Raw genomic sequence first — 71259 nt, forward strand, 5'->3', positions numbered from 1 at the left:
CTGCTCCCCTGCAAGCCCTTTATCCTCATCTGCTTTGCGCAGGCAGTTGTGGTGAGGCAGCCGAGCTGTGCCCCTGCATTCCCCCCATCTCTCTCTTCCAGAACCCCTCCCCCCCACTTTCTCAGGTTAAAGTGGACTCTTCCCAGGCAGGTGGACAGCAGACTCTATAAATAGGGGTGGGTGGGGGCAAGCCGAGGTTGCATCGCAAACCAGCGCAGGAGGAGAGCGTGGGCGTCTCACTCACGTTATAGGCGTTTGCTTGGCTTTGCATCTTTTTTTCTCCCCTTGCAGAGAGAGGGAGCGGGGCAGGCAGGCAGGCAGGGGTGACCTCCCATTAGATCCATGTTGCCCACTGAGGTAGGGGGTTTGCTGGGCTCGCAGGGGATGGAATTCTGGACCAGCCCTGCTTCTTACGATGAAGTCAACGGGAATACGGAACTGGAAGATAACCCGGACTTAATCTCCCAGGACCTGGAGGAGGGTAAGACAGAGGGGTAAATGGGAGGGTGCCTGGGGGGGGACACCTGAGATGGCTGGGGGTGGGGGTGGTACGTTTTCTTCCCTCTGTGTGCTGCTGTTCTTGACCTTCAGCCGTTCCCCCCCCCCCCCGGTTCTCCTGTGGATGCTTCTGAACACAGCATCCCGACCGGTGGGGTACCACGCTGCCTTTGCACCTGGATGCTGTATTGTCAAAAAAATCTTTCTCAGCTTTGTGTTGGCACCGAACGGACGTAGTTGCAAGGTCTGTCTAGACTAGTTCTAGCTCAAGGCAGTGAGTGAATCCGGAAATGGGGGCAGGGTGAGGTCTGGGGTAAACTGGCTGCTTCTGTCTGTAACCCTCTTTCTTCTAGAAGCTTACTGGCAAGCGTGACTACTACCCTACTGGGCTTCATCTCGAAGGTTACCGGCTCTTCTCCCCCACCCCACCCCCGCCCAGCTCTTGTGGCCTCAACATCAGCTGGAAATGTACAAATCTGCAGGCAGATGCTTCCCTCATCACTTCCATTCCATGGCTGGAATGGCTTCACCTGTTTAATTTCTGGTTTTCAGGAATGGCGTTAGAGCTCAGGAGTGTGGTCACTTTTAAGCCAACAGGCGACTGAGGCTAAATCAACCTTGGGAGCTGAAGTCCAACATATTTGGAGAAAACCAGGTCAGGGAAGAAAGGGCTAGATGACCTTTAGAGTTCCTTTTGTCTTGGTTCCCAGTTCTTTCTCTTGCTCCTCCCCACCCAAAAGAAGCTGGAAAAGGAACTCTGTAAACCCTGACAATTCCTTGCAAACATTTACTTATTCATTTGTTTGTGTGTGAGATAGGATTTATTTCTTTTTAGTGGCAGTGCCTAAAGAGGAATGGGGCAAGGCCTGGCAGTTTAGGGCAGCCGTCTCCAACCCAACGCTCTCCTAATGTGTTGGACTACAAGTCCCATCATCCCTAACCAGCATGGTCATTGTCTGGGGCTGGTGGGAGTTGTAGTCCAACACATCTGGACATGTTACTTCTTCCCTCAAAAATCTTGTGGATGAGGTGATGCCAGGTGACGGAGAAACTCCGACTGTGATGTTTGATGTTCATTCATACATGCAGTGTCATGGTTTGATGACATTTTAGCCACTGAGTGCTGAATCTGCCTCTTGATTATTGAACTGTTAATGAACTGGGGAAGGTCCCTTTTGATCCACAGAAAAGTTCTGTAATAGGGTAGGTGTACTAATAATTGTCTTTCCCTAGACAGGAAAGACAGACATGTAAACAAGTCCACGAAAGCTACTAATTTACTTTTTTCCCTAGCCTGCTTGCCCTAAATTAGTCAGTTGTGGCCAAAAAGAGAGAACCATTGTGTAAAACTTCCCTGCTTGCCTGGGTGTCAGTTCTTACTCACCCCAGGTGAGAGGTGAGTGGTTCTGTAGAAGTCTTGGGGTACTCTGTCTGAAGGTACTTCATTGTTTGGTAGGTATTACAATGTTCTTTAACAGGCAAGAGAGGGAGCCTGACGAAAGCTATCCCAGCTGTCTGTATCATGCTTAGTTTTTGTTTGTTTCTTTGTTTAATTTGATTGTATAGCTGTGAAATTGGTTGCTTTGCTTTATCAGCTGCTTTTGCCATCTTTGTAGAAGAGCAGAATACATATTTCAAAAACATAGGACGCATTTAATTGAGAGCGAAACATAGAGCACCACAGGGGCAGTTTAAAACTTCATTTTCATGGGATCAGCAAATGAACATACCTGTAAGATCTGTAGTATGCACCAATCTAAACAATTCTGTTCTTATTTGCCTGTTTTCCTTCTCTTGCTTCCGGCTTTTGTGTCTGAGTAGGGTGCTTAATGACCCACACTTGGGTTGCCTGCCTGCCTGGAAAAGGGGGTCAGGGATTCTGTGTACCCGTCTCCACAATTGTTTACTTTCTGATAGCTGCTCCTTGTTTCATTTATAATGATCAAACTCTTACATTGAAGCTTAAAGAAGGCTATCTTCCTTCTGAGGCATCTGTGGACTGTTGCAATAAAAGGCAGGAAGACTGGTGAAATGGAAACGCATTTCGTTTTAGGCAAGACTGTGTTTTGCTTCACGCTTTAGCATCTAATACCATTTTATGTGGCGGTGGGGGAGGAATTTCTCTCCAGGTCAATGATCCTGGGTTTGATTTGGATATGTTTAGTTTTATTTTTCCATTCCTGGGCCTATTGAATGTGATCTGGCTTGCTTGAAATAAATAGTGTTACCCAGTGGTGTAGTATATGGGTTATTTGGTGGGAACCTGGTGAGGAGAGAGAGTGAGATACAGAGGATTCTGCCTTGGATTTGTCCATCTTATAGTCCCCTAAGCTCCATGGCTATGTTACGAGCTGCATTCCTGCTATAGCTGCAAGGACTTCACTGCCCAATTCATTTGACTTCTGGCCTTTATGAAGTGTTTTGTTTTAAATAAAAAAGTAACAATCAGTGTTATTCATTAATCCCTTATATCCCCCTTTCGAACACAGGGGAAATGTTTGGCTGACTTTTACGTGGTTGGTCCTTACAGCAGTCTTTCTATTCCTGTTTTACAGGTAGGAAATCTGAGGCTGGTTTATAGTGAATTATCCACCTAGTAAGTTGTACCCACCCTTAGTGGTACAGAGGATGATTTCTGTGGAACAATAGGGGCGGCATCCCTTTTGTATCGCCACAACAATGCTAACTCAGTTCCATCACTTCAGGGGGGAAATCGGCTCACTCCATTTTCCTGAGCTGCTTGTACAAGTTGGTGGAGTGGAAGATTTTGGCCTGCTCCATTTTCACCAAAATGGAAATGTATGACGGTCCATTGCTTAGAGGGGGAGGCATCCATCCCCTTTTCTCCATGCCTTTTTAAAACACTCATGAGGATATGTGGATAAGCAGCCATCTCTTCAGGCTTGAAAATGCTTTGAAAATATCTCACGCCCCATGTAGACTATGGTATTGCACAAATGATCAGGGCAATTACACCAGAACTCATGCATTTTTATTGATTGATTGATTGATTCGATACCCAGCCTTTCCAACAAGAAAGTAGCATTCAAGGTGCATCTGTTGCAGCACCGCAGGCCATCTTTTTGGGTAGGATGGTTTTGAGTTTGGCTCTGAATCCTCCTTTCCAATTCCACCCCTCTCCATTTTCCTTTGTCTCCATCACTTTCAAAATTTTGATTGTGTTATGGAGTATATGCAGAGTATTCCCCCCCTCCTTACTTCATGATTAGGGGCAGTTTGTCTTTGATCCCTCAGTACTGGGGCCAAAAAGGACATGGGTTTTCCCCACTTTTGAGGACAGAATGATGAACTAGATGGACTTGCTGTATTGAGTAAATACAGTCCCCTGTGACCTTCCCCAGACATATTTGTGGTTGGAGGCCAAGGTTTCCATAACAGAGTGCTGGAGGCCCAACACTTCTCTTTTGAATCATCAAATGTCCAGTGATCTACATTGGTAGTGGGAAGAAGGTAGGTCTCAAGTTGTTTGAGACTTCACCTCCCAGAAGTCCCCTGCCAGCATGGCCAATAGTGAGGAATACTGGGAGATGAAGTCACAAACAACTGGAGATCTAATATCTGTCCACCCCTGCTCTACATCTTTTAAAGACCATGTATTTTTATCCAATAATTTACGCTGGGGAGTGGTTCTCCTCTCCTCTATTGAAGTGGTGGGCAGAAGGTAGAAGTATTTTGGGGTGGTTTACGGAAGGATTCCAGCTCTCCAATATTTAATAATAATTATGCTAAAAGCTTTCCCCCCGCCCTAAATTGGCTGAAATCAAGAAAGCTTGTGAAGAAAGCAGGAGTAGTTTTGTATATGAAATAGTATGTGTGCAAGCTCCAGTTCTGGTACAGAGAGCAAATTTAAAATGTATTCTCTGTGATGGCTGTAATGTGTAAACTAGCTTCTTCAATAGGCTTTATAAGGATGAAGGGTAGTGGTGGTGGTGGAATATATTGATAACATTTTCCTAAAGACTTTTATTTTGGAATTTGCACTTTCAATGCAATAGGGTTTCATATATGTTATTGCTAGTAATCTTGAGCTTTGACTATTGTGTGATATAGAAACTTAGTTAATTAATAAATAATATCCTTGCACCAACCTTATAAGGTAGGCTGGAATTACTAACTTGCTTTGAAACAGAGGCTGTCTGCTGTGTATTGAAGGGAGCAGCCACTGTTTCCCTGCAACTCTCTCCAGACCCCCAAAACTGAATGCGTTAACTGTATCTTGAGTCCTACAGTGTTGAACTTCTGCACCTGATTGTCTTCTGAGCCTGTGGAGCAGAGGCAAAGGGGGATGGTAGGAAGGTGGTCCATGTTGGACAGAAGCTATGCGCTGAATAGCTAGGTAAATGAAGTCCGCCGGCGCTTGCGCAGCTGGGTTGTTTATCCTTCCTCTGCCAGAATTCACGCTCTAATTATTTCCAATTATGGTTCAGTTGTGTGATGAGATGCCAGAGGGGTCCCCTATGGAGGAAGAGGGTGGGCAGGCATGCCGACTGGAGGACCACCATGACGTCCTCCCACAGCACAGACGTGCCGGTTGGCACGCACGCTGGAAAGGGGGCTGGCTTGTTAAATGACAATTTGGTGGAAAAGGACAGGATGTTCTCTTGGCCTTCTGAAACCGGGGTCATGGCCGCTTTGATGTGACCTGACCCCATTGCATAACATCCATCTCCAAGAACCGCATAATGGGATTTGATGTCATTTCTGATAGTCTCCCTCTAACCTACTTCTTGCATATCAGACAGTAGTGACTGGAAGTAGATAGATTTAGCTCGGCATCGCATGGCAATAAACAACACTTGATAATCCTGCAGTATGCTCCAGTCTTGATCACCAGGGAGGGGGTGATAAACAGGCAAGCAGAAGGCCTGATTTGAGTCATGGCTCTGAATAAAACCCAGGCATATTGGCTCTCAGGTGTTCCCTTGCAGAAACACAGCTCTCCTTCCTCTGGAAATTAAACAGAGGTTTCCGGCTATTAGCAGTACAAAATTCTTCAGTGGTTTCTATGGAACAGTTGCAGGGGCCGAAGCCTACACTGGGTTCAAGGCCAAGCTCTTTCTGATCTGGTGAGGTCTCATTTTGGCCCAGTGGAAGTTGGAATGTTCTTCTTCACCTCCTCCTCCTCCTCCTCCTCCACCACCACCACCTCCTCCTCCTCATACTGTGCTTGAACAAAATGAAAAATTAGACACAAATATTTGCAGACTTCTCTCCTGTGCACACACTCTGCATTCAGGAAGTCACTGGTTCAATTCCTGGCAGCTCCAGGTAGGGCTAGGAATGGACCTTGTCTGAAATAGTAGCAATCAGTGTAGTTCTGGGCTAACTAGACCAATGGCCTGACTTTGTATAAAACAGTTTACTAATATAGCCTTAAAGGCTTTGTACCATTACTCTTAATCTACCTACAGCAACATGTATGACCTTGAGTGGAATCTTCTTCTTTAAAAAAAAAAAATCTGAATGAGAGAGCAAGTTAGGATTTCAATTTGCTGAGTCCTAAACATTCTGGAAAATGGGTTGAACCAGGACCTGGGGAGTTGTGATACTGGCACTTGATGAAGCATCCAGAACACCAGTTCAGCCCAACCAGAATTCAGGGAAACATTGATTTTTCATGTATTTGAGTAGCATATAAAAGAGGTAGCTGAATTGCTCTTGCACCTCATTAAATTGCATTGTTTTCCCTGTAAAGAAAAATCATGAACTAAGCTGTTGCTTAGTTAAGGCCCCTTTGGTACCGAAAACAGGTGTGCCCGGAGGCTGGTGTGTGTGTGTGTTTGTGTGTGTGTGTGTGTGTGGCAGGAGAAGAGAAAGAAAGTCACGCAGATTTGATTGCCACTGTCAACTGTCCTTGGAGACAGGCTAAACAGGGCATGGTTAACTGCGTGAAGTAGCTTGTTTGGGCACCGGAAATGTCTCTCTCAATCCCGTCTGGTTGTATTTTCAATTCTTCTCCCAGTTTAAGATGAGCTGCTTTTCCTTCAACTGATGTGCTTCTTTGCCACGAACCAAATTTAGTAAATTTAATTTACACCTTCAGCTTGCCTCAGAAGCTAGAGCAGAACATTTTCTCACATGATACTAAAAAAACACCTTTAAACGCTTTCTAATGTTTGTGAATATTGTTAATGTGGGATGGAAAGTGGAAGAGAGCAGTGTTTAAATTGAATTAGCGTTCTGTCCTGTGTAACTGACGTCATAAAAATGTATTTTCCACCAGCCAATGAACCTGTCTGATTTGCCCAGGCTGGAGACAGTTTTGAGTTAAGAACTGGATTTTATATTTTCAAAATGGCAGGTCTTCAATTCTCTGCTCCTTTCTTCTCCGTGGTGCCACAGGCACCGGAACCTGAAATCATCATATCACCTGGCAGAGTCCAACTTGAATACCTGGCACCCCTCCTCCTCTTCCATATCACCTTAAGTGACAAGGTGGACATCCTGATGGCAACATCTAGTCTGACTCCCTCACCCCAATCCCCACCCCTCCTGCTAGCCAGCTTTTTGTAACATCTTGCATGATGAAGAGATCTGGAGATCTTGAAGTTTGCACATGTTTGATGATCTTTGAGTTGGCTTACTTAAAGGCCTAATAAAGGCATAAAGATATTGCATTAAATGGCTTTTGGCGTTTCCCCCCCTTATGGCCAACACAGCTGTCTTTGTTTTTTTTTTATTGTAAATCTGGTTTACTGTGTCATTAACTTGCATAGGTAATATGACACTAAAGATGCATGATCTTGGCTAAAGAAGTGGGAATATGTGAGCCAAGATACATTGCAGACAAGAGAATGGCTATTTCTCCCCATTTTTCCGTGCAAGAAAGCCTCCCAAAGTAGCTCACAAACATTTTAAACCCAATTAATAGTTTAAATTTAATTAAAATCAGCAACAGAACAAAACCCAATAGCAATAGCCAAAAACCAGGATGCATATGAAATCAATTAAAAGCTGAGTGAAACAGAAAAGTGTTAATAGTTCATTTAAAGGCAGCTACAGAGGAGTTCATATATACTTCTCTAGGGAGAAAATTCCACAAATGAGGAGTCATCACTGAGCTTCATTAAGCAGAAATCACACACCATTACTGGGCTTTCTTCTTCCATAGTCTTTCCAGGTTTACATTGGGCTCCTGTATTATTATTAATTGCATTTTTATACCGTCCAATAGCCGAAGCTCCCTGGGCGGTTCACAAAAACTAAAACAATTCAAAGTGTAAAACAAACAGTATAAAAACATGAGGTAAAATACACATTAAAACAAATTAAAACATACCATACATGATTAAAACATCCTGAAAACATTCTAAAATTTCACTGGATAGGCCTGGCAGAATAGATCAGTCTTTATTGCTTTTTTAAATTCTAAAAGACTGTCAAGTTGACGAATCTCCTCTGGCAGGCCATTCCACAGCCTGGGAGCAGCAGAAGAGAAGGTCCTCTGGGTAACAGTTGTTAATCTAGTTTTTGCTAGCTGAAGTGGATTCTTCCCAGAGGACCTGAGTGTGCGGGGTGGATTGTACGGGAGAAGGCGATCCCGCAGGTAGCCTGGACCCAAACCATGTAGGGCTTTAAAGGTAATAACCAACACTTTGTACTTCGCCCGGAAACTAATCGGCAGCCAGTGAAGAGATTTTAAAACTGGTGTAATGTGGTCACCCCTAGGTGTACCAGTGACCAGCCTGGCTGCGATATTTTGGACTAATTTAAGTTTCCGGAGTAGGCACAGAGGTAGCCCCATGTAGAGCGCATTACAGAAGTCAAGCCTTGAAGTTACCAGCACATGCACTACCGTCTTTAGGTCTTCCAACTCTAGGAAGGGGTGCAGCTGGCGTATCAGCCGAAGCTGATAGTAGGCACTCCTGGCTGTCGCATCTATCTGGGCTGTCATTTGGAGCGACAGATCCAGAAGCACCCCCAAGCTGCGAACACAGTCTTTCAGGGGGAGTGTAACCCCATCCAGAACCGGTTGACACACCTCCAAACCTAGGTTGTGGCCTTTGACAGCGAGCACCTCCGTCTTGTCTGGATTCAGCTTCAGTTTGTTTTTCCTCATCCAGCCCATTACCGCCTCCAAGCATGTAGATGTAGATGTTCACATGTAGACAGTGAACATGTGATTTAGAATTGAAAACTTCCCTTCTTGGCAGTGCTCTGTATGTTCAATGAAACAGTGTCATCTAGTGGCTGAATTTTAGTGCAGCACTGGCATTTCACACTGCCGATATGGCACCATTAACTATTATTAGAACTTACCTCCAATCTTTTGGAAAGCAGGATAAAGGGGGGAAGCACAGGAGACATCCTGGAGGTTGATGACTATATGTAAAGGACCCGCAAATTTCCATTAGTGACCAATCACAAGTGTGCAATAAATTGCTCGGGTAGAGAAGCTCCCTCTCTCTGGTAACTGCCAGTATAATGGACATTAGGGCTTCTGAGGCTAATCTCAGGGCTTTGGCAGGTTCATATGTAGATGATCCTAAAGCATTCAAAGCTTTAAAGGTTGACAACAGCACTTTAAATTGAGTTTGGAATCAAACAGGCAGCTAATGCAACTGGCACCATAGTGAAATAATATGTTCAGGATGCATTATTAGTCAGTGGTGCACAATCAGACTATTGCTCAATGATTGTATTCATGCTGAACGTGTAGGAGTTTTGGGTTACTTTTGGTTTGACTTTCTTTGGTGCAGGGTGTGCTGTCCTTAGTTATTCCACCTTTAATAAGATTGCTGAACCTTGTCCAATACATAGTGTTGTTCTCTCTCTCTCTCTCTTTCACATAGTGCTTTGCTCTGAACGGGTTGGCAGGATCACCAAGACTTACCATGATATAGAGGCGGTCACCAGCCTGTTGGAAGAGGTATCCTTCCATTGCTACTTTTTGTAATTGATTGTGTTCAAACACTGGGCCAAATACTATACAAAGTGTAGTATAGGGCTGTGCTCCGCTTTGCTTCGGTTCTTAGAACTGATAGCGAAGTGGCCTGATCCGCCTCCAACAAAGGTGGAGACGGATCGGGTCGGGGGAGCTGCGGATCGAGATGAAGCGGATCCTTCGCCTCGATCCGGAGCTCCGGAAAAAAGGTGAGTATGGTGGGAGGGGGACTTACCTGGCGCCGCCGCAGTCTGTGCAGCGACAGCGGCAGAGCCAGGTAAGGGGGGAGGGGGGCTTACCTGCTTCTGTCACGTTCTGGTGGCGGCTTCAACTGAGCCCGAGGTCTCAAACAGGAAGACCAGGGTCTGGTCTTCCTGTTTGAGGCCTCAGGCTCAGTTGAAACTTCTGACGGAACGCGACGGAGGCAGGTAAGTGGGGAGGGGAGAGGGGGGCCTTTTCCATGTAAGTCTATGGGAGGGGGAACACGGAGCTCCAATCCGGATCCCTGCAGCAGATCGAAGCGGACCATGGCCGAATCAATGCGGGGAGGAGCGGACCGGATCCAGAAGTTGCGGATCGGGATCCAGAGCAGATCGGGGTGGTGGCGGTCTGTGCACAACCCTAGTGTAGTAGAAGTGAGGGCGGTTCCTGGTTTTCAGGCAATCAATCCTTGTGGCTGTTAACTATTCAATGGCCAGGGAAGATTCTGCGGGGAGCATCTCTTTTTGGGTGTGTGTGTGGCTTTGGAAAGAAGGGGATGGATGAGGGGAGGGTGCTGCAGAATCAAGGGCAAGTTTAGGCAGACGGGGGGAAAGGGGCAAGTAGGAGGTGTGAGGGGAAGGAAACAAGTTGGGCTCATGGCTGCGCCTGTGTCTTCCCCATCCTGGCAGAAGGAGCACGACCTGGAATTAGCAGCCCGCATCGGGCAATCGTTGCTGAAGCAGAACCGGAGTCTGTCGGAACGCAATGAATTCTTGGATGAACAACTTGAACTGGCAAAGGAGGAGGTGAGGAAGCCCCTTCCCATGTCTAAGGGGAAAAACCTAAGAAGGGTTTTGCTTGACACTGTGAAGAATTTCCTGGAAGTGCGAGAGGTCGACTCCCAGAATGCAGCCAGGTTAGAGATATGGGAGGTCGTTGTAGGAGGTGTTTGGACAAGCATTTCACTGGATTACTTCAGGCTGGCTCACTCATGAGATGGGCAGACTAGCTGGATGGTCTTTTAAGGTTACTTAGAGCCCTCTGTTCTAGTTGATTACATTTCAGTCCCAGTTTCTCCAAGAAGCTCAGGGCAGTCTGCAAGGTTCTCTCTCCATCCCTCCAGTTTTATCCCCCCAACAACCCTGTGAGGTAGGTTAGTCTCAGAGAATGATTTGCCCAAGTTCACCCAGTGAACTTCATGGCTGAGTGAGGATTTGAACTTGGGTCTCCATACCCTTTGTCCGACATTCTATGCACTGCACCATACTGCTTCTAAGGATATCCAACTACTGGGGTGGGTGGGTAAGGGTGTGTCTATATGAGGGTGTTAATCTGCTTTGTTGCAGAATTGAGATCCAAGCATGACATGAGGAGTTTCCTTTTCTGTTTTCCCGCTACATAACCTCTAGGTGGCACTGTGGTATAGCGGAATACTGCAGTTACACAAAATGAAACTGCTTTCTTTTGCCATCAGAAATAATACCACATTTGGGCTTCCAGGTTAGAATGTGAGATGTCTACATGCAGGCTTACGTTCGTCTTCCTGTTTTCCTGGGACCCATTTTCCTCTTCTCCCCCCAAGATAGCGCAGCTGCGACATGAGATATCAATGCGGGATGACCTTCTGCATCTCTATACCAGCAGCACTGAGGACAGTGAACCGGCCTCCGCCATCTCCACCCCGTGAGTATCTAGGTGGGAAGTAGGGCAAAGATAGTTTCTATCCACATCAATCATACAGAATGTATGATCACCTTCCTGCCAAGTCCCTTTAACGATCAGAATTGACTCCCCCGCCTCCCCCCATGGCATCTCATGCAGTGAAATCTCAGTGGGAAGGGGCAGACAGCAGGAGGAGAGAAACTAACGTGTGGAACGTCCTACAGCTAGGCCACAAGCTGATCCAGGGGCTGAAGATACATTGAGCAGGTGGTAAAAATGAAGCCACTATGGGGCACGTTTTGAGGACTGTCCTGACTGCTCCCATCCCATATCTCTTGTTATGTATAGGGCACAATGGAGGGCATTTTAAACTTTGGCTAGGCAGCAGTTGCATCCTCTGGGGCTGGGGTCAGCCGAAGGAGTGAAGAGTTATGGTTGGACAAGGAGGCTGAGGAAATCTGCATGCATTTCCTCTACTTGCTTGGCTCTTGCCTTCCCACCATATCACTTGTTACCTCAGCCCCTATAATACGTGTTTCTGTCTTTAACACACGAAAACATCAGAAAGGCACGGAGGCACGACAGCATTTGAATCCCTTCTCCTGCATAAACTTTGTGTGGGCTAAACAAAAATTGGCTGCACATGTTGGCTAAACAAAATGGCTGCATCCAGTCGCAACTTCGAGGGTTCTGATTGGCACTGGCTCCCTGCCGGTGCACGAGTTTCAGCCATGTTGGCCACGAATGTTGGTCTTGTCTGTCTCTTTATTGCATCTGTGTGCTGCTCTTCCTCTCAGGTAATCAGGGCAGTTACCCCTATTTTATTCTCAAAGCAGCCCTGTGTGTGAGGTGGGCTGCGATGAGAGGTGGTGATTGGCCCAAGGTTAGCGTCATGGTTGAGCAAGGATTTGAGCTTGGGTGTTCCCGGCCCAAATTCAATGCTCAAGCTGCAACACCACTCGCCTCCATTCAACATCTGTGTTGAATTCTAGGGTACAAATCCCTTGGGTTTAGGATATAATAGAGTTCCTTTCAAGCCTTCAACACTACTCCACCGATGGATTTGGCCTAGCTGCAGCTAGGCCGAATCCATCTGGGAGTAATTTCCAGATCAGGGAGCATGCATGGCTTCCAGGCTGAATTGAATCCCCCTCTCTGGAAATGAAGCACTAATTCAGGGGACTGAGCAGTCATATGCAACTGTGCTCTGCTCCTCTAATGGCCTCATCTCTTCCCCAACAGGTTGCGAAGGAACGAATCTGCCCTCTCTTTGCAGCAGTGTTTCCAATATGATGCCCTGCAGCAAAAGCTAAAAGGGCTGGAGGAAGAGAACCAGAAACTGCGCACAGAGGTGAGGGCTGAGCTCCAATGAGCTGTGTGTGTATTTATGATGGTTATGGATGTGGCAGTGTGGCAGGAAGAGGCTTTGGGGGTGCTTATGGAAGTCTGATTGATAGTAATGGTCACATTTACTTGGGACATATCCAGATGATCAGCCAAAGGTGCTTGGAGATTCTCCTGGATCCAGCTTTGTCACTAGAGGTTCAAGTAGCCTCAGTGGCACAGAGAGCTTTCACCAGCTCTGGCCTCTCCTGGACAAGGAATATTTGTCCACAGTCATCCATTTATTTATTTATTTATTTATTACATTTATATACCACCCCCATAACTAGAGCTCTCTGAGCGGTTTATGGAAATTCTAAAATGAGATAAAAACAAGTATACAAAATTTAAAATTCTAAAACACAGAACATACATACATGAAGCATTAAAAACCGTTAAAATAAACGTGGGTGATTAAGATGTGCCGCCATATGCCTGGGCAAAGAGGAAAGTCTTAACCTGGTGCCGGAAAGATAGCAGCGTTGGCGCCAGGCGAGCCTCGTCAGGGAGATCATTCCATAGTCTGGGGGGCACCACCGAAAAGGCCCTGTCCCTCATTGCCACACTCCGAGCCTCTCTTGGAGTAGGCACCCGGAGGAGGACCTTAGATGTTGAACGTAGTGACCGGGTATATTCACGTTGGGAGAGGCGTTCCGACAGGTATTGTGGTCCCAAGCCATGTAAGGCTTAATAGGTCAAAACGACCTTGAATTGGGCTCGGAAACATACAGGCAGCCAGTGCAAGTGGACCAGAGTAGGTGTTATATGGTCGAACCTTCTGGTTCCCGAAATCAATCTGGCCACTGCATTTTGCACGAGCTGCAGCTTCCGAACCGTCTTCAAAGGCAGCCCTACGTAGAGTGCATTGCAGTAATCTAACCTGGAGGTTACCAGAGCATGGACAACTGAAGCACATGCCCTGGTAACCTCCCAACTAGTAATGAATACATCCAGGATTTTGAGTGGCACTACTCGGATATCTTTGCCAGTGTTAAAAGAGTTCCCCTGTATGCCTTGTCCACTTCCAAGCCCAGTTCAAAGTGGTACTTTAAAAGATCTAAATGCCTTGGCCCAGGTACCTGAAGGAGCACCGTCTTCCATCCTGTCCATAGTCTCAGGTCATCAGCCAAGATGCTTCCTTCTTGGTTAGAGGTGAAGCGGGTGATAAGCAGAGAGGGGGCTTTTGGGGCTGTGGCATCCTCTCTATGGAGGATGCCCAGGGAGGCTTGCCTGATGCTTTCTTTGGTTCGTTTTTTAGATAAGAGGACCAAGATTCTTGTTATTCTCTCAGGCATTTACATTTTAGATATATTACAATCTTGTCAATTGTCTTTGTTTTATCATGTGACCGATATTTTAATTGTATAAACCACCCTAAAAGCAAATCTGGTGAAGAGCAACATATTAAAAGTTTTGAAGAATTAATAAATTAAAAGAAAAAAGGTGTACGCCAACCAAGTTTTAGCTTTGTGCAACAGTCTTGCAAGGCTCCATTCAAAGTAATAGTGCACTATCAATCCCATACATCATGGAGAGTTTTGTGTGTGTGTGTGTGTGTGTGTGTGTGTGTGTGTGTGTGTGTGTGTGAATTATGAAAGCCAGAGCTCCTGCCATTATGAGTCTGGCTGCCTTGATTACCATGAATGCCATGTGCCCTACATTTTCACATTCATCTGTTTTTCTACCTCAGGTCACAAGCATTGCCACAGAAACATGTCACTATGAGGAGCAGGAGCAGAAGTTGATGATCGACTGTGTGGAGCAGTTTTGTAGGTCCCCATTTTTATTTTTATTTTTGTGGGAAAGGTTTTGGGGGGATCTTTCAATAGGGTTTTAAGATGCTCCAATGTGAAGCCCAGAAACCATTGCAACGGAAGATACAGTGGAAGGTATGATTGATTTTAGCTAGCTTTATATTCCACCCATCTCCTGGGACAGCAGCACTTTAAAAACAAAAGAATGGCTACGTTTGTCTTCGGGTGCTCACAACTGATGGATGTAGACCAATCTGGTAGCCTCCAGATGTGGAGAAGAATCTAATACATCTGGAGGGTGGCAGGTTGAGGAAGGGTGATGTAGACAGACCCACAGCGCAAGAGAAGGAACAGTAAATGTTCCATCTCATAACCATAACTTCTTTCTTACATCTGATGTTAATAGCAAACACTTGCAGAGACACATCCGAATGGGTTTCTAATCCCAGCCCTACTTCTAATCCAGATATATTTATAAGGAAACTGGAGTGCAGGTGTATGATGGAAGGGAGATTTAGATAAGTTAAAGGACAGCTTAAAATGAAGTCAAGTTATAGATGCTCCTCGCAGTTGGGGGATGCTTGAGAAACATGGAGCATAAAGTCTATTTGGGGCCATGGGAGAGTGAACCCAGAGATGGGTTGTGGCAGTTGGCTTTGGCTACATTTCATGCTATACTGGACCATGCTGGGCACATCAGATGCCATTGTCTAGTAGGGATGGTTGAGAAATTAGCTCTGTTGAGGGTTGTTTTTAAAGGTTTATCTGATTCATACCTCCTGAGCCTTTCTTTGAGCTAAGATAGTTACGTTCTGTAATCTGCAATTTTTGTGAGCTTTCTGATGCAGGTCATCTCATGAAAAAATTGTTGGAAAAGTGCACATATTAGGGGATGCACATATTTGAGAAAAGTGTGCATAAAATAACATTTTAGCAATGTAAAATACTTGGAAATAATATGTACTTTTAGAAATGCATATAGTAATATATACACAAAAAGTATGAATTTCTGTACAGATTTTTTTTTTTTTTTAAAAAAAGGCAAGCTTATGTTGAAACGGGACAGAATGAGCTTGACCTCAAAACAAAAAATGGCCATCTCAATGAGACATAGCTTGACAGATCCGTCCCTCCCTACAGTCTGGTGCATTGCATGTGCACAAAAAGGGAGAAGAGTCTTGGAATGCTATAGGGGGAAAAATGGTATTGTACAAAAGCCTGACACGTTTCGGCCTTTTGTTTTGTAGGCCTTCTTCAGGAGGTTGTCTTAAAGTTCGCAGAAATTATTAACAAATTGGCTTATGATGGCAGCTACTGCATCATTCGCCTTGCAGGCTGTTGTATAATATTGTTTTTCCCTATAGCATCCTGAGACCAATCTCCTTTTTTGTGTACCTCTTGGATGCCCACCCGTCTTGCACCCTGCATTGCATATAAGCCTTCTCCTTCAGGTGGTAACTAGAGATGTAAAATTTCCGGAAATTTTGAAGCCATGGAAAAAAAAACATTTTTTCCCATTTTTTTTTTTTGGGGGGGGGAACAAATTTCCGGATAAATTGAAATAATGCAATATTAGCACTTTTTACAGATTGAAAGTCACTTTGTTACTTTAGGAACATAAAATGTAATTATGTCCAAGTTGGTTTGGCATAAAGTTATTACATTTGGTATATTAAAAGCAGTGTATTCAAACAATTATTACAAATTTAATTTACTTTTTTTTACTTTTGGGGGGGTAACAAATGGAGCCACAAGCTCCTGAACTGTAAGGAACTTCTTTGGTTCTGCCAGTTTATGAGGAGCAGGCAAAAAACAATTTTAAAAAACAACAACAGAAGAAACCACCAACATTAGTAACAAAGAAAATTATTTATGTCTCCACTAGTCCTCCAGTGTCAAGACATAAAGCCCCCATTCCCATGAATGAGAAAAAAGAACTGAGAAAAAAGGGGGAACCAAGATTCTATGAATATGCATGAAATTTAATCAGACTCATTTTCTGACCTATAGCTATCAGTATTAGTTTCAGTCTCTGCTTCAGTGGCAGTGCCCCCTAGAGGCAGAAATGCATCTTGCTCTTGAATTTGAGAGTTGTAGTCTCAGTTTGCAACCTAGGACTTGCTTGTCCTTGGTGCACAGACATTGTAATAATCTGATCCTGTACAGTTTTTAGAAATCATTTGGAGAAGTAAATATCTGAACACCTTGTCTTAAACATTTTATTCATCATGCTAAAATAAAACATCCCGTAATCTGTTTTTTTCTTCATTTTTTTTCAATTTTTCCCATTTTTCGGAAAAAAAGCCAAAAAAGGCTTCAGAAAAAAACCCGTTTCTCCCCCCCCCCCCCAAATTTTTCCGGCTTTTTTCCGGGCCTTCACATCTCTAGTGGTAACAGTCTGAAAACTCCCCTTCCACAGCGGATGCTAGTCGGGAAGTTGTCCTGCTCTCGGAGGAGCTGGCCCGCAAGGCGGATGACGTAGCCCGGCAACAGGAGGAAATCAGCCAGCTCCTGGCGCAAATTGTGGACCTCCAGCAGAAGTGCCGCACAGTAAGCAAAGGGGTTGGTGGGGGCGGCTTTTGTCAGCAGGCCTGGGTGGATGGCGGGGCTCCTGTAATTCCCCTTCCTTGCAGCTCTTTCTAGAAGCTGCACCTGCTTTCTATAGATACATTGTCATGATTTGAAACACAATGGAGGAAGCTGGTTTGGCCCTGCTGCAAAGTAGAGACCTCTGTGTCAGGCAGCAGGTTCGGGGTGCCACAAAGAAGGCTTCAAAATTATCAGGGTTTTTTTAAACCTCGGAGGGCACCGTTTGGCTTTTCTACTTTGTCTTACCAAAAAAAAAAAAAAACCACCCCAAAAAACAACCTTGGGGGAATGCAGAAAAGGTAAAAGCCCATGAGTGCACAATAACCTGATTTCCGTGCCCATTTGCCCATTTCCCTATGCATTTTTTCACATTAACTTTCTTAGAAAGCAACTATCCGACAGAGGCATTGACCCCGTCCAGACAACATGCTAAGCCACAGAGGTTAAGCTTTTTGAGCTAAGCATTATGGCTTAGTGTGTTGTGTGAACCATGACTTAGCGTGTTGTGTGTGAATTATTCCTGACCATGGTGGCTACATAACCAGGGCTGTGGAGTCGGCACATAAAACCTCCAACTCCTTTATTCATGGCACCTACAACTCCTTTAATTATATATTGATATAGGAAATAAATTTCCTATATGTTTCCTACATCGACTGCAAGCACGCAACTTTTTAGAACCCTAACCTGTTAAAGCCCGGGTCTAAAGGCTATAGCTAAGACATTCTGGGTTTTTAAAAATTTTTATTTATTAAAGAAGCCCAAAACTGAAAACAATGAGGTTATATTTTTATTTATTTATTTAATTGCATTTATATCACCCCATAGCCGAAGTTCTCTGGGCAGTTTATCAAAAGACTATAGAGTATAAAGTAATAGGATATAAAACTATAAAAGAAAATCAGGAACAACTTTCTCTACATAGTTCAAAAATCTAAAGTATATACTTTGATATCAAAGTCAAAACTACAAAAAAGTAAAAAAAAACAATTGAACACTTAAAATAACTTAACAAATGACCATTTTAAAAGAAATGAACTCAGTTAGGTACATAAGTGACATAAACCTTTTTCGAGATTAAAGTATTTGAATATAAAATTCAAGTGAATATACATATCGCAACTCTATATACAATTTAAATCTATTAGGAGTCGAAGTTGGTACATTTTTTCTGACTCCGACTCCAGTAACCCAAGAATTGCTTCTGGCTCAGACGCCGACTCCACAGCCCTGTAACATAACCGCAGTTTAAACACACTCACAAGCCATTTGCTGCGAAAGGGTTCGCGGCTTAACCCTGACTTAGCGTGTTATCTGAACAGGCCCACTAAGGAATCAAAATAAAATGCTATCTTCTGTGGCTTACCCCAGAGTGAATTCTCTAGATCCGCCTTTCCCAAGGCGGGCAAGAGAAGATGGGAGTTGTAGTCCTAACACGTCTGGAGGCCACCAGGTTGGGTAATGCTTGCAAAGGGCCTTGGAGATGCTCTTGGTGATGGGATCTTTACTTTCTCCTGCAGTATGGTTCAGAAGTGGAGGAATTGCAGCAGCATCTCACTGCTGCCAAGGAGGTCCAACAGCAGCTGCGCACAGAGGTATGTACCTGGAACAGCCAGCTGAAGACAAGGGGGGTGGGGTGAGGGTGGCAGGGCCAGGCTCCATCTTCCCAGCACAGAGAGGGAGTCAGAGACCTCTGGGATGCCCATATGTGACCTATATCAGTTTTGCACCAGTCTTTCATGGCTTTTCCCCCACCCCGCACTGTCCTGGTAATTGTAGCTTGTAAGGGCACTGAGCTTTCTCTGTTCGCTATCCTTTGTCCTGCCACACAGAACCACAGTTCCCAGGATTCTCTGGGGAGGGAACGTGACCCTTGGACCAGTTTATAATGTCAATACATGTCTCGTAGCAAAATTGCCAGGAAATGATCACTGTTGCTGACGTAGCAACTGAAAGATGTGACTCAAGTTGGATCAAATGTATTAATTAAATATATAGATCAGCCCTCCCGAACCTGGTGCCCTCCAGATGTGTTGGGCTAAAATTCCCAGCATCCCCCAGCCAGCCAGGATTGGGGAAAGCTGATGTAGATAGTGTATGTACTACTGCAGTATTCTAGATTGCCATACCATTGAAAAATCAACCTGTCCCACGGGGAACCCCTTATTTCTAGTCCTTCTTCCCCTCTTAATTCCTTGGCTGGCTCTGCTAGATGGGGCATGTTTCACTTTTCTTCTCCATCCCAGCTCCAAGATCTGCAGGAGAAATACGCGGAGTGCGGAGCGATGTTGCAGGAAGCCCAGGAGGAGATTAAAAACCTCCGAAACCGCAGCCTCCCCAACAGCACCATCCACCGCCACAGCTCCCCTACCTTCTTGCCCCTGGTGAGGACAATGCGACAATTGGCTTGTGCAAGGAATCGCCTGGGTGGGGGATGAAGCAATGAGGCAAGAGGAGAATGGTCCTTTAGCAGATCGTTAATAGCTTATCTTGTGTGTCCCATTACTCCTGTATCTCTCTTCACTGGAAAGGGCAGACAGACAGCTTCCTTAATGTCCTTGTTGCTACACTGACAGATGCACGAAATATCACATTTCATGCTTCTAGTCCTTAGAGAAGAGGAGGAGAAAGCTGGAAGAAGAGGGCATGCCTCCTCACTCAGCATTTAATGTGCTAGGGCATATCCATGTGTTTGAATCATAGGGTTTTGTTTTTCAGTGGGCTCTGCCCTATGTGTGTGTGGCCATGAGTAATAGCATCTCTGAGCATGTGTAGAGTGATGGTTAAGTAACCGCAGCCCGCCTCCCCCAATCTTGAAATTCCAGGCAGGTTCAGAAAACTCTCACTGATATTGAATCTGCTGTCTCTGGTGAGGATTTTATGGGGCCCAACACTGCTCTGCTCTCCATTTTGAGTTGGGAGAGTGGGAACAGAACAGGGAGAGATGACTCCTGTTATGGTATCTTTGGCTACTGGAAAACACCTGCCCCTGTTTACTTTTATTACAGGATTCTCTGGCTGCAGAGATCAAGGGCTCAATGAGGAAAGGGATGGACAGCTCTGGTTCTTCGGAATACAAGTGAGTGGAGGACAGGGTAGCGGGGTGGGGGTGAAACCTGACAGCTCAGGAGGAAAATGGTTCACAAGAGCAAGGAGCTCTCATGTGGTGGTGTTATGGATGCACCCCAATCCCTGAGACAAGAGATAAGCTGGGAAAAGAAGGCTTAGGATCAGGAGCTGAAATTTAGAAGCAGGGGCGGTACTGGAGCGAAGGGGCGGGGCTTCATAACTAGGGGTGGAGCTATGGACTTGAAGGGGTTGGGGTGTTTTGAGTTCATTGGGTGGGCAGTTCCTGTTTTTGGGGGGGAGTCATTCTCCACCCTCTCGCTGGGAGGAAGAATGGCCACCACCTCTTTTCATTCCCTACCACTGAAACCAGTACCCCCACTTTCCATGTTCCTTGTTCTCAGGGGCTTCCGGCGGGTCTTCGAGACGGTGAAGGCTGTGAAGCAGACCGTGAAAGCCAAATCGCGGGCAGAATCGCCACTCACTCTTCCTCCGGGCTCTCCCAAGCCTTCTTCAGTGGGGTGCAGCCGGCTTAGCACCCCCCGTACCAGCTACTACGGTTCAGACAGCCCCACTGTGGGAGGGCTGGAGGGCCAGGACAGCCGGGCCCCTGAAGGACTGGAGGATGCCCCGTGAGTGCCTCTGGGGGATGGGGGGGGGGAGGCCACATCCTGCGTGCGGTTCATGACAGGCAGGGGCCATGAGCTTTGGTTTTCCTTTGAGGCTGCCTTGCCCAATCTGGTGCCCTCCAGATATGTTGGACTGCAGCTCCCAGAACCCCGCTGAAATTCTGGGAGCTGCAGGCCAAGGCAGCTAGGGGGAGCCAGATTGGGGGAAGTGGTGTTTTAGCCTGAGGTGGAACTATAGAAATCAGGGTTGAGGCTTTTGAGCTGGGGTGGGGGCGGGGGCTGCCTTAAGGGGGCACCTCATGATTCCCCTGCAGCCGAAACTCTCCCCACGGCCTGAGTTCGATACCAGCAGAAGCTGGTTCTCAGGCAGCCAGCTCGGGTCGACTCAGCCTTCCATCCTTCCGAGGTCGGTAAAATGAGTACCCGGCTAGCTGGGGGAAAGGTAACCGCGACTGGGGAAGGCAATGGCAAACCACCCCTCTATGAAGTCTGCCAAGAAAACGTCAGCGAAAGCAGGCGTCCCTCTAGGAGTCAGCAATGGCTCAAGTGCTTTGAACGAGAGGTTCCTTTCCTTTCCTTCATGATTCCCTAGCTCTTTCATGTTCTCCTGGGCTTTTCGTGAAAGAGAAACAGCCAGCAACCCACCCACCCCCGTCTCCCTTTATGCTCCACCCTGTTCTTGGGAGCCGCTGGGCAGATCTTTAAGACCATCAAACCACTTAGGTAAAAAGGGGATGGGGTTCTCCCCACAACGGGATTCCTCTGCCGGAAGCCAAAGAGGAGCATCTCAACTTGAGCCAGCTTCATTACATCTGACCCTTTCCCACAGCGGGCAGGGAAAGCATCATTCTCAGCAAAACCTTTTGCCGGTTTCTTTTTGTGACCCTTTTTCTGATCTGCCATACCTTTAGGAGGACAGTTCTTGCTCCCACTGAAATGAAGCCAAAAGTACACGTAATTGTTCACATTTGTTGCTTGCTGCCCTTCCTCTTCCCCAAAATAATTATTATTATTATTATTATTATTATTATTAATATTTATATCCCGCCTTTTGTCCAATGCTGGCCCTCAAGGTGGCAGTACAAAATTTTAAACATATACATTTAAAACCTATAAATAGAGATATACAAAAGTTAAAACTATATTAAACATAATCCAATATTAAAACATTTAAACATTTAAAATGACAATTTTAAAAGTCCTTGGCATAGACGGACATCCAGATCATTCACCAAAGTCTTGCTGGAACAAAAAAGTCTTTGCTTCTTAAAGCACATCAGGGAGGGAGCCAGCCTAGCTTCCCTGGGAAGAGAGTTCCAGAGCAGTGGAGCAGCCACCGAGAAGGCCCTCTCCCATGTTCCCACCAGGTGCGCCTGTGATGGTGGTGGGACTGAGAGAAGGGTTTCCCCTGAAGGTCTTAAAGCACGGGCTGGCTTTTAAGGGAGAATACGGTCTTTCAGGTAACCTGGACCCAAGCAGTATTGGGCTTTATAGGTCATAACCAGCACTTTGCATTGTGCCCGGAAACAGACTGGAAGTCAGTGGAGCTGTTTTAACAGGGGAGTTGTTGTCTGCTCCCTGTAACCAGCCCCGGTCAACAATCTGGCTGCAGCTCTTTGAACCAGCTGGAGTTTCCAAACACTCTTCAAAGGCAGCCCCACGTAGAGCGTGTTACAGTAATCCAATCAGGATGTAATTTTAGATTGTAAGTTCCTTGGGGCAGGGACCTATCTCCTCCTATATATACTGATGATGGTGCTGTGTGAATAATAGCATCCCTCCTTGTTTTCCTTTAGCCGGGGTGAGCGTGGGACACCAGGCACACCAGGTCAGCATGACTTAGAAGCTGCCCTCCAGTCCTTGTCCGCTCGCCAGGAGAACCACAGCACCGAGCGTTCGTTCTTCGAGGTGGAGCGTGAATGCAAGCTGAGGCGCCTGGCTCGGGACGCCGAGGACTCCAGTGGGTTTCTCACGCCCAACGAGAGCATCACATCCACCGGCACCAACTATTCAGGCAGCTCTGGCGGCTCTGGCTTTTCTTTGGGCTCCTTCTCCTACTTCCCTGATAAACTGCAAATCATCAAGCCTCTGGAAGGTTAGTGGGAGAGGGGACCCAAGGTCCACGGGGCTCTCTTGGGGAGGGCGTGTGCTGTCTGAGCACCCACTTAATAATTTTGCAGCATTTATTCTGATGTGTCAACGTACTGCATGCAATTTAGCTTGCAGAGGCACCGAAGCTAAAATCTACTTATTTTAAAAAGTCAACCACAGAAAAACCATCCAGTTCTTAACAGATTCCCTCTGAATCTGCACAAAGGTGTGTGTGAACGCTAACTGGCTGGAAGAAGGCTGCCTGCCCATTGTGCCAGGATCTATGCAAGGAAAAATTTTCTGGGTGCCCTAGAGCTGTGTCTCAAGTTTTAATACAGGGGGAAATAACCTGTACCCTAAGATACCAGGCGTCTGTGAAATACTGGCACCAAATCAGGTTCTCTCCCGTCTGCTCTCTGGATCAATGGACTCGGGAGAAAATGTACACCAAGGGGCTGGGAGGGTGCTGGGGTTGCAAGTAGCAGGCCTTAGAGAGGCGTACCTTGTTCTTTGCACCAGGTTTCTGTATTCACAATCATTAGCGCAGAGTCTGGGACATGTCTCAGAAAGCCCTGCTCCGAGTGTGGCTGTAGTGTTGGATGCCACAGATAAGGAGGGAAGGTGCCTCTATAGCCCATTTGCGCATCTGCTTTTCTGCTCTTTCAGAGAGAAGTCATGCAGGCTTCCTGCCTTATACCAGGTCAGGTTATTTATGCCTCTATCCCAGTATTGTCTTTTCCAGCCTTTCCCAACCTGATGCCCTCCAGATGTGCTGGACTACAACTCCCACCATGCTCCAGCCTGTGCTGGCTGCGGGAAGTTGGGAATTGTAGTCCCAACATACCAGAAGAGCACTAGGTAGTGGAAGGGGAAAGTTGGTGGCAGTTGTTCTACAGGGGCTCCAGCTTTTCCGTCATCTGCTATCAGACCTTCCTCCTCCCTCCCTGCAAAGGTTGGTAGTCTGTCCACGCATTGGCAGAGGGGCGTGAGGAATGCTGCCCAGGGCCTCCTGCTTTTACAGGCATTAGAGTGGTGCATACAGGGAGGGTGCTATCGTTGCACTCATGTCCTGCGTGTGGGTTTCCCGTGAGCAGCTGGTTGGCCACTGTGTGAATAGAATGCTGGAATAGAGGGACCCTTGGTCCAGTCCAGCAAAGCTCTTCTCGTGTTACTGTGGATGCATCCAGCGTGGCAGCTTAATTTTTCAAGGCACCCTTGCTTCCCCTATGATGGCATGCTAATGTGTTGCCACGCCGTTTGGACATCTCTACTCCGCAGCCTTGCCGTGACCCACAGTCTGGGTCTGCTGCAGATTGACCCACCCATATTTTGGCTGGCTGACTTCAATCGTCGTTCCGTGTGATACAAGTGACGCCAGGAATCCCCCTGTCTCCTCCCTCTCAGGCTCCATGACCCTCCATCACTGGCAGCAGCTAGCCCGGCCTCACCTGGCAGGGATCTTGGACCCTCGGCCCGGCGTGCTCACCAAAGATTTCCGGCAGCTTGACACAGACCTGGAGGAGGTCTACAACCTTCACGACCTGGAGGAAGATGATGTGGACCTGGCCTCCTTCCCTGCTCTTGCTACCTCGACACCATCCAAAGCCAAGGAGAGGCCTAGTGGTGAGTGGGGGGGGGGAGGGGGGAAGAGTCACGCCCATTTGAATTTGCTTTTTTAAATCTTCTTTATTTTTACTGTTTAAATCTATGTTCACTGCTCTGGAACCTTTTTTAGACATTGAGCGGTATAGAAATGTTAGGCTCCTGGGGTGTTGACTTCTCTCTGAGGCTTCCAAAGCTGATGGGTAGACCTTTTTCTCCTTATCAAGTAGCATTCCTAAGTCATGAATTCTAGATTCCCAGGAATGCTCTTCGAAATTTGAGCATGTCAGTAGAATAGTTTTTGGGGTAGGGTGGGGGTAAGTAAAATTAAGGAAGGAATAAAAGTACTCTGCTCAATGTTATTCTTTTCCTTTTCCTTTTTTTTAAATAGTGGAGGCATAAACAAGCAACTCTATTTAGCTGTCCTGGCTAATGTCTGTTGAGTAACACGCATCCTCCAGGGGTGCCATCCTTCCCCAACCTGGTATCTTCCAGATGTTTTGGACTACAGCGTCCAGCATTCCTGACCACTGGCCATGCTGGTCACGGCTGATGGGAGTTGAAGTCCAAAATATCTGGGAGGCAACAGGTTGGGGAAGGCTAAGCTCATTCTGTAAAGCTGGGAGCCATTGCTGCAGCTTCCCTTAAAGGAGTGGCCACCATTGTGACAGCTGAGTTGGAAGAGCACAAGGCGGGAGACGGGTGGGGCTCAGCCTCAGGACTGCTCTTACAGCTACCATGTGGGGGTAGACAATCTGGTGCCTTCTGGATGATGTTGGACTTCCGCTTCCATAATCTCTGCCCATTGGCTATGCTGGTTGGGGTTTATGGGAGTTGTGGTCCAAAACGTCGGGAGGACGCCAGGTTGCTTAGCCCTGTCTACAGGTGTTAAGTAGCAGTGCTGCCAGAGCTGTGAGTAAAACAGGGCCGTAGGTTGAACGTGAGTGTGTAGCAGGGCGACCCTTATAGCAGTAGCTTTCTGGCAAGAAAACCTTCTCCTGCAAATCACCTCAAAAGAAATGGAAGGGCTTTGGCAGACCTTAATCCCCTGTTGGCATTTACAAAACCTTTCCCTCAACCCCTCCGCATTAGATATCCAGGCACCTGTCTCTGTCCATCACCATGTTCCCCCACCCACTCATTAACCCTTCATTTTCCTGTCCGTTTCAGTCTTCCACTCCGTTAACAATCTACCCCAGACCCCGCCTACTTTCACCATTACCACCTGTTGCATCTTGCACCCTAGCAACGAGGTCACCATGGTGACACCCAGGTAAGCATCCTGTGGTCCTTCCCTCTAGCTTTCCATCCTTGCTTCTGCTCCCGCATCATGGCCATAGAAGGATTTCCCTGTTTGTGTGTGTGTGTGTTGTTTTTAACCTGTCTCCTTGCATCCCTCCTCCCTCCATTTTGGATCCTGACTTCTAGGTACTGCTGCTCCCGATATGGGCATGTCCTGCAGCCCTTGGTGCATTGATGGGGGCTCTGAAGTAAGAAAGCCCCTTCCCTGCCTCTCTTCTCTCTGTCTTGCCTGGGGAGAGCTGGGCAGGGAAACATCCCCCCTCCTGTTCACTTCCTCCCGAGCAATGCTGGCTTGAGGAAAAGGGCCCGTACACAACCCGTACAATCCGCCCCGCGCACTCAGGTCCTCTGGGGAGGATTTCCTCCAGCCAACAAAAACAAGGCTGACAACTCTTACCCAGAGGACCTTCTCTTCTGCCGCTCCCAGTTTGTGGAATGGCTTCCCGGGAGAGACTTGCCAACTTAACAGTCTTCCGGAATTTAAGAAAGCCATAAAGACTGATCTCTTCCGGCAGGCCTACCCAGCTGAATTTTAAATTTGCTTTTTAATAATGTGCTGCTTTTAATAATGTATTAGTTTTAAATTTTTAGTCAGTTATATGATGTTTGCATTTGTATTGCACCCCGCCTCGATCCAGAGGGAGAGGCGAGTAACAAATACATTATTATTATTATTATTATTATTATTATTATTATTATTATTATTATTATTATTACTATATGGCTATACGGAGGAGCAGGGCCTCATCCAGGAAAATGGAGAACGCAGGGACTGGAAGGCATGTAACGCTCTTCATTACGCTTGCTGGAAAAATAGGTGCTGGGGCTTGAGCCATTTTTTGCTGCCAGACATGGAGACCACCCTTAAATCCAAGGTGGTGAGGGCTGTTTCCGTTTTGTGAAGGAAAGGCGCTCTGTGTGTGCTCAAGGCACTCTTGCTTCAGGTCTCCTGGAGCTAACTTGTGGCATTCGAGCAGCAGCTGGGTCTGAGACCTGGTTTTGCTCTTGTCCCAATGAAGCCTTGAATCATCTGTTTGGCAGCCCATTAAACATCCTACTGGTATAGGCTCCTCCCAGATATTCATTGAGTCATAACATTTCTATATAGCCAAACATCCAACGCAATCTGGGCTGTTAACCGTGTGACAAAATATAATACAAAATCTTTAACATTCAGCAATTTAAAAGAGTTTGAAAACAAGTTAAAATGATTAACAAGAAAATGACCAGGACCTGCTAAGTGGTGGCCCAGCCCTGAACCAACATTGACACGTGATGTGTATGATAAAACGTTTTCACGGAGCTGGGAAGTCAGTCTTCAGCGGCCTCCTCCTGCCCTGTCCCTCAGCCAGCATGCTTGTTTGCCAAAGTGAGGAAGGTGGGAAGCTTTCTGCCAAGTTCCTTACAATCAGAGGTTTGAACGAGCTGCCCCTTTCTCTCCCCCCTCCCCGCCCCCCTCCCCACCGCAACCTGGGGAGGTTCAGTTCCGGCTTTTCCTTTCCTTTTTTTTTTTTAATAAGCTTTAAATATGTTGTTGAGGGATTTATGTCCTGTCCTGAGGTTTTCAGGTGGTTAATGGAAATTTTAGACAAAGCAGGAGGATTCCCACCTCCTAAAGGACTCACAACATCAGAAAAACAGGTGGGAGAAGGAAAGGAATAACCCTTTAAATGTTGCCCTGAATAGGAGAAACGGTCATCTAGCAGTTACTGCCCACTGTCTCAAATACGCTTCATTCATAGACCGGGCACATTGACCAAGTAACAGCCTCAGGTTATTTTAAAATTAAGAATCCCAAATCGTAATATAGCATTTTTTTAAAATTTAAAAATTAAAAAAAAGTCAAAATCAAAGAGATTGTTTAAAATACTGGGACATTTCTAGCTTTTTGCTATTTTGTATTGATTTGTGATTCTCCCCCACCCTTAAAATCCCCATCATAGTACAGTCCCTGGTGATGGGAACGGGCAGCTATATTCAGCCTCTCTGAAGTTTAACCCACTAATCTTATCTCAAACCAGACTTTCTTGCTAACCCATCTGCTTTTCTGCAGCTTAACGGGCACTAATATGGTGGTGATGGCCTCAGGTGCCGGGGCCATCTCAGGATTGGGGGCCCCAACACCTCCTGACCTCATGGAGCTGCTGGGGGTGGGCAGGAAGGGAATGGGCAGCTAACAGTCTTGATCCTCTAACAATTTTATTTTCATGGGAGCTTTTGCCTAGAACAGCCTTCTCCAACATGGTGCCTTTCAAGTGTGTCAGACTATGACTCACATCATCCCCAGCCAGGATGGCTATTGGCGTGTGTGTGTGTGTGTGTGTGTGTGTGTGTGTGATGGGAGTTGTGCTGCACATAGGGATGTACACATTTTGTAAAATCTGTTCCGGATTGTCAAGTGCCTTTCAATTTTTCAAATTTGCGCAAACTTGTACTTGTGAAAAAGTGCAAATCCTCCCCCCCCCCCCAAAAAAGTACATTTTCATGCTTTAACCTATGAGGGAAATGTACATTTTTAGCTGGTGTTTTTATTTTATGCATTTTTCTACGACTAATTTTGCGGGATATTCTTGAAAGTACAAAAAAAATATTGGTCTGCAAGTCCATGGAAACTGCGTCGTTCGGGAAAATCCAGTCCACTGCAGAATCCATGAGTTGGATTCATAGAAGTCCAAACTCCTTTATTCCGCTGCGGTTTTATCCGACATCCCTAACTGCAGCACGTCTGGAGGGCACTTGGTTGGTGAAGGCTGACCTAGAGAATGTGAATAATTTGATGGCAGGATGTGTGTAGGGGAAGAAGAGACCCGGGGTGGGTGGGTGGGTGGGGGGGCTTTGTTACTTAAGGGCCAGCCTGCCTCTGCCTGCTCCCCACCCCCAGCTGTCTTTTTCAAACTCTATGAGGGCGGCAGAACAGTCTGTATCTCACCCTGTTCCCGGTTAGTGAGAAGAGATTTGAGTCTTCAGAAATGGGGAGACGTGGCAGGGCCTATGGGTGTTGGCGGCTGTGTTGTATAATGTAGTGCCGGGATGGGGGGGGATCCCATTGGCAGCCCCGCCCCTTCCACGTCCCACTGATGAATATGGGGCACAGTCCACTGGGGTGGGGCAGGAAGGAGGAGCAGTCCCACTGCAGCCTTATTGGCACTTCTGGTCTTACATGAACATCTCGGTCTTTCTAACTGTGGGTGCAAGTCATATAGGGCAGCCTTCCCCAACCTGGTGCCCTCCAGATGTTTTGAGCTACAATTCCCAGCATTCCTGACCATTAACCATGCTGGCTTGAGCTGAGAAGAGTTGAAGTCTGAAACATCTGGAGGGCACCAGGTTGGGGGAGGCTGAGGCAAGCCTTTCAACAGAGAAATGTCAGGGATAGAGCAGTGGTGCCCTTCACCCATGGAGAATAAGGGCCAGTGGTGGCTTTCAGTTTTAATACTGATTGCTCAGGCTGTGTGCTGTTCTAGCCTCTGTGTGTGCCAGGAAGTTCATCTGGTCTAGTGAAATGATCATCTGGGTGGATTGGGCCTTAGCAAGTCACACCTGTCTGCCTACCACCTTGCCAGTCTTAATGGCAACCAAAATGCGCTGCCTGGGGCACCCCCTCACACATTAAGCCGTGGTGGGGATGCCTCTGTTCGATTGCCAGTGATCCCATAGGAAGCGATCCAGTAGGAATAAAGCAAGGGTTACTCAGAAGTAAGCCAAAAAGTGGACAGAAGGACAGCCGTTCAGGAATAGGAAACGTGGCAGGAGGGCGAGGGCGGGGCGGGGCCCCTCCTTTTGCTTCAGCTTGGCCTCCATTCGCACTCTGCATGGCAACAACGGGAAGGAGACGCTTTCTCCTCTTGGTCCAGTTGAGTGTGTGCTAACCTCCCATTTGTATAGGGATTCCGTATTTTCAGGGCTGCTCCTGTGGGTTTCCCCATGAGCTCAAGTGGTCCACTGTCCGGGACACACGGCTGCTCATATCTGTGAGATGCAGGAGAATGCAAGCGGCACTGGGACACGCCCTGTGGTGTCCTGTGCAGTTCAGCACCTCGTGGAAATGCATGGACTCGTGTGGGTGTCTCCAATCCCTTGGGACTGAATTTTTCTCCTTTGTGTTTGTCCCTTTCTCCCCAGTCTTTATAATACAGTTGTGCCCTCTTGTGGGCCCTGTGAGGGGCTGAGCCCCTCTCTCCCTCCCCAGATCCCCCTGCAGGAACAGCCCAGCCATGAGGAGCAGCAGCCGCAGCAGCAGGATTCCCCTCTTGGACTGGTTTCTCTGCTGGCAGAGCGAGGCATTTCGGCGTGGGGCAGAACAGGGGCAGCGGTGGGGGCAGCGGCAGCAGCAGCAGCTTTGCCTGGGTTTGCTGGAGCCCCGAGAAGCCTGCGCTGGCTGCCTCCTTCCTTGGATTCCCTGTGGAGCGGCCACTGGGACAGCCTCGCTGAGTGGACCTTGGGATCACGGCCGCTGCCACGGAGGAAGTCTGAGAAGGGCCGAAACAGCATCTTCAGTTTGAACCTGGTGGAGAAGCTTCAGCGGCTGGGGCTGGACAAGGTGGTGGCAAGAGGGGAAGCCTCATTTGCAACCTCGCACCTGCAGGGGCTTCAGCAGAGGACGAGGTCTCTGTCCTGACTCCACCACTGGTGCTGCTCTCCGCTGGTGGAGCATCAGTGAGACGGAAGAGGAGGGGGTTTCGGATGAGCTGCTTTCTGGATGCTTTGGACAAAGCCCCCTGTGTGGCTGGAGCCTTGTGCTAGTGTTTTGGGGGGGACCCTGCAGGGCTTGGGGGGGAAGAGGGGCTCTACCTCTGGCAATGTCTTCTATCCCGCCTCCTGTGGATCAGGAAAAGTGGGCCGTCTTCGATTTGATGTTGATATATTTACCCTACGTTTAAACTATCATGGCTACCTTACACCTCCACCCTAGGAAACCTGGGAGTTCTGGTTCTGTGAGCCCAAGCGACTTTTCTTCAGAGCAGTTGGAGCACTTTTGCAAAACTACAATTCCCAGACTTCCTTGGAAAGGCTTGGGCCAGGGCAGGAAGGATGAGCCAAGTTGGTGAAACTGCTTTTGAGCTGATGTCTTTTTTGGGTTTCTTTTCCTGCCTTTTGCATTCCTTTATTCTTACAAGCGTGCCCAGGACACCGACATCTGGGGCTGCAAGGGAAGATGAGGCATCCTCAGATCTCACTGCTGAGGGACGGAGCCCAGTGCTGGCGAGAATGCTGCACTTTGGAGTTTCCTGTAGAAATGGGGTGTGGGGTGTGGGCAGTGGGTTGAAATGAGGATCAAGGGGCATGAACTTTTTAAGTTCACAAAAGAAGTTCATATCTTGGGGGACCACAGTTTCCCTCCCCCACTATACATTGCCTTCCCTGTTAATTCTCATAAGAAATGTACCCTAAAACCTCTGAGAGAGAGGGGAGGATGTGATCTCTTGCACTCAAGAGACAATTAGTGGGGTAAGCAAGGACTTTTGGGTGGGAGGTTGGCTCTTTTTTTTTCCATGGGTGATGGTTGAGGGGATCGTTTTTGTCCAGTCGCTTGTCCCCCATCACCTTCCTCCGCCTTTGGCAAATGCAGTCGGGGTGCTCTGTATTTCTGTCTTGCTGAGCTCTGGCAAGGTTTTCTCACTTAAAGACGCAGCCTCAATTAATTGTGAAAAGGAGGTAAAGTACGCTGACCAGGCTCTGGTTGAGTCCATACTACACTTCCTGACCAAGTTAGTGTCACTTTCCTTCTCTGGTGCTTAGTCACCAAGAGCTGGTTACGCCCTGCATCCTGTGCCTCTCCTTTTGGGGAGCTGAAATTCCCCTCTTGCAGTCCTGGTTGAGAATTTTCCTGCACTTTATTCTCCACCCCAACTCCACTGCTAAAGTTTTAACATTGGGTAGCCACGCACCCTGACCCAATGTATCCGTGTGTATGTTTCATTCGTGCCGAAGCAGGCTGGGCCATGTTCTACTCAAGCTTCTACCACCAGCTTTGACGTGGGCCAAATGTATGTCTGGTTTCTAAGGGTGTCTGTATTTTCCCATTTATAAATGTTAAATTAACCTCCTCCCTGCCCCCCTCCTTCCTTGGAGGGCCTGCCTGGATCTCCACTCTTTGCACGCTCCTGTATATGTGCTGCACAAATAGTCATTTGCACACCTGCTCCTAAAGGCAGGCCCCTTTCCTCTTCGCGTCACCAATTTCGATTCTTTCCTATTCATGTTCTCTTCCCGTGTCTCCATTGGTGAAATAAACGTAATATTGCTGTTGCCCTAAACTTTTGTGTTTTTTTAATCAGTGTACATCAACATTGCTGTTCCCTCCCTCCCCTTTTCAGGTCACACTTGGTTCAGTTGCCACGATCTGCAGAATGGTGTGGTAAAGCTGTTTGTGGGTCTAAACCATTTGAGCCTGTAGGGGTGGGTAATGGGCGGTCATCAAGGGAATGCGGATTGAATAAAACTAAAGCAGCAACAGTTCTAGTTCCCAAGTGAACACGAGGGGCAAGCGATACAAAGAAAAAGAAAGGAGATGAGGCACCATAGAGATTGGGGAGCTAGAGTGTCTCCACCCCTTGGCATTTATGCTCCTGTGTGGCAGCGATCCAATGGAAAGCAGAAGTGAGGGTTATGGCTAACCCTTTCCTATCTTTCTGGAGCTGGTTGCATGTTTCATTGTATAGCAAATAGGCTGCTTCCAACTCCACTTCAGATTTCTAAGCTGTTGCCCTGAGACAGTAGACAAGTGGATGTTCGGTGACATTTTGGTAATGTGTTTCTGTCGTGTATTTAGCAGAGCTCCTGAGTGCCTTCCTTGAAAGAAATAACTCACACAAGTAGATTCTTCAGCAATGGAGTTCACCGAGGCATATAATCTTAATGTTCCCATACAAAATCTTCCTTTAACAACGAGAGACATACACACCACGACCATCAACGACCAGCAAGAAAAAACATTCCATATGTACAGAGAGATTTCATACGCAGTATGACGCCACAGTTTCATCATTCAATTATTCAATTAACGGGTGATGCAAGAAATTCTTCCCTTATCGTTGACCTTTACAGTTCCAGCACTGATGAGTAACACCTGCTGTGAAACTCTGTGCCAAGTCCAGTTTTCTTCCAGGCCTTGTCTTTCTGGAGATACATTTTCCGCCCTGACAGTTTCAGTGGAAGCTGGGATGGGCCAAGGAGCCATTGGTGATGGGTAGAGATGGCTCGTCTTCCTTGCCCCACTAGGCAAGGGGAAGAGGTGAGTGAGGTCTGTGTGCAACAGGAAGTCAGTCTGCTAGAACTGGTTCTGAAAAGAATGCCGCCGAGAGCTGACTGCTCTCTGCAGGAAATCCTGCAGCACTATGAGTTCCTCGGAGCGTCTAATGTCACCCAGAAATCTGTTGGGAGTATTAATGCTGTGAACTCCCATCTTATGCTCAACCTAAACTTGGGTGTTTCCACATGGTGAGGTCCTAGCGCTAACAAACAGAAGGCATTGTATAGCGACTCAGTCTCTCCCTCCTTCATGGATTTTTCATGGTGAGAAAAAGACGTAAGAAGCAGGATTACAAGTAAATGATAATGACATCAGGACTCTGCATAAAATTTCGTGAACAAGGCAGGGCAATTGCATAATAAAAGCCTAGTCTGGAAGCACCCAGTATATGTAAATAAACTTCATATCACAGAAACACTGAAGGTCTCCAAGGACCTCCTCCTAAGGAAACTGAATCCTGGAAAAAAGCACTGGAACACTTCACATTTCTCGCTGCTTGGAAGTGGCGTGGGGGTGCATGTACTTAACACTATATGTCATGAATAACTTCTCCAGTTGATATCAGTGGGACTAAGTGCATTTAATTTGGTCTACTCCCAGTCGAACCTAGAATGTGCCTTTTTTCCCCTTTCCCCATCGGAACTGTTTAATATGCAGGTTAGGTAAGGATTCAATGAGATCCTTTGCATACATAAAGTGTTTCCATGTATAACTAGAGTATAAATGGTGTCCGGATCCAGTTCCGGAGCAGATCAGGGAGGTCCAGATTGATCCAAACCGATTCAGGCCCAATCTGGAAGGTACGCATCGGGATCCGAAGTGGTTTGGGGGCCCTGTGCACATCCCTACTTTTCTCAGTTTCCCATATGTAACATTTTAGATTGTAAGCTCCTTGAGGCAGAGACCTATCCTCATGTATTTTGTATAGTGCCACACACTAGGTCAGCCTTCCTGAAACAGGTAACCCACCCACCCACCCCACAAGATGCTTTGGACCACAATTCCCTGAATTCCTGACCGTTGGCCATACTGGTTGAGGCTGATGGGAGTTGAAATCTAAAACATCTGGAGGGCACCAGGTTGGGGAAAAATTATTTATTTATTAAAACATTTATATCCCACCCTATATCACAAGGATCTCACTAGGTAAATAACATGAGCCAGGTATACATAACGCCTCCAAACAGTCCAAGGCCAAGATAGTTCAGGGCCATATTATTACCCACTCCAATACTATGCTGAGAGCCTGTGTGGGTGTTCTGTGCGCTCTCTTGAGGTGTGGGTGCGGGTGGAGAGAGTATGTCAGTTAGGGCCTTTCCCATGGTAGCACCAAAACTCTGGAACTATATCAGCTCCATCCTTAAGGGGCACAAGCAGCAGGTTAAGATGCTACTATTTCAGAGGATAGTCAAGGAATGTAGAGAATTGTTGGTTTTGTTGCATTGCTTTATGTTGTTAAAATCACCTTCTGGACCCTAAGAAATAGAAAGACACGGCACACTCTGCTGTAGTTTATTTATTTATTTATTACATTTTTATACCGCCCAATAGCTGAAGCTCTCTGGGCGGTTCACAAAAATTAAAACCATAATAAAACCACCAACAGGTTAAAAGCACAAATACAAAATACAATATAAAAAGCACAACCAGGATAAAACCACGCAGCAAAGTTGATTATAAGATTAAAATACAGAGTTAAAACAGTAAGATTTAAATTTAAGTTAAAATTAAGTGTTAAAATACAGAGAAAATAAAAAGGTCTTCAGCTGGCGACGAAAGGAGTACAGTGTAGGCGCCAGGCGGACCTCTCTGGGGAGCTCATTCCACAACCGGGGTGCCACAGCGGAGAAAGCCCTCCTCCTAGTAGTGTTTAGCCTAAGGATGTGCGACTGCACCAATCACACAGAGCTTTCCCCTGTTTCTCCTGTCAAATGCTAAATGATAAGCAGCGACCCATCTTGTACTGTGCACAGTGCCAGGCACACAGCTCGGAACAGGCTCTTCCCAGCAGACCTACCATTGCCATTAGCCAACGAGGAGAGGAAGGAACAGAGGTCCGCAAACCCACCCTACACACCCCAGCCTACTGCAGGTAAGAGTGCTACGGTGGGAAAGAAAAGAAAATGAACCCGAATCCTCCTTTGGGACAGACACTGCCAGCCCCTCTCTTCCTTCACAACAAGCGCACAGTTTTGTGGTTTCCACGTAGGGCTGCCACCCCATAGAAGAGGTCTTAAAAGTTCCACACGCACATAAGAACAGTGTCCTGGGATCAGACCAAAGGCCCATCAGACCAAAGGCCCATCTAGTCCAGCATTCTGTTTCCCACGGTGGCCCTATGAGAAACCCACAAGCAGGACAGGTGTGTAACAGCACCTGCCCTCAGAAACTGATATACAGAGGCATAACACCTCCAATCAGTGGAGGCTGGTAGCTCTGGTGTTAGTGGGGCTGTGAAGCTGTTCTGGGGTATCCAATGTTCTGAACCCAATGCCCCAAATAGGTTCAGCACTTTGGACATCTCCTTTAGAGTTCTGACTGGAACCCACAGTGGATTCACCGCCCCACTGACATCAAAGCCATCAGTCTACACCACCTCCGGTACTGGAGGTAATGTAGAACCATCATGACTTGTAGCTATTGATAAGCCACTTTGTTGTATATGTTCTAGGGATGTGCTCCGCTTCTAATCGGACCAGCGAATTAGAAGCAGAGCGGGGGGCTTCGCCTGCCCTTAAGGCGGAGGCGAAGAGGATTGGGGGGCTGGCGGAGTGTGGCAAAGAGGATCGAGGTGAAGGCGGATCCTTCGCCTCGATCCAGAGCTCCGCCGGAAAGGTAAATGGGGTTTACCGGGCCCTGCCGCTGTCACCCATGCGGCGACAGCGGCAGGGCCCGGTAACCCCCCCCCCCTCTTCTCCCTTACCTGCCTCCGTCCGCGGTCCGTCAGCGTCTTCAATTGAGCCCGCAGTTCAACCAGGAAGTCTGCGGCCCAGACTTCCTGGTTGAACCATGGGCTCAATTGAAGACGCCGACGGACCGCGGACGAAGGCAGGTAAGGCCCCCCTCTCCCTTGGTCCCTTACCGGGCTCTGCTGCTGTCGCCGCATGGGCAGCGACGGCGGCAGAACCCGGTAAACCTCCCGCCCTCCTCTCCCGGCCTTACCTGGCGCCACTCCCCTCCACTGCGGAGCTCCGCAGCGAAGAGGAGCGGAGTATGGGCGGAGCAGAGCAGAGCGGGCCGACCCGAAATTTTCGGATCGGCCCGCGGGGCGGAGCAGGGGGTCCGTGCACACCCCTAATATGTTCAGGGGCTTTTGAATTCTCTTCCAGCTGCAGCAGCCCCCGACATGTAAGGACACTCCCTACAAAGCCACGAGCCTGGGAGCCAAATCTAGCGCTCGGTGGGTCCCCAGAGGGCCTGGGGACCTTCCCTGGGCTCTACACCTTTGCCACCAATCATTCAGTGATTTATTGGCTTTTGTGCAGGTTTCCCACCATTCTAAAAGCTTGAAACGTCTCTCCTGAGGCTTCATTACAGGAAATAAGAGCTTTCAGCTAAAATATGCTGGGTTTTTGTTGTTGGTTTTAGCCCTGCCTCTTTTGCCTTTGCTGTAACAAGAGGCCCCCCTCTCCCACTTACCTGGCTCCGGTCTGTCGCAGTCCAGGCGGCAGCTTCAACTGACACCCAGGCGTAAGGCCCTTAGGCCTGGGCGTCAGTTGAAGCTGCCGCCCAGACTGCAATGGACAACAGAGCCAGGTAAGCCCCCCTTCCCCTTCCCCACTTACCTGACTCTGCCCCCATCACCGCACGGACCATGGTGGCAGCAGACGGGGGAGCCAGGTAAGCTCCCGTCCCCACTTACCTGGCTCCAAAGCTTTGGACTGCTCCTGAACCACTTCGGGCTGCTCCAGAACTGGGCTTCAGAGGTCCGGATTGGCCCGCTCCGCTTTGGATTTGGGGATCTGTAACACACCCCTAGAGAAAAGGATGTGGAAGCAGCAATAGACAGGGCATTAACATGCAGTTGTTTCAGTTACACATGACATTCTTGGACTTTGCGTAACAGGCTAATAGCTTTATCACACGTACCTGCTTCCTTCGGATTATCCCCGTAGCGCTAAGCTTTCGCCGGGAGGCAGCGATCCTTTGCATACCAGGAAGTGAGTTGAAGGGGGAAAATGTAAAAAATCATTAAAAATCAATGGATGACACAATTCAATTCAATTTTGGTATACTTAAAGCTCTCCCTAATATCTATTACTGTGCCAATTTTGGTGTCTTTATCTTTAAAGCTTGCGCAGATGTAAGCATTTGTTTAAAATCCTGCTCCTGCGCCCCAGCGGCGGCTCGGAAGATATGCTCAGAAAGCAGGGGCTAAATAGAGCGAATCTTTTTGCTTTGAAGCACAGTCAAAGCAGGATGCCTGGGAGTCCTTCACAATCAAAGCAGATTATAAGGTGGAAAACTTCGGAGTCCTTTGCATGCAATTCACAGTGACTGCACAGTATAAGGCTGGTGTGATGAAGCTCTTAGTCACAGCAGAATCAAAGGGTGCTTTAAAGGCCATCTGGTCCACCCCGCTGTTCAATGCAGGAAAGTCGGAGTTAGAGCACCCCCTACAGGTGGTTGTCCAATCTCTGTTTGAAAACCTCCAGCAAGGGAGAGCCCACCGGCCCACCCACCCCCTTAGGTAATTGGTTCCATTTTTTAAAGAGGGGGTGGAGCCAAGGTCTCACATAAGAAGTGGAGGGACTGGGAGAAAATAGCAGCTGATTTATTTAAAACATTTATATCCCGCCCTATATCATTAAGATGTCAGAGTGGCGCACAGATAAAAGCATATAGTATAAAATAATAAATATGCACAGTTAAAAACAAATTAAACCTAGCCTAGTAGTTACAGCAGCCTCAGACTCAAAGCCACAGAGGCTGAAGTTATGAAAAGTTCTGCAGCTGTGTGTGATCTATGCTGCTGTGTCTGCAGCAGAGAGAGAGAGATTATTATTATTATTATTATTATTATTATTATTATTATTATTATTATTATTTATGTAGCACCATCAATGTACATGGTGCTGTACAGAGTAAAACAGTAAATAGCAAGACTCTGCCGCATAGGCTTACATTCTAATAAAACCATAATAAAACAATAAGGAGGGGAAGAGAAAGCAAACAGGCACAGGGTAGGGTAAAACTAACAGTATAAAGTCAGAACAAAATCAAGTTTTAAAGGCTTTAGGAAAAAGAAAAGGTTTTAGCTGAGCTTTAAAAGCTGCGGTTGAACTTGTAGTTCTCAAATGTTCTGGAAGAGCGTTCCAGGCGTAAGGGGCAGCAGAAGAAAATGGACGAAGCCGAGCAAGGGAAGTAGAGACCCTTGGGCAGGCGAGAAACATGGCATCAGAGAAGTGAAGAGCACGAGCGGGGCAATAGTGTGAGATGAGAGAGGAGAGATAGGAAGGAGGGAGAGAGAGAGAGAGAGAGAGAGAGAGAGAGAGAGAGTCCTACAAGGCTGGCAAAGGAGAAGAGAGCGGTGGGCGAGTTTCCTCTGGCGGAGGCAGTGCAACGAAGAGCTGCAACTGCCTGATTTCCCCACTAGAGGACAGAGTGGATGAGTGGGAAAGCAAGGGAAAGGGGAGGTGCAATTGCTTCAACTGTCCACCAGATGGCTGCAGAGATTCATGGCATTGAAAAGGATGGTTGGTAGATAGATAGATAGATAGATAGATAGATAGATAGATAGATAGATAGATAGATAGATAGATATGGATATGGATATGGTCAAGAGGCTGCCTAAGCTCAACACTTCCTGGGTCTGCAGGACTATGACTTCACACGGGAGTGGGGGGCAGGCAGGGCCGGTGCTACCATAGAGGCCACTCAGGTGGCCGCCTAGAGCGCCAAGCTAAGAGGGGCGCCATGCAGCACTCATGCGCATTGTTGGCTGTGAGCTGGCCCTGCCCAGCCCGAGGATTCAGCTGGGCCTGGGCGGGTGAGATGGCGCCCCGCACCCACCCAGCCAAAGCGAAGCCAGGGACGCTGGGGTGGGGGAGCAGCTCCACGTTCGGACTTCCGCCTGGAAACCGCCCTCCCAGACCTGCTCTAGCTGCCTGAAAGCCGCTCTCCCAGAGCTGGGAGGCCGCCGCTGCCAGAAGAAGAAAAAGCACGTGGCAAGCTCGACCCTGGCCCAAGCCAGCCTCTGCCTTACTCCCGAGGAAAGGGCACCAGGTCGCCTCACCTCTCTCCTCAAACAGGCCGCGATGTCCAGGCAGGCAGGCACGTGGGACTCCCTCTCCCTTCCCCTAGGAGAGCTAGGGACTTGTGGATGCCTCGCAAGGCAAACTCTCCTGCTTCCCAATCGTCAACAGGAGTTGCATCTGAGAAAGCGTTGCACCAGGAGGCACCAGTGCAGCCTGATCCGCCTATGCCTCCTTACTCGGAAGCCTTATACCCCCGAGTAAATGTGCAGAGGGGATCAGGACGCCAGGCTGCATAGCGGGTTGCATTCGCACGGAAGTAAGTCCCGGTGAATTCCAGACGGCTCGGTCCCAAATCGAAGTGAGCCAGTCCCAGCTCTCCACTCGGTGCACACGTTCGGACTTCCACGCAATTTGGGGTGGGTGGGGTGCAAGTAACTCACCTTGCCTAGGGTGCAAAATAGTCTGGCACCGACACTGGGAGCAGGGGTTCACACAGCCCTTCCACACGTGGAAAGAACAAGGGGAGGAGTTCTCGTAGCCCAGCAACGTAGGATGACCCCTGCGATTTGCACCTGTTGTTGCTGCTGTTTTGACATTTCAGGGGTCGCAAAAGGCCATCACACTTAAATGAATACGCACTTAGCGCATTTAATGTTCTCAGCCATCACTCACAATTGCATGTCTCCCCACCTCCAAATTGCTGCTCAAGGGGATTGGACCTTCCCTTCCGCCCACCCTCAAGTGTGGGTGGAAGAGAGTGGGGGGTGAACCGTTTTGTTTGCAGCTCCTGCATTTTATTGTTTTATTTTTTAATGGCTTTGTTGTAAATCGCCTCAAGCAACGAGTGGAGGAGGTGATTCACGGAGAGATTTAATAAATAATGACTAGCACTAGGAACTGCATGTCTGGAAGCCGCCGGAGCCCTGGTTTGTCTGATACTGGGCTAGATGGGCAAAGAGTCGTGACTTGCTATAGGGCAACTTAGCTATGAGTCAGCCTTCACCAAGAAACGGATTCTGTAAGAGGCTGTTCTGGAACTCTTCAGCACTTGGGGGAAATGGGAAGCATGAAGCAAAAAGCAAACGTGCCCCTTCAATTATGGCAGTGATTTGCGGCCAGATGCAAGCCTCTGTGGGTTAGTTGATGCTGATGTGCCTTTAAAAATGCGACGTAGTAAAACAAATGACAGCAAGTGCTGTCCTATGAATCCCTGTAGACAAGTACTGTCATTTGTTTCAGTATGACCCTTTAAAAACTGGTATAGGGCTGTGCTCCGCTTCTCATCAGGTTGGAGAAGCAGAAGCGGATCGGGGTGCTTTGCCTCCCCTTAAGGTGGAGGCGAAGAGGATCGGGGGGGCAGCGGACAGTCATGGAGCAGATCGAGATAAAGGTGGATCCTTCGCCTCCATCCGGAGCACCGAAAAAAAGGTAAGGGGGCCTTACCTGGCGCTGTGGCAGCAGAGCCAGGTAAGGGGGCAGGGGGGGAGGGGGGTCTTACCTGGTCTGTCGCAGCTCAACCTGGTTCAATCCGGAAATGTAGGCCCCAAGTGGGGCCTACAGTTCCAGGTTGAGCTGCGGGCTGAAGTGAAGCTGGCGATAGGCCGCGACGGACCAGGTAAGTGGTGTGCGCGAGGGGGGGGTGTTACCTGGCCCTGCTGCTGCCCTGTGCGGTGGCGGCGGGGGAGCCAGATAAGGGGGCGGGGGAAGGGTCTTACCTGAGTCCGTTGCGTTCCAGCAGCAGCTTCAACTGAGCCCGAGGATTCAAACCATAAGTCCAGGCCGCGACTGCGGCCTGGTTTTCCTATTTGAGTCCTCGGGCTCAGCTGAAGCAGCTGCCGGACCACGACGGGCACAGGTAAGGGGGGAGGAGAGAGGGGGCCTTACCTGGCACCGCCCCCGCCGCTGCGGAGCTCCGATTCAGAGCCAGAGCTCTGCAGCGGAGCGGACCCTAGGCGGATCAGTGCAGGGAAGAGCGGGCCCAATCCACAATTTGCAGATTGGGTGCGGAGCGGGGGGTCCGTGCACAGCCCTAGTATATATCACTCTACAGCAATAGATTTTCAAGGCAGGTATTTGTTTGCTTTCTACAATCACTTAAAACACACACACACCCCACACACTAAAAGTACAATAATACTGTGCTGAAAAGGTCTTCCATTTTTTTTTTTTTACCATTCTCAATTAGATTTTTAAAAAGTTTTTTGAAAAGAATTTTCAAATCGAAATTATCATAGGTTGGGTTCAGGGTTCCTGTGCTTACGTATGAGGTGGCTGAGGAGGGTGTACAAGTACCCAGTCTTTCTTTGTCAAATCATCTCTGGACGTCTGTAAATGCCGCATCTTCCCACACTTCAATTAAAACCCAGGGGACAACATGAGTTAATTCCTCCCATGTTTTTTTTTCCAGATTAGGAAATGCAGGCAGCCTGGGAGGCCGCAGAGCAATGAAGAGATGTGTAATAGAAAGAAAAACACACACAGCACCCTCAGCCACTTCGCAGTGGTTAGGTAAACTCAAAAACGCCACCAAAAGACAGTCAAAATAAATTATAAAATGCCCTAAGAATGAAACAGAAAAATGGAAGCCTTTTTCACGAGGGAAGAAAACTCAGGAAATTGGAGGCCAGATTTGAGCTCAGCACTAGCTCTACCTCTTCTTTGTCGTTTGACATAACCTTGCCCGCCTCACTCCCGCTATGGGGCTTTCAGGGGAGAAGTGGCCGTGTCACCCCCTGCACTACCCATCAGAGAAGAAATATCCATGACCACTCCTGAAAAATTTAACGTTTGGAAGACCCTGGGGAAAGTGCTGAAACCTGAAGGATGACAACTAGAATTGAATAAAAAATTCATAGAAGACGTTTCCCCCTGAAAAGTCCTGAGATTTTTTCATTCCTTAACTCCCTAAAAATAAAAGCCCTTTGCAGAAATTTCTCCTAATTGTCTAGCAGCGTGGAAAAAACAAACAAAAAACCCCAAAAAAACCAGACAAAAACCCTTAGGAAAGAAAGAAGCTGCCCTACAACCCTTGCCAAAGATGAGTTCTGCCTGTGAGAAGTTTTTTTAGGTCTGGTTTTTTAGGCTCGCAGTTTTTTAAAGTTGTTATAGTGGTTTTAAACGTATGTGTATATTGTATATTTTTGTGGGTTTTAATTATTGTATATTGTTTTTAAGTGTCTTATGTAAACAGCCCAGAGAGCTTTGACTATGGGGTGGTATGATAATAATAATAATAATAATAATAATAATAATAATAATAATAATAATAATAATTTTTGAAGAAATGTTTTATCCCCCTGGAGAAATTTGGTGGTGAAATTTAACTGCCCCCCCCCCCCAATAGGGTGGAGAATTTCAAGAGGCCATTTGCACACAGGTCAAAATATAACGATAAAATATCAAGTCTGATTAAAAGTGTGAGTAAATGAAACAAGAAAGTCTTAACGTGGCGTGAAAATACTAATATAGAAGGTGCCAGACTAACCTCCTGGGGGAGGAAATGCCATGGGGCACCACGGTCAAAAGTGCCCTCTCTCTCGTCATCACCTGCCTTCACTTCCCATGGCATCCAAAGAAGGTCATCAGCTAGGAAAGCACCTTAAATTGGAAATGGACCTGCTGCTGGTGAAGTTGTCTTGGTACTGGTGAGCTGCAGTTCCTGTATTTTGGGCTCAACAGCCGCTTCTGAACCATTATCAAAGGCAGACCCATGAGGAAACCATTGCAGTGGTCCAAATGTGAGGTTGCCAGGGCGCTGATAACTGTGGCCAGACAGGGAAGGTCACAGTTGCCATTAAGGCTACTGAGGTGGGTGGAACCTCTAATGATGAAACCGCATCTAGGAGCATCCCCAAGCTAAAAGTTCCTGGGTTCAATCTCTGGCTTCCCTAGAAAAAAACCCTGCCTGAAACCTTGGGGATCTGCTGCCTGTCAGTGTTAACAATACTAGCCTAGATGGTCTGGCTCCATATATGGCAGCTTTCCTATATTCCTATGGAGGGCTCAATGGGCCTTACTCCCAGGTAAGTGAGTATACGATCGCAACCCTTGATGGAGATGTGGTATGTGCTCATCTTTTGATGCAGATGAGGTTTTGTAATTCTCATTTCGGGCCACTAATAGTTTTGGTTGGAGTTTTAAAAAGAACTTAAAAGAACGATTGTTAAAAGAACACGAGTAAAAAAATAATAATTCATTTTTCTTGCAATGTGCTTTATGAACGCTACACAAGAATGGTGTTTAAGAGAAATTCTTTCCCAACATTTGTTTCAGCGTCATTCATGAATTGATTAAACACACTTACCTGCCTTTTGATGTCCGAGACGCCCTCCATCTCCTCAGTGTCCAACTTTCCTGCAGCAGAGACGCCCCCTTTCAAAAACAAGCTTTCATCTGCGAGGTAATTTTCCGCCTTGCCAGGTGGTTGCCAGCCCCAGCCTCCATCCGGCCTCAGGCAATTAGCAGGCCCCACAGCAAAAGAGAGGCAAACTCCGTCAGGTAATCTCAGCAGACCCAGCCGGTCGAAATGTTCATGTTCCTGGCACCCCCCTGAGAACGTTAATGAAGGAGGCCCCAAGCGGAGAAACTGAGGGGTACCGCTCCTCATTGGCTCAGGTACGATGGACGCATGAGGCGCAGGCCGGTCCAAAAGAGTGGGCCTCATTGATTTGCCAGGGTAGGACTTCTGTCCTGGGGTTCAACAGAAAGAACAACACGCCCAAGAAATGAATAGCTGGGTTGTGTACAGCCACTTTCCCTCCCTCCCAGCCTGGTTTCAAGGCCAAAAGCCTAAATGAAGTTGTCAGAAACTTCCATTGGGCAGCACAGGTGCAGTCGCTAGCTGGTCTGTGGCTGTAGGTAGCCAGGTCATAAGAACATCAGGGCCCTGCTGGATCAGTTCAAGGGTCCATCTAGTCCAGCACTCTGTTCACACGGTGGTCCATCAGCCGTCAACCAGGGACCCACAAGCAGGACACGGTGCATCAGCACCCTCCCACTCATATTCCCCAACAACTGGTGTATATAGGCTTACAACCTCTGATACTGGTGGTTGCATATAGCCATCTGGGCTAGTAACCACTGACAGCCTCCTCCAAGAAGAAGGCTATTAGAACTATAGGACCGAAGGCTGACACTGGAAAAGTATGCCTTGCCTTGCCTTGCCTTACCTCAGCCCCTCCTGCCCTTCCAACTTTGCCTGTTCTTCACAAGGTTTCCACCTTCCCCCCCCAATCCTGACCGAGATTGAGCCTTTTAGCAGCAGCCCAGAGGACAGCCAGGCACCTCTCCATCGTGCCTGGGTCCGGGTCCAGCTCCAGCTGAAAGCCCCCTCCCTCCTGCTACCAACTGTCTCTGCTAAGGCCATCAGTGATAAAGGAAGCAGCTGCTGACCTTTGCAACTCAGAATTAAGTGCCCGAATTTGATTCTTTTCCCCCCTCCTCCCTCCCAACCCCCTTTCCTTTTGTGTTATTTTTTTTAGATTGTAAGCCTTTGGGCAGGGACTATCTTAAGAAATATTTTTGTAAGCTGCCTTGAGAGCCTTTTTGGCTAAAGGGCGGGATAAAAGTAATAAATAAATAAATAAATAAATAAGGGTGACCATATGAAAAGGAGGACAGGGCTCCTGTATCTTTAACAGTTGTATTGAAAAGGAAATTTCAGCAGGTGTCATTTGTATATATGGGGAACCTGGTGAAATTTCCTCTTCATCACACCAGTTAAAGCTGCAGGTGCCCTGCCCTCTTTTAAATCTGGTCACTCAAGTATAGCTCCTGCACCTTCAACTGGTGTGATGAAGAGGGAATTTCACCAGGTTCTCCATATATACAAATGACACCTGCTGAAATTCCCTTTTCTGTGCAACTGTTAAAGACACAGGAGCTCTGTCCTCCTTTTCATATGGCCACCCTAAATAAATAAATAAATGTCTTACTGGGGAAAGCTACATTTCTGCCTTTCATGCACTATTTGGGGATATACATCGCTTAAAACAACACCACCATCTTCTCTATGAATCTTTTGGCTTAATCCTAGTATGGAGGCTCCTTGTACAGCCTGGTATCCTCCAGATGTGTTTTGGCCATTAGCCATGCTGGCTGGGGATGATGGGGGTTGGAGTCCAACAGCAGGTTGGGGAAGGCTGGTATATCTTCACCACAGACCTAAGGAGGTGTATTTGACGGAGAATCGTCCGCAATCTCACCAGACTACAGTACCCAGGATACTTTGGTAGAAGTTGTGACTGTTGACAATGGATGCAAGTTCACAGTGATGCACGTTCACAGTGTAGATCTGCTCTCGCGTCTCCTTTTCCCAGGCTGGGCCGTAATGTTTTCATCACACACACTTCCTTCCCCACATCTCCCATTCTTCCCTCCATTTTGTCCCACTCTTTTTCAACACTTTTCACTTCTAAATGTTGTATTGTCTTAAAGAAAAATGCTAAAATCCATATTAGCATAATACATTTATTAGGGCCAACTCAAAGTATTACAAAATAATGTGCAGGCTTTTGAATCCATCAGAATTCTTCTTCAGGGAAGATGTTAAACAAGGTAAAAGTGGGGAGTTCAAGTCATTTGTTTACGTTTTATAACTTAGGACATATTGCATAAATGTCCTAAGTTATGTTGTTTGTGATGGCAGTTAATCACGTACAATAAAATGTTTTGGCTTGGAGGTAAACGGGTGAGGGAGGATAAAAGATGGTGGATGATGTTAAAACCACGGACTAATTCAGGTCTTAGCATTTTTCTCCTTGAATTTTTCATCTCTGCGCGCGCTCTCAAATTGTGACACGCAATCTTGTCTACTCAAAAGCAAGGTACCACTGAATTCAGTAGGATTTCCTGCCCCAGGTAAGAAGACAGACTTGTTTTTATAACTAGTCTCTTTATTATGGTGAAGTGGCGAAGAGGCTCCTCCTCTCTGGGTTCCCCCTTCCGTCGTCTGCTCAGCGTTTCTTTCCGTGGCCTCGGGTCTTGGGCTCTCGGGTCTTGCTCTTTCTCTTCCGTTGGCTGCCCCAGGAGCAGGATCTGATCAGGGAGACAAATTTGCTGGGCTTCCGGCTTGGACCTGCAGAGAAAAAGGAAGACCAAGATAAAGGGGCTCAGGTTTCATGTACAGGATGAGGAAGGGTGTACCTACACCTGTGCTTCGTTATGCATTCGTCACTCCTCATGCACAGAATATTCTGAGTGCTTTACATGACATCATTGTCTTCCAGTGGTTTTCCCACTCTTTCCCCCTTCTTATCCTGTGCTATTTCAGAATGTGGGCGTTTGTGTGTGCGGGTGCAGTTATGATGATGACAGCAGTGACGACAATGGGGTGAGAGTGTCAACCTGCCACTCTTGTGCCCTTCTGCGTCCTCCTCCTTCTGTACTGTTTGCAGGCCAAATGGAAGCGGGACGGCATGGCGGTATATCGATGTACCAGCATGCTGCTATGCTGTAAATGCGGAGGTCCACCACATCTGGAAGACACCAGATTGGGGAAGGCTACCCTAAATCAGGGATGGGCTACTTGTGACTCACCAGATGTTTGGCCTACAGCTCCCATGATCCCTCACCAGTAGACACGCCGGCTAGGGCTGGTGAGAATTGTAGGCCCAAACATCTGGAGGGCCACAATTTCCCCACCCTTGCCCTAGAAGGACCGAAGAAAGGAGAAAGAACAGGTGTCCTAGACTGAAACTGAGTGGATGAAAGCAGGGGAATATGGAGGTGGCCTCCGGTTGTTAGGGGAGGCGAATGGTCCAGCAGTGCTGCCCATCAGCTGCAAGCAGCAGTTCAATGATAAGCAGCCAAAGAGATATGGCATCTTTTGCAGGATGGCGTTTGGCATCTCTTACTTCTCCGGGGAGACTTCCTTCTGCTGGATCGACTAGCTCTGCTGCTCTTACTGGTTTTCCTGAAACAAAAACAGCCCCGTCAGACTGTCTAATCCAATCGTATTTCATATTCCTTAGAGGTACGGTGGGAAATTTCTCAGACTTCACATCCCTGGGTGAATCTGGTCGGTCCCCTTACAAAATGCACTTTGGAACTCAGAGCCACGCTTGCCTTTAGGGCAGCTGCCGCCAACCTGATGCTGTGTTGTAGGTGTGCCACTGGCTGTTCTGAGTGGGAATGATGGGAGTTGTAGTCCAACACCCATCTGGAGGGTGCCTGGTGGGGGAGGCTGCGTTAGGGCCATGCAACCCTGCCCCCTTCATTCATTCATCTCCTAATTTCACATTCACAACATATACTGGCAAAGAAATCCAAATGGAATCTCATGTAAGTCCAAAATTCAACTTCACTGTTCGAAGTGTAAGATTTGGATGTTTAAAACTCAGTTTTCAGCACCGCAGAACACTCATTGCCAAATTTATTTGCAAAATCCAATATTGTACACCAGCCTTCCCCTAAATGGTGTCTTCCAGATACATTGGATTACAAATCTCATCGTCCCCCTCCAGCATGGCCAATAGCCACGATCCATAGATCCTACAGTAATGGATGCTCTCCTTCTCTACACCTGGTATACTTGCTGACCTGGGAGTAAGTGGTACTGAACTCAGTGGGGCTTACTTCTGAGTAGATACAAGATTGCACTGTTAATATTAGGGGTGTGATCCGCTCCGATTAGGAGCGTAGAAGCAATAGCGGATTGGCCTGCTCTGCCTTACCCAGAGGCGGAGTAGGAGCGGACCGCGGACCCCTAGAAGCAAGGCGAAGAGAAGCGACCATTTTTCGGAGCTCCTAGTTCAGGCGGAGCGCTCCGGTCGCCATCTTGAAAACATTTCGCCATAGGATTGCATTGCGGCAAATAATCGCGCATAACTAGGTTGTTTTTGAAGCTATCGTTCTGGAAATTCTTGTGCTCAGAGAGTCGTGGATGGGGGTCATTTTGAGACCACTCTCACCTCTCTGCGTCGTGCGGGTCGCGTGCTATATTTTTTTGAAAATCGGGTCAACCGCGCGGCTCAAACGGCGTTTTCGGCTTTTCGCCCATAGGATTGCATTGAGGGAAAGAATCGGGGATAACTGGGGGGGGGGTTAAGCTATCGTTCTGAAAATTCTTGTGCACAGAGAGTCGTGGATGGGGGTCATTTTGAGACTACTCTCAACTTTCTGCATCGTACGGGTCGCGTGCTAGAAGTTTTTAAAAAATCGGCGGGAAAAATACCTTTTTCAAAGGGCTGAGGGGCAGAGTCAGCTCCCGGTCATGATGATCCCAAAGTTAGAGGAGGGCATAGGCAAAACAGGTAACTTGGGATTCTGGGAAACTTCTCTTTCTTCATCTGAACGGGCTTTTCCCCGTGTTTTTTAACACAGTAGCCCCACCAAATGCACAAACACAACCTGAAATCATATACTAAGCCAAGAATAAGAGATAGAAACACAGCACTGCTCCCCACCCTAACTTTGGGGAACAACTGAAAAGATGTGGTGCAAGGGGATGAGCTCCCCTAGGGCATCTCATTGTGGACGTGCCCCCACTCTCTCCTGCACTGGAAGGCCATTAGAGCCTTCCAAAGAGAGTAAAACGGTGGAGCAATGCCTATCATGAGTTGAAGTGAATGTTCACTTTTTAGTGGTGGAGCGATGCCTGTTATGAGTTGAAGTGAGCGTTTACTTCTTAATCTCAGAGCTGTTGGTGGCTGTCTTGAGTTGAACTGGCAGCTGCTTCCCCCTCCCCCGGGCACGTCCCCCTATTGCTGGTAAAAGACAGATATAGCCTTTTTTAAAAAAATCTTCTTGCTGTTTATTGAGCAACACTGCTGCTTTTAATTCCACCCCTCCTTTGTTTATTTATTGATTTATTCCATTTTATATGCATTACTGGCTTATCCTTGGCTCACTTCCTTATGCCCCCAGAAATGCCAGCTGCATGCCTGCCTGCCTTCCCTCCCTCCTCCCCTGCCCACCTCGCAGGGATGTTGTGTGTGTGTGGCTTTGACTCAGGGGAGAAGTCCTTCCTGCGCTCACTTGGAGTTTTGGAAGTTCCAAATTTTGCAGGTTTAAGCCCCGCCAAAAAACAGGGGATGATGGGACTGCCTTGAGTCTCGGCGTGCGTATGTATCCCTGGATAAGCTTTCATGGTGGTGAGTTTGAGGTTTTTTTTTAACGTGCAAAATTGACGGAGCTATGGAAAGGGGTGTTGGATTTTCATAAATTCCCCAAAAATCAGGGGATGATGGGACTGCCTTGAGTCTCGGCGTGCGTATGTATCCCTGGATAAGCTTTCATGGTGGTGAGTTTGAGGTTTCTAACGTGCAAATTGACGGAGCTATGGAAAGGGGTGTGAATGGGGTGCCCGATTTTCAAAAATTCCCCAAAAATCAGGGGATGATGGGATTGCTTTGAAACTTGGCGTGCGTGTGTATACCCCCATGAGGTGTCATGGTGCCAAACGTGAGGTTTCTAACTTTCACAGAAAAAAAGTTGTATAATTTTTTAGCTTTCAATGCAAGCCTATGGGGGGGGGGAAAACGGAGCTCCGGATCCGGATCCGGAGCTCCGAGCGGAGCGGAGCGGAAGTGGGCGGGGCGGGGCGGAGCGGCCCGATCCGGAAAATGGCGGATCTGCAAGTGAAGCGGAGCGGGGGGTCCGTGCACACCCCTAGTTAATATAATCATCTCTCTCTCACACACCATTAAGTAGAGATTTGATCATTGTTCAGTGTGGCATTTGTAATGCATTCTGGTCAAGGTAGGATTTTAAATTTGTGTTACCCTTTGGCTGAAGCAAATACCGTTTCCAGGTCATGTGTCAAAATGCCCACATTTTAGTTAGCAGGGCTGCTATACACTTCCTGCTGGAAAGGCAAGCCTGACCATGGGTGGTTTATAGGCTGAGTGGAGCTCTGTTGACCTCTTTCCCCAGTTTCTAAAGGGGTCGTTTGGCTGCAATGTGAAGGTGGCAGAATGTCGTCCTTGGTGCCCCTGGGCCAAAGCACAATTTCACGGCACCAGGAGAGCCTTCGGCACTTAGCTCCCACACTCCCTGTACTGGATAGAAACAGCAGACCTGTCGAAAAATCTGGCTTATTGCTTAATAGAACACGTCTTTCCCGCCTTTTCAGCACAGAGCTCAAGGCGGGACGCGTGGTTCTCTTCTCCCTCCTGGGGGCAGGGAGACCAACCCCCGCTCCCAACACTGCTGGGTGCCTGCAGTTATTCGAAGGACAGGCACTCTCCACACGCTTGCTCCCCCACCCACTGAAAAAGCAGGCTGCCCCTTCTGTGCCTGCCCCCATTTTGTTTTTCTGATGCCACTGCTGTCCTCCCAACAACCCTGCAAGGTAGATCAGGAGACGAGATAGAAATGGGCCCAAGGTCCACCCGCTGAGCTGAGTGGGGATTTGAACTGGGGTCCACGTTGAATCTCCCAGTCCTAGTCTGATGCGCTAACGACCCACACCACGCTGGCTCTCAGCAGCTGCCCCTGTCTAGCATGCAACTCAAGGCTGTGCGTGTTTTGCTCCTTGGGGCATGTGGGCTGGGATCCGGCAGGGTAAATCTAGGCCCCCTTCGCTCCCGTCGCCTGGTACCTGCTGCTCGAAGGGCTGCTCCGAGTCCTCTCCTTCCTGCTTCCCCTGCTCTTGTGGCTGGGGGGCCTGTCTACAGGCTCCGCTGCCCCCAACCCCTCCGAGAGCACATAGCAGTCAAAGTCCGGCGTCCCTCCTTCACTGGCGGCCGGAGAGGTGCTGGCAGCTCGGGAGCTGGGCTGGCTCCCCATGGCCAAGGCCAGACTGCGCCTGCTCCGGACATCTTCCTGCGCACAGCTGGGCGCTTCCAAGACCGAATAGACGCTCCGGATGCTCACGCCTTCTTCTAGGTTTAAGGATTCCGGAGGGCTCTAGGGCACAGGGATTAGGACATGGTCAGGACCAAGGAATAATCATATTAATCATGAAACCTTTAGAGCCAGGGTGTCAAACCTCTGTGAATTCCATTTCATAGAAACTCTCAGGCTCCATTCCAGTGGTGGGAGGCAGAAGAGGCTCTATATGTCGGTTGAATGGTGGTGGGGGGCAACCAGGGCCGGTGCTACCGTTAGGCCAACTAGGCGGCCTTCTTTACCTAGGGCGCAAACCTCAGAAGGGCGCAGTGCTGCCCTTTAAGGGTCACAGTTGTATACAAATGAGCTGTTTTAAGAAAAAACATAATAAAAGGAAAATAGAATAGTTCAGAAACTCATCGTGAACAGCTGAATCGAAGTTGGCAATTTTGGGTGTGTGGGTGCATGCAAGCAGGTCGCCTTGCCTAGGGCGCAAAATAGTCTGGCCCTGGCCCTGGGGGCAACCCTCTACCTCCCTTCTGTCATCTGTGGCAGAGAAATCCCCCCACCCCAAAACCAGGCACCTTTGCTCCAATGCACGGCATGCAGCTGCCCCGTTGCCACGCATGATCTCCTTCTGCCCTCCTCCGACAATATTTATTTTATTTATTTTATTATTGCATTTATAGCCTGCCTTTTTTCCTGCAAGGAAAACCAAGGCGGCGTACATAATCCTCCTCTCCATTTTATCCTCACAACAACAACCCTGTGAGGTGGGTTGGGCTGAGAGTCTGTGACTGGCCCAAAGTCACCCAGTGGGTTTCCATGGCTGAGTGGGGACTAGAACCCGGATCTCCCAACTCCCAGTCCGACACTTTAGCCACTACACCACAGTGGTGGGAGGGGCTGAAGACAAAAGGTTGCAGGCCCCAAATACCAGATTTTTGTAGTTTAAAGGTCTTACTACCAGGGACTAAGATGTAGGAGAGACTTTTCAACCTTTTAGCAAGGGGAAAAGATGTGCAAAAGCCAGGGATGCACCAAATTGCCAGCGATCCAAGGATGGGGTGTGAGGAGAGGAATGGACGCTACCTGTGACATGGGGAAGAAGGAGTGGTCATTAAGGGAACCCCAGAAGCCTAAATAGCCTCCCCTCCAGTTGGGCTGGATTTGGCTTGCAGATCTGAGGTCTGACATCTTTGATTTACAGAATCATTTCTGAGTGTACAAAGCCGGTCACGTGCATTATGCCAGCATTTGTTACAGCAGCCCTAAAAGGAAAGCTGGCAAGTAACCCCGGAGCCCCGTATAGCCTGCCTTCTGTAATCCATCAGGGATTACAGGGTTCTCTAAAGGGCCATGTCCACGGCTGGTACTACAGAAATAAATGACAGCAGCAACAAGAGCAGCAACGGGAGTGTGGAGCCCACCTCTAAACTCTGGGGCTGGGCCTCCCCGTAGCCCCCCAGGTCTTTGACCTTGCTGTGCGATTCCAATCTCGGGTCGGTCGGTGGCCGCAGCATGTTGACCACCTTGATCCACAGAGCGAAGACGTCCTCTTTGACGCCAGGCTGGGGGCAGAGCTGCAAGTAGAAGGTGCGGCCGCTTGCCAGTTTGAATCGCAGCTGCTTTTTCTCTGCGTTGTGGACTGAAATCTTGACGAAGTGCAGTGGGAGAAGCCTGTAAGTGGGGCGGGGGAGGAAGGAGGGGGGCATCTAAGCTGGTTTCAGTTTAAGAGACCCTTCAGCGATAAACCTCTGCAGTTTTTGTAGCATTTATTTATTTATCTATACACACTTTTTAAAATGCCGAAGCAGTTTGCAGCAAATGATAAAAATAATGCATCATTACAAAAGCACCCTGACATTTAGACAAGTCAGCGGTTGGGGAAAGCAAAGTGAACAAGCAAGTTTTTAGTCATTGTCGAAAGCATGTGATTGTCGGTGCATGACATACTACAGAGGGGAGGTCATTCCAGAGGTTTGAAGCCTACAGAGGCACGGTAATAGAGTCAGGCCTAGAAGCCTGGGTTTTTTCTGCTGGGAGGAGGCATCTGGAAAGGAGTAATTTCTCTGGTTAAGTTTCATTTCTCCAGTTAAGTTTCCTTTTTTCGAGGCTGAAACAGTATTTTCGGTTTTGGGAGAAGGTGGTATAAAAAGAGGGGAGAGGGCCGCCAACCAGAAAGAGCAGGAATAGACAAGAGCATGAGGAACAAGCAGCTGGAAAAGCCTAAATGCAGCTAGGGTAAAGGAACTTGCATTTTTGCAAATTTTGCTTTCTTTTAATGCCTTTGTATCACTCAGCTCTATTGAGCAAATAACTTTATTGTAATTTGGTTGTTTTAATATACTAGTAAACTGTTGTGTTAAACCTCAAGTGACTGATGTGTCACTCACCCCACGTCTACAACCTAAACCCCAAGCTATTGGAAGGAGAAGCTTAAGGAAGGAAGGTGAGACTCTTAAGGAGGCAAAAGATCTTTAAAGAGTTGCTCAGGGGGTCATAGGTGGAACCCTGACAGATTGCCATATTGTTGCCCAATGGAACTCTGCAGGATGTAGCATGGACGGCAAGGCATCTCTGGAAGATCATCGTGGTCAAAGAGGTCTACTGTGAAAAGGACAGAGTTTGACCATTTGATTATTCAAAGTCCACTGCTGTATACAAGTCTTCAACAACCTGGTGCTTTCAAGATGTTTTGGACTAAAACTCCCATCATTCCCAGGCACCATGCTGCCAAGAAGTGATGGGAACTGTAGTCCAACACTAGTGAACGGCACCAGATTTGGGAAGCCTCCAGTATATATTTACAAAATTCATTTAGGGTGCAATCCTATGCATGTTTAGACAGAAAAATAAACTACATCTCCCAGCATTCCCCAGCTATCCATGGCCTCCATCTTGATGGTGGTGCTTTGGCGCTGCGAGGCGCCTGGCTCCCGCACTTGTGTTTCCTCCCGGCATCTGCACGGGAAGGAATGCAAGTGCAAACTTCCCCTGTGGCGCCAAGGGGGCAGGAACAAGGCAGCCAGGAGGACAAGGAGAGAGACACCGGGTGCCTGAACAACGTCTCCTCCCTCTGACCTCCCTCTGGCTGCCTGTTCCTTTCCCCCTTTTTTACTATTATTATTTTTATTATCTGTAGCTGTGCAGATACAGATAACCATTTTTAAAAAGGGGGGAGGAACAAGCCCCGTTCCTCCCCCCCTAACATTTTTTAATTTTTAAAGAGCCGTGGGGCCCATTCCTCTCCTCTCCCCGCATTTTTTTTATTATTTTCCATGGGGCAAAGGGCTCTCCTGAGCTCATGAGGTCTGTCCCCTTCCCTGTCCAGCCCATGGTGACCAATCCGGGGGGGGGGGGGGCATGGGCTGTGACAATTCTCCACTGCCAAAAAAGTCGGGGTAAGTGCCCAACTTTTTTAGAGCAGAGTTTCCAGGGTTTGCCCCTGGATGGATTCGGAATGGCAGCTGCGTCATGTAGATGACGTGCCGCTATTGCAAAGCCACCCCGGGGCAAACCCTTCGTGTAGACGTGCCCATGGTTAGCTGGGAAAATCTGGGAGTTGTAAAGCATTTTTTTTTTGTTGTTGTCTAAACTTGCATAGGGTTGTGCGCTTAGCAATTTAGAAAACACAGACCACAATTTTAGGATGCCTACTTACATTGGCACTCATGTCATGCTTCAGTTACTCCAAATGTTACACGTACATTCCTGCACTCATCTATCTAACAACTTTGCATGCTAAAATCACTGTAACTTCATATTCCCATGCTGGGGGCAGGACACGTGAGTAGTGGGTGTTGATGCATTTTGAACCCACAGTGGTTCACAGCTCAGTGGCTCTCCCTGTTTCAGACCCTAAGCTTCATCTCATGTACCTGCTTCCCTCAGATTATCCCCGTAGCGCTAAGCTTTCGCCGGGAGGCAGCGATCCTTTGCATACCAGGAAGTGAGTTGAAGGGGGGAAATGTAAAAAACCATTAAAAAATCAACGGATGACCCAATTCAATTCAAATTTGGTATGCTTAAAGCTCTCCTTAATATCTATTACTGTGCCAATTTTGGTATCTTTATCTTTAAAGCTTATGCAGATGTAAGCATTTGTTTAAAATCCTGCTCCTGCGCCCCAGCGGCAGGTTGGAAGATACGCTCAAAACATAGGGGCTAAATAGGGCGAATCTTTTGGCTTTATAGCACAATGAAGGCAGGATGCATGGAAGTACTTCACAAACAAAGCAGATTATAAGGTGGAAAACTTCGGAGTCCTTTGCATGCAATTCGCAGTAACTGCACAGTATAACGCTGGTGTGATAAAGCTGCAGCATCCTGGCCTTTTCAGTATGGAGATGAGGGCTGGACCTACCTGGTGAGCTCAAATCTCTTGGCTGGTGTGCGGTGATGGAGCAAGGATTTCCGCTTACGGGGGCCCTCTTCGGGAGAGAAGATGGGGCGAGCCAGAAGCAGCACATTGGGAATCAGCAGGTTGGGGCAGGTGCAGGCTACTCCGACAGTCACGGTCTCGACCTGGTTGTGCACGTCAATCACCTCCCCTCGCTTGCTAATCTGCAGAGAACAGGAGAGGATTAATGCAGCAGCAGCCCTCCCATGAAGGGCACAGCAATGGTCTTGCTCAGCTTCCGTTCGTTTAAATGGTGGTTGTGCAGGAGAACTTCCTCATAGGTTGTTCCCCATGCTAACTAGCTTGTGTATGGGGTGGGGGGCAGCATGGCTAGCTACGCATCGCCAAAACAAGGGGACAGATATCTGCATCCACTCATGCTTATATACAGTTGCGATTTTAGAGACAATTACGACAATTTAAAGAGAAACTCCATACATCCCATCATACCAGGGGAAGCTGTGACCAGGAGTCCTGTGTGCCTGCTCCGTCTGCTCTCCAGGCGCTACCTGTGGATAGGCACCATCAAGGCCCTGGCATGGCCTCTCCTTCCTTAGGGGCTTTGATCTGTAAAACTGGACTTGGGCAAGACAACCCTTCAGAGGACGCCTTCAAATAGAGGGAAGTCCTCTGACAGCACTTCAAATAGAGAAATGGCCTCTGCAAAGTAGGACACATGGCCACCTACGGCTGTGATAGAATGCCATAGGCCAGACTCGGGTTGATGGATTTAATTGATTATGATCTGTGGGGTTACTGTGTCTCCTGCTGACGATAGTTCCCTGCTCCCCAGCTTGTTTCCTCGGAGGGCCCTTCAGAGAATGGCGTAAGAAATGCAGGGTTTAGCCCTTTCCCTCAAAGGATCCATCCCGTTTCTGTGCAAGACCGCTATTTACTGAAGGCGGCAGGGGGAATCACATAATTTCTAATTACGTCAATAACATCTAGTTTGGCCCTAACGAATGCAAGACCAAGGACGACGCCTCACAAAGTGCCAGTAACTCTCGTTGCCACCGATGCCGTCTTAAACACTTCCCCAATGTTGTTAGAGTGCTTCCCAGCACTAACAGTCAGAAGGTATTGTGGTGCTATTCTGTCTCTTCTTCCTTGATGGAATGAAGCGGGACTGTGGTGCATGAAAATCACCCTGTTAGCAACTGGCAGACCAAGGGGCTGTCTAAACATTGTCTTTGCTAGGGATGTGCTCCGCTTCTCCTCGAACCGGAGAAGCAGGAGCAGAGCGGAGGGCTTCGCCACCCCTTAAGGCGGAGGCGAAGAGGATTGGGGGACCCGCAGAGCGTTGCGGAGCAGATTGAGGTGAAGGCGGATCCTTCGCCTCGATCCGGAGCTCCGCAAAAAAGGTAAGTGGGGTTTACTTGGCCCTGCCGCTGTCTCTGCCGCCCATGTGGCGACGGCGGCAGGGCCAGGTAAACCCCCCTCCCTCCTCTCCCTTACCTGTGTCTGTCCGCGGTCCCGCGGCTGCTTCAACTGAGCCCAAGGACTCAAACAGGAAGACTAGTCTTCCTGGTTGAGTCCTCGGGCTCAGTTGAAGCAGCTGCGGGACTGCGGACGGACGCAGGTAAGGGAGAGGAGGGAGGGGGGCCTTACCTGATGCCACTCCCCGCCACTGCGGAGCTCCGATTCGGAGCTGGAGCTCCACAGCGGAGCGGAGTGGCCCCCAGGCAGATCAAGGCGGGGCGGAGCGGGCCTGATCCGCAATTTGCGGATCACCCGTGAAGAGGATTGGGGGGTCCGTGCACACCCCTAGTCTTTGCCCTGCAGTGGCTCTGAATCGACACTGCATTGATTATATGATGCAGCCTCTGATTCGGAGCCACCGCGGGGCAAAGATGTGCAGGAAAAAGTCAGGGACTTTCCCTGCAGGAGCGAGGTCAGCACAGCTCCAGCGCTGCACCAGGGGTGTTCCTGGGCGGAAAGCAACCTTAGATTGTTCACTGGAAGCCAGGTGAGCCCTAATGGCCGCTGGAAAGCCTGTGCTGCCTCCCTCCATCACGCATGCTCACTGCCACCCCCCGCACCGATGATACCGCGGGGTTTGGCGGTGGTACAGCACCAACTTGGCTCTGTGAAGGCAGCCCCCAAGTGTTAGCTCTCAGGGGATGGGAAGCAGATTTGGCCCAGGGCCTTCGACTAAGGAAGCAAATTAATTGTTAGGGGCCCTGGGATGGAACGTCAAGTCTTTGAGAGGTTGATCTGATGATGAAACCAATGATGGCTTGCAGCCTTTGTTAACACTTTGTTTCAATGGACCTTCCCCAAACAAATTCCCAGGGTTGGCTTTTTAACAGGATCTGGTTCCTTGTGGTGACTCAGAGTGCACGCTGGAGATTAGTGGCATCCTGCAATATCTGTTTACAATTTATTTATTTATTCATTTATTTATTACATTTTTATACCGCCCAATAGCCGAAGCTCTCTGGGCGGTTCACAAAAATTAAAACCACAAAAAGTATCCAACAGGTTAAAAACACAATTACGAAATACAGTATAAAAAGCGCAACCAGGATAAAACCACACAGCAAAGTTGATTATAAGATTAAAATACAGAGTTAAAACAGTAAAATTTAAATTTAAGTTAAAATTAAGTGTTAAAATACTGAGTGAATAAAAAGGTCTTCAGCTGGCGACAAAAGCAGTACAGTGTAGGCGCCAGGCAGACCTCTCTGGGGAGCTCATTCCACAACCGGGGTGCCACAGCGGAGAAATTTATTTATTTATTTATTTTATTACACTTATATACTGGTTCCTCTCTGGGCGGTTTACAGAAATTCTAAAAGATTAAGATAAAAACGAGTATACAAAATTTAAAATTCTAAAACACAGAACATACACACATAAAGCATTAAAAGCCATTAAAAACTAAAGATGTGGGTAATTAAGATGTGCTGCCATATGCCTGGGCAAAGAGGAAAGTCTTAACCTGGTGCCGGAAAGATAGCAGCGTTGGCGCCAGGTGAGCCTCGTCAGGGAGATCATTCCATAGTCTGGGGGCCACCACCGAAAAGGCCCTGTCCCTTGTTGCCACACTCTGAGCCTCTCTCGGAGTAGGCACCCGGAGGAGGACCTTAGATGTTGAACGTAGTGACCGGGTATATTCACGTCGAGAGAGGCGTTCCGACAGGTATTGTGGTCCAAAGCCGTGTAAGGCTTTATAGGTCAAAACCAGCACCTTGAATTGGGCACGGAAACATACAGCCAGCCAGTGCAAGCGGACCAGAGCAGGTGTTATATGGTCGAACCTTCTGGTTCCCGAAATCAATCTGGCCGCTGCATTTTGCACGAGCTGCAGCTTCCGAACCGTCTTCAAAGGCAGCCCTACATAGAGGGCATTGCAGTAATCTAACTTGGAGCAAAGCACTTCGGAAGCCACCAGACTAATCTAGCAGCCAGCCCAACCACTCGCCCTGCTTCCGTGTCCCAAGCACCAAAAGCTGCAGCCCAGTTTTAACCGCTCCAGCCCACCCCCACCCCTAGACCTCTCTAGCTTCGGTTGAGCCCCTGATGACCCAGCAGGTTAGGCGACAGGCTGATGTCTGACAGTGATCAGGCCGGCCAGCCAGCCAGCCTCCTCCACGGCATGTGGGCAGAAGGTGCACCTGGCTCTGGTGCTCAACCGGATTGATTTGCAGTAGATCAGCAAGGATTTCTGACTCCCAGAGCTCCATCTGACTCGTTACTGGGCACTCATGGATTTTCACGGGTCCCTCTCACGGTCGTCTGCGTCCCACACGCCTCCCGCCCCTTAGAGCCAGTTTTTTTAAAAAAGCAAAGTAGATTGTGCAGCCCTGAAGTCTACCCACCCACCCCTGTTCTACAATGACAACTGAAGGAAGCCTCATTTTCATCGTATTCTTTCAAGGGATCTTGCGTTCCATTCCAAAAATGTGTGTTGGGGTGAGGGAGGAAAAGGCAGCGTTGGAAGGTAGTGATAATCAACGGCTAGTATGCTTTTTAGGTGCCTTAAGAAAGGCAGCTTGTTTTGCAGAAATACAATGCAGATCCTTGTTTTGCTTTGTCAGGCCCACTCTGAAATCTGAAAATGTTGCGTAGGATAATAAAGCCTTGGAATGACCAGTAGTTGCCTATTTTCCACCTCTGTATTTAATAGGTGTAAATAATTTAAATGATGGATGAGTAACATCCTCTCCAACATTTCAGAAATGAAAATAGAGACACCCCTGGGGAAGAACTATAACATAGTGGTAAAGCACGTGTTTTGCATGCAGAAGATCCCAGCTTCCACCCATGGCATCTACGATTAAAAGGGCAAGAGGAAACATGACCTATACGGGCCATAGCGAAATGGCAGAGCGCCTGTTTTGCATGCAGAAGATTCTGGATTTCATCCCCAGGATCGCCAAATAGGGCTGGGAAAGATTCCTGCCTGAAATCCTGGAAAGCCACTGCGAGTGAGTGTTGTAGACCACAGGAGGGGAACGTCCAGCTCACTAGCCTGGCCCACTGGACCTTGGGCAAGGTCTCTCCCCTTCCCCAAGGTCTTTCCTCCTGGAAACTGTTTGGGGGTTGGGGAGGAGGCAGGGAGAGGCATCCCCACTCTGACCTGTGATCAGACATAAAAGCGGGGATTCCCTGCATGCTGCTTACCCTCCCAATTGCCCAATCACAGATGCAGGAAGGGGAATCCCTCTTAGCTCTGATCACACATCTGGAGATAGCAGGGGAATTCCTCTTTCTCAGCACAACACTTGCCCTCCCACTTGGGAGGAAGAACAGTGTGCTGAACTTCCATGGTCGTCATCTGCCCCAAAAGGGGAAGGTGCGGGCCGGCTCCCCTGTGCCTCAGCCGGGGCTTCTATGTTGTGCATGGCCTTTCCCCAACTGGGGGAAAGCTGGCATGCAGGGAAGCCATGTCCCCGGCCGAAGCTTTGGTTGGGGAACTATTTATTTATTTATATACATTTTTATACCACCCAATAGCCGAAGCTCTCTGGGCGGTTCACAAATGTTGCTGGGTGGCTGGGCAGCCGCACCCCCTGACATCTTCTGGCCTACTGGCTGAGGGGTGATAGGAATTGCAATCCAACCTATCTGGAAGTCACCAGGTTTGGGAAGGCTTTTTTAACAAAAAGAAGGAAAGAAAGAAAGAAAGAAGCTGTTTATTGTCCTACCTGTATCTGCTTAGTACTCACCTGAGAGCAGAACCTAACGTGTCAGGGAAGCTTGCATAAATGCTCCACCCCTTGGCACCGCAGGCCAAGAGGAAGCATTAAGGGTAGCAAAAAGAACGACATCATTCGGCTACCAGGAAGATCGCTCCGTCTGAGACATGTTACCTGTATAAAGTCACTTTCCAACATCGAGGCCAGCTTGAGTAAGGCGTATTCCCCGTGGCGGAGCTGACTCTGCAGGGGCCCCATCTCCCTGTCGAAAAGTCCTTTGCCATAGGCGCCTCCCGCAGAGACATTGGGGAGCCGGGACCTCAGCATCGTCCCTCATCCTAAAGCAACACAGTGTGCAATTAGAGAAGAAACATGGGAGGCAGGCCCTTCCGGGAGTTAGAGGTCCTGCAAAGCCCAACAGGGAGAGGGCTAAGCCCGTGCAAGTGCAAGTTCCATCTCTGCCACATTGCCTGGAATGAGGCTGTCTTGTCCAAGGACCCCTAAGAACGGAGGGGCTGAGTTGGGGGGGGGGGCTTGAAGATACCCATCCACAGGTAGCACCAGGACAGCAGACTGAGCAGCCACACAGGTCTCTGGGTCACAGCCTTCCCTGCTATGGTGGGATGTCTTTGATGTCTGATTATATTATTGTAATCATTTCCAAATGAGACTATGACAAACCCCCTACTTCTGGTATCGATCTACAGTGCCCCCTTAGAACATCTGGTCGGCTGGTGCCCTGCTGGGCCTAATCTCACAAACCCTGAGATCCACCAAGCAAAAGACATACCCTGAGCCCAGGTATTTGCTTTGGGGGACCAGAACTGAAGTCCACTCCTGGTTACCGATCTATTGGAAATCACCCAGAGATCTACCAGTAGATCCAGATCTACCTTCTGCCCGCTCTCGATTTAGATGACTTCATGGCTTCTGTTATTAGAGAGATGTCTGGAGTTGCCATTTGGGGTGCCCTGGCTATCATCTGAACCACGCGTGTCCCACCCTCATGACCCCCAAAATCTGTGGATCTAGGACTCACTGACTGACTGCCTTTCTTTCTGCAGCTTCTAGTGTGTGGTCTTCAGTGTTTTATTGGCCACAGTTGGTCGCCCCTTGTCCCACCTCCCTGGAGTTGGGTTGGGGTAATGTTGTGATGTCACCATTGCCTCTATGACCTTTTTTAGCCTCAGCATTAATGGGTGGAGGGGGGGAAGGGGCTCGTGGGACACTGAGAGTCCACTTCCCAGACAGTTAGATTCAGGACTTGGGCAGGCCGTCCTACAAGATGGTGGCTTCCTTCTTTCTTATCGTCCTTCCTTCCTTCACAAAGAAAGAACAGAATCAAAGAACGACAATAAAATGTGCCTTCACAAACCTGCAGTCAAAACCTAAGGTAGTGTGTGTGTGTGTGTGTGTGTGTGTGTGTGTGTGAGGGGGGGGGGAACCTATGAAATCCTGACCTCTTCATTTCCCTGTGGTGTGGTTCCCCTCCCCCTCACTACTTCTGCCTTCTTGAGACCCCAATCTTTTTATCTTCCAAACCCAGCCCCCTTTCACTGCCCAGTTCTCCTGTCTCCCATTGGCGGTTGGGGCCCATTGGAATAGGTACAGTGGAGGGCAGGGCAGCCAGTGATTGTAGGCGGAGCCAGAGCCAACAGTGAGTGGAGTCCCGCCCCCTCCTCACAATGCCAATAAGAACACTTAAGCAGCACTGCAAAATTCCTTAATGTTCCCTGCAGTGATCAGGTGCAGCAGAGGGCAGAGATTCTCTGCACCTGATCACTGCAGGGAATGTTAAGGAATTTTGCAGTGCTGCTCAAGATGAAGGAATAAGAGCTTTTCTACACGAGGCTGTTAATGGTTATGTCTACTTTTGGTTTCCAGAATTGAGATTTGAGCATTACACAAGGAGCTTTTCCTTTCCTGCTTTTCTACTACATAACCTCTAGGTGGCACTGCACTATAGCTGGTTGCGATTACACAAGAAGGAAAATACCTTTTTTTTTCGCTTTTGGAAATAATACTCCATTTTCCCCGTTCTAAAACAAAACAAAACCCCACCCTGGAAAATGCTCTTAAAAAAACAGAAGCAAAACTAGAGGATCACGACATCTAAAATACTCATACACAACTGTAAGGAATCAAGTGCATAATAAATGCCTCATGTAAAAAAGCTCTGTCACCCGGCAGCTGCCATTATCTGGACAGAGATAGCCTAGCTACAGTTATCCATGCTCTGATAACCTCTCGTTTGGATTACTGCAATGCGTTATACGTGGGGCTGCCTTTGAAAATGGTCCAGAAACTTCAACTGGTACAAAACAGGGCAGCACAGTTACTAACAGGGACTGGCCGACAAGACAACATCACGGCAGTCCTTTTCCAGCTTCATTGGCTGCCAGTCCAGGTCCGGGCCCAATTCAAAGTGCTGGTATTAACATTTAAAGCCCTAAACGGCTTGGGGCCAGGTTATCTGAAGGAACGCCTCCTCCCATATGTACCTGCCTGGACCCTAAGGTCATCCTCAGGGGTCCTTCTCCGCGAGCCCCTGCCAAAGGAAGTGAGGCAGGTGGCTACCAGGAGGAGGGCCTTCTCTGCTGTGGCACCCCGGCTGTGGAATGAGCTCCCTAAGGAGGTTCGCTGGCACCTACATTATATGCTTTTAGACGCCAGGTGAAGACCTTTTTATTCTCCCAGCATTTTAACAGTCTATAAATACATTTTAACTTGGTGTTTTAAATTTGTAATTTTGCATTGCTGCTGTTTTTATCTGGTTGAGTTTTTATATTGTATTTTACATTATGGTTTTATACTGTTGTTTTATACTTTGAATGTTTTTAATTTTTGTGAACCGCCCAGAGAGCTCCGGTTATTGGGCGGTATAGAAATGTAATAAATAAATAAATAAATAAATCCATCAAGCTGCAGCAGGAGGGCTACTCCATCAGCAACCTTCTCTCCTTGAACTGCATGCCCTTCCAGCTGGTCATTATACGAATTTCATTACTAAGAACTAGTGCCTGAGTTTGCTTCCCCCCCCCCCCCAATTCCCCCTTCCCAGATCCTTTTCCTTTTGTGTCATGTTTTTTAGATTGTACGTCTGAGGGCAGAGACTGTCTAATTGATCTTTGTAAGCCACTCTGGGAGGCTTTCTGACTGGAGATCAGGGTAAAAATACTTCAGATAAATGCAGTTAAAGCAAGTGCATGGTGATATGACAAGCTGCACCTTCCAAAATGCCCTCTGTGTTGTATGTGGACACACACACATGCATCGAGAGATATTGCAAATGGTCTCAGGGCATAGTCTGAAAGCACATAATACTACCACAGACATCCTGAAACCAAAAGTAGGTCTGACAGGAGGCGGCCTGGGAACCCAGTGCCCTCAGTTTCATGACAGAAGAAAGACACAATAGAAATGTAACAAATGAATACAGTACTCTTACCTTTTCCCACTTCACATTCCTTCAGATATAACAGTTGCTTTTATAAAGCAGTAGTGTAGACCCTGCATCAGTTTTCACCTTCAGTAGAACTGGATGAAATTTGGGAAGAGTTCTTATTGCCAATGGCTTTCACCTAATTTCAAGGTGAAAGAAAATGGCTGGACCAGTGAAGCCAGTGGACGCTGGTGGCTCTGATTTTGGTGGGGCTCTGAATCCATTCCGGGTTTCAGTCAGAACTCTAAAGGAGTCATCCAAAGTGCTGAACCCTATCCCCAAAATAGGTTGAGTCCTATCTGGAGATGCCAGGAACTGAACTTCGGACCTCATCCGTGCAAAACATGGCAGCATGAATCATTGGTGTGATGTACAGGTATAGATTTGTATAAGAACGGAAAAATGTTGCCTAGAAGGATCAGTCTTTGCCCTGGAAACTCCTTCCCTAACCTCAGACATTCTGAGGCTGACTGCTTATGCTCTTGGGAGAGAAAATATTTTGTACATTCTCAAGGGCACTGTCTCCTCCTCCTGCCCCCCATGACCAGTAGGGGCAACCTGAGGATTGGTGCTACTCGAGAGATGGAGCTCCTCTACTCTTCATGGTAGACCCAGTGCATCACCTTTAGAGGCTGCACAATTAGATTCATCCATCCGATTAGCCAAGACTACTTTTAACATGGTGCTTTTATTCTGTCGTTCACTGCTCCAAAAATCTTTGGATGTGGAGTGATATATGAATATTGTAAATAGCTGTGTGCAGGCCTTCTGCTAGTCTTCGTAAAACTTGCAGGCAGCATTCCTGAACATAAGAAGAGCTTTGCTGGATCAGAGCAAGGGTCCATCTAGTCCAGCATTCTGTTCACACAGTGGCCAACCAGCTGTCGACCAGGAAAGCCACAGGCAGGACATGCATGCAATAGCACCCTCGCACCCATATTCCCCAGACACTGGTGTACATAGGCATACTGCCTCTGATACTGGAAGTAGCACATCACCATCAGGACTAGTAACACCTGATAGCCTCCTCCTCCATGAATTTGTCTAACCCCCTTTTAAAGCCAGCTATAGTCATCATGGCCTGCATCACAAGCCCTTTCCAATCCGCTGCAACAGGAATGGTGTAATATTGACATCTATATGCGGTTTTCCAACTTTCGGATCTCTGTACATTTTGCAAAGACAAAAGTGGAAGGCTGATGATCCAGCAGGTTTCTCTGGGAAGTGCTCTGTGCCATAATAGTTGGCTACCAGGAGGAGGGCCTTCTCTGCTGAGGCCCCCCGGCTGTGGAATGAGCTCCCTAAGGAGGTTCGCTTGGCACCTACGTTATATGCTTTTAGACACCAGGTGAAGACCTTTTTATTCCCCCAGCATTTTAACAGTCTATAAATAAATTTTAACTGGGTGTTTTAAATTTGTAATGTTGCATTGCTGCTGTTTTGATCTGGTTGAGCTTTTATATTGTATTTTATATTATGGTTTTATACTGCTGTTTTATACTTCGAATGGTTTTAATTTTTGTGAACCGCCCAGAGAGCTTCGGCTATTGGGCGGTATAGAAATGCAATAAATAAATAAATAAATAAATGAATAAAATAGGAGGTCACCATTTTGTTCGGGGAAGCTTAGGGATCAGCCTTCCCCAGCCTGGATCCCTCCATAGGCCTTCGACTACAACTCCCAGTATTTTTGTCCATGATGGCTGAGGGATGATAGAAGTTGTAGTCCAACACATCTGGATTGTAACAGGTTGGGGAAACCAGAACCAGAGAGCCCAGTGAAGTTGAAATAATAATAATAATAAAAATTATAACTAGGGTGGGCAGCAGATTAAACTTAAAAGTTGGCAGCCTGCCACACCAGACCTTACGGTTGAACTTTTGTGCCTGGTTAATGCCTGTAACTCATCTTCTTCCTGAGTCTGCAAGTTCTTCCAAGTCTCTTCTCAAGTCTCTTCTCCGTTTGCACCCTCCCCCTTTCTTGTTGAGCTGCACATCTCATTCTCGACGACTAATGAAGAAAGAAAAAAGTGTTGATAGGAAAATCAGGGAGGGGAGAGAATGGCAGGCTGGCATCTTGGGTAGAGGCATAATTGACCTGGAATTGAAAACGATGCGCACGGTGCAGGGAACAGAGGAAGGGATGGACGTGGCTGGGCAGATCAATGTGTGGCCATGAAGGGCAACGAGGCGGTTCAGAAATAGCAGCCAGCGCAGCTGGTGGCATATGGTATTGAAGGAGGGGCTGCGTGACCCGACAAAGAGGTTGCCACCGGGTTTGAAAAGATGAGAGACTGGTGCCTTTAACAGCTGTGTGACAGGCAGGAATTCAACAGGTGTTGAATTGTTGTGTGCATCTCTATATGTGTGGGAAAACATTAGCTGTTGAATTGTAGCCTGTTATGTAGCTGCTAAGATAACAGAACCCCCATCCAGTGGAGGCTGGTGGCTCTGATTCTGGTGGGGCTGTAAATCCATTCTGGATTTCAGTCAGAACCAGCCAGGATTCTAAAGGTGCTGAACCTAGTTTCTCTGAGTCCTGGCAAATGTCTGGCCCCACCCACTGCTAACACTGGCGATGGTCTCTAAGGGGGATTACACACGTCATACTGAGGGTGCTTCCATGCGCCCCAGTGCGCACCCAAAGCGATCGTGTAGCTTGCCTGTTCGAAGAGACGAGGAAGAGGTGTCCTTGCCACCGCCGCCGCCACCCACCTACCTCCTCGCCGGCTGGGTCGGAGAGCTCGGCCGAAGAAGGCGGGGTGGAGAGCTTCTGTGCTCCACCCCGCCTTCTTCCGCCGAGCTCTCCAACCCAGCCGGCGAGGAGGTAGGTGGGTGGCGGCAAGGACGCCTCTTCCTCGTCTCTTCCAGGCAAGCTACACGATCGCTTTGGGGGCACACTGGGGGCGCATGGAAGTGCCCTCAGTACGACGTGTGGAATCCCCCGAAGTCTCAGCCCCATGGATCCAGATTGCTTCACTCAGTGGAGGCTGGTGGCTCCAATTTTGGTGGGGCTGTGAATCCATTCTGGGTCTGGGTCAGACTCCACTACATCCATCCATATAGGTGAGAGCTAATTTTAATCAAGCTGCCTGAGAATTAAGGCATGCCTGATTATTTTTAATTTTATTCATTTTTGTTTTGTTTTGTTTCTTTCAGCCTATTCTGATTCCGGTGTCTTACTGTAAGAGGAAATGGAAAAGGAAATGGAAAAAGGAACGATCACAGAGGTGATTTCCTTTGAACAAGTAGGAGTTTTTATTGGTTGTACATTATTCTCCCTCCAATATCTCAAAAAGGCACCTATATCAAGACTTTGTCACTGTGCAAATAGATATAAACATAATCTATTGGTGTTAATAGTTGGTGAAAAGGCAGATGAATCCACTGAAAGGTCTCTCATTGGTTGAAACCCTGAAGCACCCCAAAGAGAGTTTGATGCTTGATGCAACCTCCCCCAACATTTCCATTGGCCATTCTGGCTGGGGATGATGGAAGATGTAGTAGTCCAATCCATCTGGAGAGCGCTGGGTTGGAGAAAGCTGCTCTAGGGTGTGTGACAAAGACAGAAAGGAAGACTTTGACTGACAGAGGAGGAGAAGTGGAGGTGTTTTGAAACAGCCGCCTGAGGCAGCTGGGTGCAGTACTATTCCTTGTGCAAATCCACCTCTGCCTGCGGAGGCATTTCAAGCTGATCCGTTTGACACTTTGTCAAGCAAAGCAATGCACAGGAGACACCGGCTCCGGCTCCGGCAGATGCTGAGTGACAGGACGCGGCTGACGGTTATTGATATTGCCAAGAGCTGATGCGCTCACTTGGATTTCAAGTCTCCCCATAAAACTACACATTTGTACAGTCCTTGCTTTTCTATTCTTTTACCTTTTTATATACTTTGTACACCAGTTGGTTATATGTGCAAGAAATGTATTGAATATTGGATCTTCTGGGCCCAGCAGAATCAAACCATTTCAGTCTGTATAGTGTGTGTGTGTGTGTGTGTGTGTGTGTGAGAGAGAGAGAGAGAGAGAGAGAGAGATATGGATGATTGTCTACTAGCCAAGATGGCTATATATTACCTCCAGTATCAGAGGTAGGCATACTGTGCTGCAGCTCTGAATACCAGTTGTAGGCGAATGCAAGCAGGAAGACACTGTTGCCTTCATGTGGTTCCCCATAAGCACCTAGTTGGTCACTTTTGGAACAGAATGCTGGACCAGACAGCCCTTTCATCTCATCATACTCTGTACAGCACCATGTTCATTGATGGTGCTATATAAATAAATAAATAAATAATAATAATAATAATAATAATAATAATAATAATAATAATAATAATCTGGCACAGGTCTAATACTCTTAATGACTGAACGCTCCTCCATGTAAATATCTCTCTGCACATACAAAAAACTAGATATCAGGGAGAATCTGGGTTTCCTCCTTGCCACACATGCTAGTTTTCTATGTGCAGGGATATTTTTGTGTGCAGGTGAGCATTCAGATGTGTAGCCCTCACCACCATAATGCAGTTTGCAGTGGTACAATCCAGGAGCAGTTTAATGTGATCTGCTATTACTGGTTCTCATTGCACTTTTCTACACGAGGAATTTATTGTGCGCTCTTCATCTCCTACTCACAGTTGCTTACAGGTTCTCTAGATGACATTGTAACCCTCCAGTTTCACTTCTGTTTTTAAACAGCACTTTCAGCATGTTTTTATGGAGCAGAGCAAATGCAGTATTATTTGTGAAAGTGAAAGAAAACACCATCCCCATGGTGTAATTCTTCTATTCTGCTATACCACAGTGCCACTTAGAGGTTATGTAGTGGAAAACCAGGAAAGGAAACACTTTGTGTAGTGTTCTGATCCCAATTCTCCACCAAAACCAATAGTACATACAGCAAATTAACAGTTTTATGTAGAAAAGCTCATTGTATTCTTCATCTATAAAGGAATTATAAATTAAAATGATGATGATGATGATGATGATGATGATAATAATAATAGAGAAATATGGAGTATAATATTACAAAACCAACAAGCCTCCCTGTATATTGGAAGGCTTCCTTTCTGTTAGGCTGTGTACATACCAGCCCCAGTGCGTAGTTGCCGTTTGCAGGGGGGCAAAGGACAGAAGGGCAGAATCTCCAGCCGAAGGCTCTGCCCCAGCATGATCCCGGTGACACCAACATTTCACCATGCTATTGCTGAGCTCTCATCCAATATCTTCTTGCTCTTGGGCTGCAAATCAGCAAAGAGTTGACTTCAGCTTCTGTCTAGAAGATTTAGTACAGAAGAGTCGCTCTGTATTTGTAGGAACAATAATCGTGATATTTATAGGACAGGCTCAGCCAAAATGCTTGGGTTTTATTTTATTTTTGCTTGGCAGGATTGGAGGGCCTCGTCCCTTTCTTCCTGCCCACGATTGCATTGTCGGCTGCCACAGCTGGCGGAATTTATGACACCAGGGAAAGTGCAAGCGGAAAGGCAAAGATGAACAGCACCTCACCTGCCAAGCAAGCCGGGCCAAAGGCTTCGGGATTGACGGCCTCTCTTGGCTTCGGGCTTCTCCTCGGCAACATCAGCGAGCGACGCTTCTAAACATTTGCTCTCAGGCAGAAGAAATGAAAGGCATCTCTCCAACGTTCCACGCTCCTGAGTATGTGCAGAGTGCCTTTCCCTCATTGCTCCATAACCAAAGCTAGTAATCAGCCCTCAAATGTCTGGAATTAAAGGAGACAAGAATTTCAATGGCCCAATTGGACCGACATCCCTTGGCTTCTTGCTGGGGTTGGAGGATAGTTCTTTCTCGCAGTGCAGGCACATGGAGAGGGTGGGTGCATTCTGGACAAGCAATGGAGCCTTCCCATCACAAAGGCGAGGTGCTCTCTGGCCTTGGAAACAGACGTTTGTGAACTAGCCTCACCCAACCCACCAAGGCTCCTGTATCTTTAACAGTTGTATTGAAAAGGGAATTTCAGCAGGTTTTATTTGTATATATGGGGAACCTGGTGAAATTTCCTCTTCATCACAACAGTTAGAGCTGCAGGTGCCCTGCCCTCTTTTAAATCTGGTCACTCTAGTATAGCTCCTGCAGCTTTAACTGTGGTGATGAAGAGGGAATTTCACCAGGTTCGACTTGCATACAAATGACACCTGCTGAAATTCCCTTTTCTATGTAACTGTTAAAAATACAGGAGCCCTGTCCTCCTTTTCATATGGTCACTCTACCAATGTGGCTTTGAGCAGGCAGCTGCGTCATATAAACAATGCAGTGAGACTGCGCAGCCATGATGGGGTAAATAGGCCGGTATAGACCCCACACACACACCCAGATGTGTTGGCGTACAACTTCCATCACTCCCAGTCGGCCATGCTGGCTGGGGATGGTGGGAGTTGTACTCTAACACATTTGGAGGGCGTCGGCTTGGGGAAGGCTGTTAGAAACAAAGGGTAAACAAAGTAAACCAAACTAGATGAGCTGACAGTAGATCCATGCACTTCAGGGGTTCTCAAAATGGATCAGGGAGCAGCAATGGAGGTGGGGTGTTTAACAAGAGAGAAAAGTGTGTGTGGTGGGGGGAGCGGCAGAGACACAGCATCAAATTAGCAACCCAAAGAGAAAGAGTCAAAACCTCTTAATTGCTGGCAAATGTATATTTATTTACCAAATGACTATGCTTGATCTGAGGCAGTGCTTCCTCCCATTCCCTGTGCCACTTTCCTGATTTATATTACCTCCCCCCAGTGCTACTGTTTGCCCTGTGAGGGAAAGCGTGTTGGAACGTGCATATTTTCCATCACATGGCAAATAAGAGCTTTGGGCCAGAGGGAAGCATTTTTAGCTCAGGAAAACGGCATGAGGAAAGTGTTACACACTCGATCCCCACCATGGATTCCCAGCTCCTTCCGTGCTGTGAACAACTGCAAAACAGTTTGGCCTTTAGCCCGAGTTTTGTGGGAGAAACAGAATCCAGTGTTTCCACTTCAAAAGAGGAAAAGGAAAGAGAAGGAAGAAGGAAATTGAGGCCCAGGTGTAGGGGCAGAGCCTTTCCAATCCAGACTGGGCAAAAATCATCTCTACACATCTCTTCAGCCCCGTCTTTTTCTCAGCCTCAGACCTGAGAGGGATTTCAGGCAGGCAGTTGCTGGCAAACTGTCAGTCAGAGAGGAACGGATGCTCTGGAAGCATAATCCCGAGGCTGCGTTGCTGGGTTAATTAAAACTAAATATAGCCGTTGCCGGCTGGGCAAATTGCAAGGGGAGTTTCAAAGTGTCTGGGTGTTTTCAGTCCGCCTACTTTCACCTGGAGCTGTGCTCTTTTGGATGCTGTGCAAATGGGGGAAAGGAAGACAGAAAGTGTGAAGAGACTATT

The 71259-nt window shown here is 47.9% G+C and overlaps 1 protein-coding gene across 1 annotated transcript; it reads left to right on the top strand.

Moving 5' to 3' along the window:
• Window positions 1–300: 300 nt before the first annotated feature.
• LOC134406573 (trafficking kinesin-binding protein 1-like) lies at window positions 301–30316 on the top strand. Its single transcript, XM_063138058.1, has 15 exons — window positions 301–481; window positions 9312–9388; window positions 10294–10410; window positions 11187–11287; window positions 12509–12617; window positions 14340–14418; window positions 16823–16953; window positions 18513–18587; window positions 19239–19376; window positions 20001–20071; window positions 20463–20690; window positions 22484–22782; window positions 24183–24401; window positions 25551–25653; window positions 29805–30316. Exons 1-15 carry the CDS (start codon window positions 343–345, stop codon window positions 30298–30300), a joined length of 2382 nt encoding a protein of 793 aa, XP_062994128.1. The 5' UTR covers window positions 301–342; the 3' UTR covers window positions 30301–30316.
• Window positions 30317–71259: the final 40943 nt, after the last annotated feature.

The sequence above is a fragment of the Elgaria multicarinata genome, chromosome 11 (assembly GCF_023053635.1).
Source record: "Elgaria multicarinata webbii isolate HBS135686 ecotype San Diego chromosome 11, rElgMul1.1.pri, whole genome shotgun sequence".
In the NCBI taxonomy this organism is placed as follows: domain Eukaryota; kingdom Metazoa; phylum Chordata; class Lepidosauria; order Squamata; family Anguidae; genus Elgaria; species Elgaria multicarinata.

Bases quoted from the DNA above. Each gene is read 5' to 3' on its own strand.
- LOC134406573 (XM_063138058.1), top strand. From the start codon at position 343: ATGTTGCCCACTGAGGTAGGGGGTTTGCTGGGCTCGCAGGGGATGGAA. The intron at 11,288-12,508 runs GTGAGTATCTAG...CTTCCCCAACAG, and splicing joins GCCTCCGCCATCTCCACCCC to GTTGCGAAGGAACGAATCTG. The intron at 19,377-20,000 runs GTGAGGACAATG...CTTTTATTACAG, and splicing joins CCCCTACCTTCTTGCCCCTG to GATTCTCTGGCTGCAGAGAT.